The sequence below is a fragment of the Conger conger genome, chromosome 10, assembly GCF_963514075.1.
Source record: "Conger conger chromosome 10, fConCon1.1, whole genome shotgun sequence".
NCBI classification, from domain to species: Eukaryota; Metazoa; Chordata; class Actinopteri; order Anguilliformes; family Congridae; genus Conger; species Conger conger.
The window spans coordinates 20,262,921-20,335,009 of record NC_083769.1 but is presented as its reverse complement, the minus strand read 5'-3'; the positions used below and the strand labels follow the sequence as shown (position 1 = coordinate 20,335,009).

Sequence of the window (72,089 nt, the reverse complement as noted above, 5' to 3'; positions counted from 1 at the left end):
GCGAAACGATATGAATCCACGTACTGCAACAAAGGTCCCTTCGTCACGGAGAAAGATGCGCTTGTGTTCTGACGCGTTTTCAGCTGCTTTTAATGTGAAACAGCAGACAAGTCCAAAGGGTCAGAATGAGAGTGGCTCTCACGGGGAGGAAAACAGAGAAAACAGGGTTGAAGTATTCAGAGTGATTCTACAGGAGTTGTAATCAACTGGGCATACCCACACACACACACACACACACACACACACACAAGCACACACATACACAGTAAACATGCACACACATGCACCACAACCCACACAGCACACATACCACTTTGTTTTAGTTTTCTATCTTTGCCCTTTTTTGTGTTGTTGTTTCTCTGAGCCATTTTCATTTGTACAAATGTATTCAAAATCATTATCTTCTTGACCATGAGTGGCAGTGATATTATGTGACCATCAGTGATTTTTCCACAAATATTTGATCATTTTCTGTAGAAAAATACTGGACAAAGAAATTATAAAATGATTATAAAATTGCCGACAGTAAGAAAATTAGACTGCTCAATTATGTAGGCATGAACTGATACATATAGAAAGGTGTAATGGGTATTACTTGTTTAACACAAACGCTAATTATTTCTTCATTAGTTTTATGTTGATACTACATTTATTACATACTATGTACGATGCCACAAAGAGAAATTGTTGGAAAGGATTGGATTAATCGTCGAACCCACAGTGTTTCCATAATTTGTACCAGTACTATACACACACACACACAGTAGGAAAACCAAAAACCAAGCAATGATGTTAAAGTATACAATGATAACACCTCAGAACCTCTGGAGCCAGCAGAACACAGCAGACTGCAGGGATTATGAGAGGCTGAGAAACAAAGTGTCTGAATGCCTGCATTCAGAAAGGAGTGGAGAGGAGAGATGAGCAGGGGGAAGGAGAGAAAGGGAGAGAAAGGGAGAGATGAAAGGAGAGGCAGACAGATGCTGAGATGAAGCTCCACTGGCTACAGTGAGGCAGAAAGGAGCCCAGGGGGCCAAGTGGCCTGGATGAGGAACCTTTTATTGTCAGTGTCCTAAAATGGCATAACTCACACACATATATACACACACATACTCTCACACACACACACACACACACACACACACACACACACACACACACAAACACTCACACACTCTCACACACACTCTCACACTCACTCACTCACACACATACACAGACACTCACACACGCGCACACATACACACACGCACACACACACATGCGCACACACACACTCACACACACAAACACTCATACACACCCACACGCACACACACACATACACACTCACACACAGTCACACACACACATACACACACACACTCACATGCAGACTCACACACACTCATACACACGCACAGACACAGAAATACACACACACTCACATGCACGCAGAAGCACATGCACATACACTCATACGTGCACGCAGAAGCAGACATACACACACACACTCATATGTGCACGCACATGCACATACACGCACTGCAGGACAAGACAGAGAAAAAAGAGAGAGTAACAAATTGATTGAGAAAGACAGATTGACAGAGGGAGACTTGAGGAAGGTGAAACAACCGCAGGATGTGGACTATTACCCAGAAATACAGACCCCGCTACCTGTTATACATTTCACAACCCCCTGCATTAGATGGACAGCGCAGTGCTATGATGCGCATGTTGTTTGCCTTGCCAGCGCATGTAGCCTTCGCATCCACAGAAATGGACTGACAGAGCCATAAAAAAGGATGGGATCTGCGGCCTACATCAGAGGTGTCCATTACGAGCAGATGCTGCAGACTGATTGGGAGGCGGCTCCTGCTCCCTGTTGATAGGATGATGAAACTTGCCGGCGACCCCCCGTGCGCCGAGACCACTGGCTGAGTCCCAGAGGCACTTTTCTGCGCAGTGGGAAATGATATTGGAACATGACAGTTGAGAATATGCTCCTCTGTCGCACTACATAAAAATCATAGACTGCGACAACAAAACAGCGGGGTTACAGCTCGGTCAAAGTCTGAGTTTATATTTTCTGTTTTATTATTACTTCTCCTTTGTTCTATTTCTAAATTATGCCTAAATTATTTAAACATAGTACTTATACATTGACTACAAATCTACTGAAGTAATAAAAAGAGATTTAAACAGACTCCAGAAGTACGTGGAAAATGACATTTTAGCTGTCATTAAATGTTAATTTCTGGATGTAGGGAATAAAGATATGGCAGGACTACTTTATGAGAGGAAGAAAAAAAGGTTGTCATGGTTGATCCAAACCAATCACGGTGTAGGCATTGTGCTGAAGCAGTCAAAAGAAATGAACAGATTGCTGACATATAGAAAAAATACAGAGCACAATCCAAAGAAGTTATATTGATATCGTGTAATTTCATTGTCAGACCACACTTGGAGTACTATGAGCAGATCTGGGCACCACACTACAAAAAAAATATAGAATGGAAAAAAGTTAAAAGAAGAGCAACTAAATTTGTTCTTGGCATGCAATGTACACAAGTTTTAGGATTAAAATGCTTGATCTCTTCAAATGTAGTAAATAAGATTAAGTTTTTTAATTAAGTTTTTGCTAGTTTCCATTTATTCCCCTTCTACAGTTTTCAGGCATTTAAAGTTTCCAAATGGCATTTAAAGGACTGAGAGGATGAGGAAAAATAGAACTCTTTGGGCAGAGCACTGCTCATCACCTGGTGAATACCATCCCTACGGTGAAACATGGTGGTGGCAGCATCAAGCTATGGGGGTGCTTCTCAGCGGCAGGGACAGGGAGACTGGTCAGAATTGATGGAAGGATGAATGCAGCCAAATACAGAGAGGACCTTGAAGAAAACCTGCTCCAGAGTGCACGTGACCTCAGATTGGGCCAACGGTTCACCTTTCAGCACGACAGTGACCCAAAGCGTACAACTAAGACAACACTGGAGTGGCTTCAGGACAAGTCTCTTACTGTCCTTGAACCTTATGTTGTAATGATGCCAATATATTCCTTATATTTGGCAGAAAATCCCTATGGGAAAAATCATGGGAACCCATGGCTCAAAAATGCCAACTCTTCTGGGTTTTAGGACCACAAACTGTAGCACTCTATAACTGTAGTACTTATGTAATTAGGTTCAAATAAATACATTTACAACCTGCTGTCTGTTATTGAGGTCAGCCATGTAACATGGGAGTCATCGGCCATTTCAACAGAAAGCTCTCAGCACATTGGACTGGCAAATAGGCAATAGCTTCAATGTATATAAAAGTCATAGAGAATGAGATGCATTGCAGGAGAGGTTTTTGTGGCAGCCCTCTTACCGGGTCACATTCGAAAACACCGCTGGCACGTTTGGTGATGTATTCCGTAAATAATTTACAGCGCATGAAAAAGCTTGGAATGGAAGTTTATTGTCCACCGTGACTCAAGCTGTAACTGCAGACAATTAAACATTGAAGGGATTCTTTGTGGTTAAATTTAATTCTTTACAACGCTTTATAAATCCACGCGGCTTATGCAGGCAGTGGCGTCAGCGATTTGATCTGTGATTACAATTCACCTGCAGGCTCCTCAGAATGGATTCTCCTTCTCCACATGCAGCGAGTGGCTTAGCGCCAAAAAATACGGTTTGCTGCAGAAAGCTCAGGAAACGTAGCAGCAGAATGCTAACAGATAGCCTAGCATTTTCAGAAGGGAGGAAGAAGTTTTGTCTGATTGAGGAGGTGTTCTTTATGGCTTTATTCCTACCTACCTGTTACTAAGCAGTGGCATCTCCCTATTTTGTATTCTTCTCTGAGAAACAGTCACAGTTATTGTTGTAATATGAAGACCTAATAGCTGGTCAAAGAGAAGTTATTTAGCCAGTCAGCATGCAGGGTTTTGAAGCCATCAGTGTTTGGCTGTATGCTAGGGTTTCCGCTTTGTACATTATTGTGGACTACTGCATAAAGACTACTGCATAAAGCATTTGTAGTTATATACTGATTTGATTTTGCTCTGTGGACTCTAGTAGAACAAATGAATAGGGGGTGGGGGGTTAAGAACAGTTGACCTTTCATGTTGCCACTTCATGCTTGAAGGATTCTTTTAAAATGAATTTGTCTCCAGGCATTATACACATACTCACATACACGCACAGAGTGTGCATAAAGACAAGCACAGGAAAACACACTCTCATCCACTCATCACACATACACTCCAGCTTGTTAATGCATGCAATATTTAATCAGCGAATAATGTGGCAGCAACTAAATGCATAAAAGCATAGGGGCGACATGGCTCAGGCAGTAAGAGCAGTTGTCTGGCAGTCGGAGGGTTGCCGGTTCGATCCCCCGCCCGGGCTGTGTCAAAGTGTCCCTGAGCAAGACACCTAACCCCCAAATGCTCCTGACGAGCTGGTCGGTGCCTTGCATGGCAGCCAATTGCCGTTGGTGTGTGAGTGTGTGTATGAATGGGTGAATGAGAAGCATCAATTGTACAGCGCTTTGGATAAAGGCGCTATATAACCATTTACGATTTGGTCAAGAGGTTCAGCTGTTGTTCAGACCAAATGTCAGAATGGGGAAGAAAGTGATTTTGACCATGGAATAATTGTTGGTGCCAAACAGGGTGGTTTGAGTATCTCAGAAACTGCTGATCTCCTGTGATTTTCACACACAACAATCCCTAGAGTTCACAGAGAATGGTGTGAAAGACAAAAAACATCCAGTGAGCAGCAGTTCTGCAGGTAAAACACAATGTTAATGAGAGAGGTCAGAGGAGAGGGGCCAGACTGGTCAAGAAGGTGACAGTAACACAAATAACCACACAATACAACAGTGGTGTGCAGAAGAGCATCTCTGAACACACAATGTGTCAAACCCCTGGATGGCCTGCAGCAGCAGAAGACCAATAGGTGAAAAAAAGTCTAATAAATACCTAATAAAGTGCTCACTGAGTGTATATTCACATAAGCACATGAAATGATTGTGGGGGGAGATGTACAATAACAGGTACCATGGGGACAGGGGAGACTTCAGTGTCCATGGGCTGCCTACTGGTCTTTAAAACAATTTCATGTGCGAGGGTGAACGAGGGACAGGTGGTGAACAGGTTGAGCCTGGCTCTGTGTGGCAATCATTGGCAGGGAGACGGATAGAGAGAGAGAGAGAGAGAGAGAGAGAAAGAGGGAGGGAGGGAGAGAGAGCGATAAGGAAAGGCTGGTTTTGCAGGGTGGGGGGAGAAGGGAACAGTCACAGCTGCGCTTGTTCACATAGCAGCCTCCTCCCTCCTCATTAAGGCAATTTGGGTCAGCTCTCCGGAACACTTCCCTCTCTCTGGGGGCGGGGGCCGCCCCTCTCGTCAGGGACACCGTCACTCCGGACGACCGTCTGCTGGTCCAGACCGATTCAGGAAGCCCCCGCGAATGTCCAGCAGACCGTGATGAGAAGCGCACGCACACTCAAGACACGCTCTCACTCTGTCACTCTCTCTTACGAGCCTCTCCTTCTATCTGTCTGTCTCTTTTCTCTCTCTCACCCTCTCCCTCCATTTCTCAAACTCTCATTTGCAACAGAAGCGATCGCCTTGTTCAGGTGCACGAGTGCATGATTTCCGGGGAGGAGCGTGGCGTGAGAGTCACCGTTAATTGACCACATACAGCCCCCTCCCTCCCCCTGCTGTCCCACATTGCGGGGGCACGTTCAGTCAGGCCTGCCGACGAGGGAGGGCAGCGCTATCTGGGGGCTAGCGCCAAACCCGGGTCACCCCGAGCTGCTGTGAAGAGGTTGAATTATTCATATGGTAAAAAGCAGCAGCAGCGAGAGCTTCAGCCATTGTCTGCTGGGGCTTCTCTGCTCCTCCGGGCCTGTTTGACTCAACAGGCCTACAGCACCTCTCCACCGCAGACAAGTGGCAAACAGTCCCCTGTAACCGTCACACAGCCCACTTTAAAGTCACTCCAGTAGACCAAAGCACTCGCACACAGAGCCACATGTACTCGCAGCTATGGGTTTAAGTACATGTAGCCGTAAACAGACTACATGTACTTACACACACACAAAAACACAGCACACATAAACAAACACACACACCTCACTGTATGCATGCAATATACACACACGTCAGACATAAACACACACACACAGCTTACATATGTACACATACAGTGGGCTCCAGAATTATTGGCAGAATTATTGGCTTAATAAAAATGGAGAAAAAAGGCTGCATGTAATAAACAACATGGATAATAATCTATATTTTATGTTCAAACATACAGAAATACATACACGTTTCAATGTTTTTTATTTAGTAGTCTCATTTTCTCTGAAAACCACAGGTGCAAAAAGGCACCTCTCAGAAGTATTGTAAATAATAAGTGAAAATGGCAATACAATTTTACTTTAATTAGTGGTGACAAGCATGCAAAATCCTGTGAACTGATGAACAATTCAAAAGAAGATGGTTAAGGCAATTGACTATCACAAGTTGGGTAATGGGTACAAAAACATACATTAATGGTTAAACATAACACTTAGCACTGTAATGGCAATAATACAAAGGTGTAAAACATATGGAAACAGTTGCAAACTTGCCAGGTATAGGATGCAAGTCTATATTATCCCCACAGACAGTAAGGATCGCAGTATAAGAATTGCAGAAATTGGTTGTGTCTTGGGGTCAAGTAAAAAAAAACAAACATACAATGGCACCTCCAGACCAGCAAACTCTTTGGAAGGGTGGCACGAAGTCAGCCCTTCTTGAGCGCACTAAACTAAACCAAGCATCTTGAGTTTGCCAAACCTCATTGGAATTATGACTGGAAGCGAGTGCTATGGTCAGCTGAGACAAAAATGTAATGTTTTGGCCATACACACCATCGACATTGTTTGGCGGGAAAAAGCACTTCATAGTTACTGTCAAATATGGCGGTGGGTAATTGCTGTTTTGGGGATGTTTTGCTGGCAGTGGTCCAGGGGCACCATTTAAGATCAATGGCACAATGAATTCAATGAAGTAACAGGAAATCTTGGCAGAAAATCTGGATGTCTCTGCTAGGAAGCTGAGTCTTGTTCATAGGTAGATTTTTTCAGCAGGATAATGACTCCATCAAAATCCACACAGAAAGTAAAAAACAACAACTGTTCTGCAATGGCCATCTCAGTCTCCCAACGTATCTGGGGGGTATCAGTATGGAGAAATGGTAAAAAAAAAAAAATCCCTCCAAATGTGTTCTCTAATCTAATCACAAATTACAGAAAAATGTGTAATCTTTGGCTGTCATCTTTGCCAGGGGTGTTTTCACAAAGTATTAAACCATTTTTTTATTTGAAAAATGTAAGACTTTGGTTGATTTATCCGGGATGCCAATAATTCTGGAGCACACTGTTCATGCACAGATGACACACACATACACACTCGTCACATACAAACGTGCACACACACACACACACACAGATTCCACTCACTCCATGAGTGACTGCAGAAGGGCAGAGTTTGCCATGATGCATCCTCAGAGAGGCACGTGTGTAATGTGATTAGCTCTTCCCTGGGCAAGACCAGAGAGCCTTGCAGAGGTCAACTTAGCATATGACATTTTTGTCTGGCAATGTACACCAAAGGACCTTCCAGCAGAGTGTCCACTTGCTGAAGTCATTTAGTACAAAACGACAAGAAAAATGACAACAGGAAGACATCTTTTTGTTTGTTTTTAAGCTGCCTTATTTGCTATTTATTTTGAATAACCGTGGTGAAATTTAAGTAAAGTCATCTTTAAATAAAGGTCTTAGAATAAGCCCAGCTACCTTCAAAAATCAAATCTGAGCACGTCTACTGCTCAGAGAAAATTGATAATTTATGTGGTATGAATTTGTACAAGAAGATTTGCTCACATACATAGAAGTTCTTTTAAACATATTTACTTTTTACTAAGCATACTTCCCCAGAGAGCTAACAGAAAATAGTTTTGAATCCTCTACCTGATTCAATATTTATATAACAGGCTTAATTTAATATGTCTGTCACTCACCTCTTGCTAATGAAATATAAATGATTGAATTTGCCTCATGGCCAGCGTTTAGAAGTCATTCTGAATGTATGTCTTTCAGACGCAGCATCAGATGCAGCTGTGGCCGAGTTAAAAAATTCAGCTTCAATGCAAAATATTTTTTGCCAAGCACGCAGTTTACAAAAGCGACTCAAATAAACCCGGGGTTGTTAAAATTCAACTTTAGAAGTGACCAACTCATAGTTTAACAACCTGTAAAATATTTTTTTATGATGTTGAAAGGACTTCAATACCTCTGGACAGGTAAAGAAAGTTATCCATTTAATTTGACGGTCCATTCTGTTTAATGTTGCATCGCATCGTGTTTTACCACTGCAAGGTGGAGAAGCAACTGCAGGGAGCGTGACATTTGATTACATTTGCAAAATAGGTTCAACAACGAAAACTCCTGAGCTCAGGCCAACAGAAAATGTTCTGTTAAAATCAAAAGCATTAAACTGTGGCATTATAACTTTGAAAACAACGGGTGGTTCTCGCAAGGTCAGTAGTGTTGTTTTAAATGCAGCATTCTGCTGGCTCCTCTCCAAATGGACACTCTATTCATTGTAACGGCCATTAACGCACACAAACACAAAAACCCTTGTCCTTTGAAGATCGCTTGGCCTATAAATCATAACCCGAACGTGTCCGTGCTTTCTCACCCCCAGTTGGTCTGAGTGATTAGATTCTCGGTGGCACAGAGGAAGCCCTAGAGGTATCTTAAAATTAGAGAGCCCAAGGGTTCCATCGGGTTGCATACACTCTCAGTTATTGCCAAAGATCTTGCATGGTGCCAGGGCGTGTCTCGCGTCTGATCGTTATATATGGTCAGTCATTTAGGCTCGTGTCACGCTGCGTTATCATTGATATGCTCTTGATAAAAGCGCTGCCACAAGGACACTTTGGCCTTCAACACTCGCACGAACACTGGGGAATTCAGAGCTCTGCATGGCACACGCATATCACAAGAAAGAGCCACCGGTTGTAAATAATGTGTAAACTGGGAGCGGATTACATTTTATTCAACACAACCAGCGCGGGTAAATGTCTTATCTTATGTCTCCGGGGTCGCACGGGTGAGGTTAACAGCCGTCTCTCGTATCTCTAGCCTATGGACTCAGAAACCGCAGTTGCGGCGCTCTTGGGGGAAGAATGTGGAATTGACCGCCAGGGATCGTCAGTGGTTGCGAGGAATGACTTCAGAGATGTTTCACGATTCAGGACATGCACAAAAGAGGCAATGGCAATTCCGCTGGAGATAACACGGTCAGAGGTGCACAAATGGGGGAAAAACGTCTGTCAGCACCACCGCACATACCCGCTACAAGAGACGCGGGAGAGAGTTTTATTAAAAGGGTTTGTTTATAATATTCTATCTTCAAGGTTTTTCGTTAAAAGAAGAAAGTGGGAATAATGTTTTTGCTGATTTGGAACATAAATGAAATAATTATCTTGCGAGAAACTCTTGCGACATTGAAGTCTGTTTATACAACGTCAGATCTGGGCACATTTACAGAGTACCTTAATTACCTGCCAATTAAGACACCAGTTGTAAGAAAACTGAAAGAGGGAACATGGCCTAAGACATCCATGCATGGCTCATGCAAATGCATGGACAAGTGTGTGTGCACATATCCGAATCCGCACAAATGTGCTCACACATTGACATTGACACACTGACACTTGAATATTGCTCATGCAGACCTACGCGCGCACACACACACACACACACACACCTATACTTACACATGCATGCACATGCACTAGGGTATAGCAGTCCCTGTGGCACAATGAGACCATAAACAGGGGCCAGGGTTGGAGGGGCAGCCATATGAATGAACGCTGGGATCAGGTGTCCTGATGCACTCACAGCCCCAGGGTGTATAAGAGATTACTCATACTGACCCTTAGATAAGCTCTGCCTCTCTGTCTCTCTCTCTCATGTACACACACACACACTGTACTCTGCCACAGAAATCTCCACTGCACAATCACAGACACACACAAATAAACACACACACACACACACACACACACCAGAACAATGCCACAGGCTGACACACACACACCAGAGCACTGTGAGCAACACACACAGACCGATACACACACAAACAGATACATACACAGACAGAAACACACACAGACAGATACACACACACCCGGGCAATGCCATGGGCAGACACAAACTGCCATGGCAATCATCACTGCAATCACAGTACCTTCTCTGTAAAAATATTTAAATTTCTATGTCAAAAAGTCCCAAGGGATAAAATGTACCATTTCAGCATAAAATCAACTCTAAAAGTATTTACTACTATACATTTTACTGTGTTCCCAGCGTATAGTAGCAGCAGAGATCATGGACTCAGTCATAGTTCCCTTAGCTCACTTTTCAAGACTTAACCGATGTTTTCTAACCAGCCCTATAAGCTCAGTGAAGACAGGTCTAGCATGAAGGCAGCCATTCAAACATGAAGGACAAGACACAGCGAAGTGGCTGAAGAGCAAAAGGAGCTGTGCAAAATACATCACACTCGCGTAACCATCTACAGTGGTGTGAAAAAGTGTTTGCCCCCTTCCTGATTTCTTATTTTTTTTGCATGTTTGTCACACTTAAATGTTTCAGATCATCAAACAAATTTAAATATTAGTCAAAGACAACACAAGTAAACACAAAATGCAGTTTTTAAATGAAGGTTTTTATTATTAAGGGAGAAAAAAAAATCCAAACCTACATGGCCCTGTGTGAAAAAGTGATTGCCCCCCCTGTTAAAATATAACTTAACTGTGGTTTATCAAACCTGAGTTCAATTTCTCTAGCCACACCCAGGCCTGATTACTGCCATACCTGTTCTCAATCAAGAAATCACTTAAATAGGACCTGCCTGACAAAGTGAAGTAGACCAAATGATCCTCAAATGCTAGACATCATGCCGAGATCTAAAGAAATTCAGGAACAAATGAGAAATAAACTAATTGAGATCTATCAGTCTGGAAAAGGTTATAAAGCCATTTCTAAAGCTTTGGGACTCCAGCGAACCACAGTGAGAGCCATTATCCACAAATGGCGAAAACATGGAACAGTGGTGAACCTTCCCAGGAGTGGCCGGCCGACCAAAATTACCCCAAGAGCGCAGCGACGACTCATCCAAGAGGTCACAAAAGACCCCACAACAACATCCAAAGAACTGCAGGCCTCACTTGCCTCAGTTAAGGTCAGTGTTCATGACTCCACCATAAGAAAGAGACTGGGCAAAAATGTTCCAAGACGAAAACCACTGCTGAGCAAAAAGAACATTAAGGCTCGTCTCAATTTTGCCAGAAAACATCTTGATGATCCCCAAGACTTTTGGGAAAATACTCTGTGGTCTGACGAGACAAAAGTTGAACTTTTATCTGGCGTAAAAGGTCCACCTCTGAATGGCTGAAGAAAAACAAAATGAAGACTTTGGAGTGGCCTAGTCAAATTTCTGACCTGAATCCTATTGAGATGCTGTGGCATGACCTTAAAAAGGCGGTTCATGCTCGAAAACCCTCCAATGTGGCTGAATTACAACAATTCTGCAAAGATGAGTGGGCCAAAATTCCTCCACAGCGCTGTAAGAGACTCATTGCAAGTTATCGCAAATGCTTCATTGCAGTTGTTGCTGCTAAGGGTGGCCCAACCAGTTATTAGGTTTAGGGGGCAATCAATTTTTCACACAGGGCCATGTAGGTTTGGATTTTTTTTTCTCCCTTAATAATAAAAACCTTCATTTAAAAACTGCATTTTGTGTTTACTTGTGTTGTCTTTGACTAATATTTAAATTTGTTTGATCTGAAACATTTAAGTGTGACAAACATGCAAAAAAATAAGAAATCAGGAAGGGGGCAAACACTTTTTCACACCACTGTATATATCACCCTTCTGCAAACTGTCCCGTAAACATCACGATTCTGCAAACCATCCCCTATACATCACACTTCTGCAAATTATCCTCTGTACATCACACTTCCACAAACTATCATCTATACATCACACTTCCACAAACTACCCCCTATACATCACACTTCTACAAACTATCTCATATACATCACACTACCGCAAACCATCCCCTGAGAATATATTCTAATAGAATAGCTTCTGGACATTATACACACACACACACACACACACACACACACACACACACACACACACATACACATACACATACACATACACATACACATACACATACACACTCACCGAGCACTTTATTAGGAACATTTTTATTTTATGACACCTACTTATACATCCATCCATCCATCCATTATCTTAACCCGCTTATCCTGAACAGGGTTGCAGGGGGGCTGGAGCCTATCCCAGCATACATTGGGCGAAAGGCAGGAATACACCCTGGACAGGTCGCCAGTCCATCGCAGGGCACACACACCATTCACTCACACATTCATACCTACGGGCAATTTAGACTCTCCAATCAGCCTAACCTGCATGTCTTTGGACTGTGGGAGGAAACCGGAGTACCCGGAGGAAACCCACGCAGACACGGGGAGAACATGCAAACTCCGCACAGAGAGGCCCCGGCCGACGGGGATTCGAACCCAGGACCTCCTTGCTGTGAGGCAGCAGTGCTACCCACTGCACCATCCGTGCCGCCCCTACTTATACATGCGATTATCTAATCTGCCAATTGTGTGGGAGCAGTGCTATACATACAATCATGTAGATACAGGTCAGGAGCTTCAGTTAATGTTCACATCAACCATCAGAATGGGGGAAAAATGTGATCTAAGTGGCTTTGACCATGGAACGATTGTTGGTGGCAGACAGGGTGGTTTGAGTATCTCAGAAACTGCTGATCCCCTGGGATTTTGGCTAGTCTCTAGAGTTTGCAAAGAACAGAAACGCCTTGTTAATCAGAGACGTCAAATTTGCACAGCCAATACGATAAAAACGACTTGCTGACGTTACTTGCGTTAATCATATACAGAGTTCTATTCTAAATCATATTAGTTAACAGCACCTGGAGTTGGAGGGACACGCTGGGTAACTAATTAGTGAAGTAGTTTACTAACTCTAATTTTTTAAAACACTTGTTTGTTCACTTTGCAATGTGTTAAGGATGTTTCGGTGTTGATGATTATTTAAACTGCAACGTTGTATGTGAACCCTCGCATTGTTCGCCCCAACACCACGGTGCTGTATATACGGTAAAGTTGGCTTAATATTCGCCTTAATAATCGCCTACTAGCGAGTTTTAAAATGAACACGAATGAGAGCGCAGTGTGTGCATGCATGTCTGAGTAATACCTAAATTAACACGTAGTATTCTACTGCAAAATTTGAGTCTTCTTGAGGCATTTTACACTAAAATACAGCTCTGTTCGGCTACAAAACCCCCCCCAAAAAAAACGGCCTTAAACAGCGACATCAACCCTCTTGGATGGACTAACAATTCCCAGCAGCCCACACACCACGAACCACTCAGAAGACTCGAATGGAAACACCCATAAGACCCACTCTTAAGGCTGCATACCCCCATTAACCAACATAATGCACCCAATGAAAAATGGATAGTGCTTTCGGAAGAGTACTCAGCTCATTTCTAGTCACAAGCATGCAAAATCCCATCAGCTTGGGAAAAGCCAAAGAACTGTCAATTCCGAAGACACAGATGGTGATCGACCATCACAAGTCTGATAATGGGTACAAAAAAATACATAAACGGATAAACATATCACTTAGCAATGTAAGGTCAATAATACAAAGGCGTAAAACATATGGAATGGTTGCATGGTTGCAAAGTTGCCAGGAAGAGGACGCTAGTACATATTATCCCCATGGACGCTGAGGAAGATGGTGAGGGAGGCCATAAGTAACCCAAGACCACAGTTTAAGAGATACTGTGATTAAAAAAATAACCATAAAGTCTGAAAAATTATGATAAAATGTCACCTCCATACCGATTAACTCTTTGGAATGGAGTGACTCCAAACATACATCAAAATCCACACAATGATTTATTTAGTTAGAACATCAATGTTCTGCAATGGCCATCTCTGAAAAACGTATGTGCTGGCAATTTTAGTAATTAGATGACTAGGCTACTAATAGCTACATAGCATTACAGAAAGAGCATAAGTATATGAAAAGCACTTGACACAAAACATCAATTTAAGGTCTATCATTAGTACAGTATTAAAATACACAGTATAAGTATACCTTTACTGCATTTTAATGCAACTTTAGGGACGCAGGTGCAATGCTTTAAACGCATGACTCATGTGCACCAGTGTCGCCCTATTTGAAAAATAACCACCAGTATCTAATAAGCACCTGCGGTCGTTCAAGCAAATAATGACACCCCTGGCCACCCCCTATATCCACCCTGTCAACCAGCGTGTATATGCCTGCAGTGTAAGGCAGACGTTGCCTTACCATTTCAGTGCCGCATTTAAATAATAATAAAAAATAGAAAAAAGGTGCAATCGTCTGAAACCCAGAATGTGTTCATAAACGGTAGGGCAGGTTTTAAAACATTCCACTGAAGAATCTTAGAGGAATATGCTCCCTGATCATTACATCACCTTCATTTAGCAGATACTCTTATCACTTACAATGAAGGAGAACATGAAAGAATCATGATTCACCTGATTTATATGAACAGCCGTGACAGAGTGCCTATACAAAGTCACCAAAGTACTAGTATAAATTAACTGTCTCAGCCATCCAAAAAAAAACTATACACAAATCCTGAATGCATTCTGAAAAACTATAAAGCAATAGCATTGCCTGAATTTACACAAAAGAAAGGATTGCTAGGGGGTGTGGGTGAAATGGGATGGGATCCAGGTTGCTATTTGTGATGACTGTCGTCAAGAAATATGGGGATCGGAGTTCCTCTGGAGACTAAACTCTTGATAATTGAATGAAGTGAAATGTCTGGATGAATGTGCTCCTCTGGGCCAGGTCTACCCACTCCAATAAGAGTGCTTTGGCTGCCAGATGGCTGTCCGCAGCTGAGATTCTAGGGGTCATTCTGGAGATATGCTTCATTAATATTTAGGGTGGCGTCGACAGTACCCTTGGCTGTTTTTGCGGTCAAGCGGAAGCGGTAACCGTCTTGACTTTAGCCGGGCACAAGGCTTATCCATACCCTTATTATGGGGAGGGACCCAGAAAAGCCGTGTAGCATTCCACAGGCTTGTTACATTTCAGGCTTTATAACTGTGTGTGAACATCACAGTGACCTGGACACATGTTTACAACACCATTTACAACACCAAGTTAGTTTAGTTTATTTTAATAATTAGTGTGATTGCAAAGCAACACACTACTCTTATTTGAAATTCAAGTTTTTTGGGGGGGTTTTTTGACGGCCTACTCGTCCCACAGTTTCTGATATATTGACACCAAACCAACTGGGAAATGTCTGGTTTAGCCCAGAATGGTGTAGCATTTTCATATTCCCATTCATTTCTGAGATATTTAAAAAAGGTCCCATAGGAATGAATGGCGGAATGTTCAGTTTCTGGAGTGGCGACAGTTGGAATTAAAACATTTTGTCATGGTTTTTAAACCGCCATTATTCGCCAGTATTCAATTTTAAGACTACATATATATATTAAAAATGTTGGTGTTTCATACTGATTCTGACAATGTTAACAGCTTTTGGTAGCACTTGTACTTTTGAGCATTTGTTGGAGAATGGCTTTGTTCTCACTCTAGTCTCACTTTAATGGATATTCTGCTGTTCAGCCAATCCACACAATTTGTGCAAATTAGCGGTGTGCTCATGGAAGCCTGTGATGTCACAATATCCTCTGCCCTCAGCAGAGTTCAGTAGTAATATGTACATCTTTGCCATGTTCATATGTATTCATGCTTCCTCATCTTCTGCTGAGTCACCCCTCAAATCCATGTTAGCAATAGCAATACGATTGAGTCAGCAAAATTTGTAAGAGTTTACCAACCAGAGGAAAACAACTATTATTACTCAAGTATATTACTGTGTAACACAATTGATGACTGTGCAAAGCTGTGCCAAATAAGACAAAACATTTTTCATATATTCTAGCAGTTACGCAGCCCTTGGTATGCAGTTCTAATTTTACAGTGGCACATGGCACTGGCCAGATTATACTGTCCTCTACAAGGTAGACGAGTTCACAATCAAACTGAAGGTACTGAAAATTTTGGCATGGCATAAATAAGGGGTGCTATGGGTAGCTGATGAAATGGGAGCGAGACCAGAAGCATGACCTTCAGGGACGGGAGATGGACGCGTGTCGATGGGAAAACAAAATACAGGGAACGGCACGATGACCGCAGATCCCTCTGGAAACATTCTGCCTCTGACCTTTCTTTGACAAAGGGGCAATTTATCCATATTGCAGATGACAGGCTGTAATGCACATTTGGTCATAATAGATACATCACCCCTGCCCGTACCCCACCCACTTCCAGTCACCCTGGCTGGTCACGCGCCTTATCACGGGAGACCATCTCCTCAATCGTCTTTTCCCCACCCCTTCCCCTGTAAAGATGGTAATGGCTGTGTCCTATCTGGTCGTGCTTGGTGTTAACACCGCGGCTGTCGAAGGCTATCCAGCCTCTTGAAAAGATGATGGCTCTTTTTGAAGTGGCCTCTCCCAGGAGCTACCATTTTCCACTTGACTGGAGCTCAGCACAAAGGGGCCTGGGCAGCCAGCCCCCCGACCCCCCATCCTGCAGCTGCCAGCGAGCCGGCTGGGAGCGCAGGAAGCCAGCACGGCTGGGAGGGTGAGGAGAGAGGAGCAGGCCGCACCTTCGACCCTTCCCTCAAGGTTCCCCAAATTCTGCCATCTCGGGGAACACGCAGGCGCACTTAAAATGTTATCAATAATTAAGTGTTGGTACTGCGATCTGCAGAATGTACAGTGTCTTTAAACTAAGTGTCTAATGTGGTGCCCTGAAGGGCCGCTAACACCAGTGCTCAATACCTGCACTCAGATACATACAACAACAGCTGGAATTACCTCAAAGACAAAAAGGTAAGGCAAAAGGGAAGAGTAGGATGGCCAGTGTGGTGTGTAAGGACTGAGGTAGTATCATAACCGCACCCAAAAGGAAAGCACAAACTAACCTGGATCTGTCAGCCGTTTCACGCACTCAGTGCACCTACAACAAAATGAAGTGGATCAATTAAAATGGAAAAAGAAGGTAATGTCACCCTCAGAGATCCTCAGCCAATTAGAGAGCATGATTGGTTCCGCAGACTGGAGACCTTGGTCTTTACCTGGCCAAGCTAGGCATTATCTCTTGGGGTGATATGCGGCTGCTTGGGGCTGTAGCTTTAAACCTGCAGCAGAACGAACAGCTCACTACAAGGGTGCCGTAACTCGCACGGCAGAGCATCATTACAAATTCTGGCAGCATATCAGAACGTAAGCTTTTTCAGACCACAAGCAAGACATGGCAATTCAACTGGACAGGATCTAGAACTCAGTACTATGCAGGACTTTTATTACCACAGTAAATGTCCAATTGCTTAAATGGCTTGTGAAAGTCTGTGAGGTGTAACATTTGTCACTGCTGTTGTTTACCCTTGGTAATGGATTATGCTGAGCAATTGTATTTCTCTATTCTATCTTTACTTTTATTGTCTAAAGCTCTTCAACTGCTATTTAAGAAAATAACTTGGCATTATTATTATTATTATTATTATTATTATTATTATTATTATTATTATTATTATTAGGGGTCCAAAGCAGCGAAGCTGCTGAAACCATATTTCTTTTCTTTGGATCCATTTTTTCTCCCACTATAGTGCACCTGACAAAATTTGGACATTCACAAACCCAGCTCACCACAAATGACTGTTTCCTTGCAGAAATCTTGTTGCAATGACAAAAGGCTTCAGAAGGAGCACAGATAATGTATGTGCTTTATGGGTCAGCACCATTTTGAATTTGCCACTCATCTTTTTGTTTTTACTTCATAAGAAGTAAAAATAATTACACTCATTGTTTCAGCCAAGCCCCGCTTATACACAATTACCTTTGACTTTGAGCCATTAAAAGTAAACAAACTAATTTGTGGGCACAATTTCCAACTGGATATCTGATTGAGATCTATATGACGTAGAGGTGCCCTAAAAATGGTCTGATATCACAATTGGGGCAGGGCCAGAGAGTACTACAGAAACGTAGCATTTTTAAAACTTTATAGAGCAGCAGAAAATGCTTTTCTACAAGGTGTTATGCCAAAATGATATTAGTTCATAAATACTGTTGAAATAATGGCATGGATGAAAATGTTTCACTATAAAGTACGCATACAAACATGTTTACAGCAATGTGATCTAGAGTGCAATTACCTTTTAACTGCTTGACTGATTCTTATAAAACTTGGAGTTTTGCTAGAGGGTGGCACCCAACAATGCATTAACAAATTTGGTGCCAGTTGGCTGCTTGGGGGTGCCATTGTAGTCAGTTAAATTTGTAATTACTAAACAATTGTAAGTCCTGCACTGTTCAACCTAGAGACTTGAACAACAACAATGTCAGTAGGTGTTCCTTCTTAAAAAGGAACCAATTTGCCTTAAAGAACTATATGATATGATTTTCTGAAAACTTGCTACTCCTCCGACAAGAATTGAGCAACTTGCATGAAACCTGGTATTTTGCTCATCTCACATACAATACATTTATTTATACGGGTATTACTTTTTTTGTGGTTATGTAAAAATATAGCCAAATCATGATCCAGGGAAGTTGCAATGGGTGGGCTTATCTCAAAAATGTTAATAATCCCACAACTTTTTCACATAAAATTTGGAAACTGGGAATGGGCAGAGACAGTAGGATCAGGATCAGCCGAAAAAAGGCTTAGCCCAATCTAACCTCATGGTGAAGCTATAGATGAAATGAGAAGAAATATAAAACAAAAAACTCAGACAGATGCCCCAGTTGATGGCATGGTCCACAATCTCAGTTGGAACATATATATGTTAGGTTGGTGTCCACTGAGTCAGAGGGCTCTATTTTCTAGAATTATTGTTGCATGGCACACAGGTGTGGCTATTGAATGTTGGTATTTTCATGACCAGAGGCGAGAATTAGTAAACAGAATAAAGCATGCTGTTCATGTGGAAAATGGGCTGGATTATCTTGAATATTAGGGGTAAGCCAAGTACTCATCCAAAACATGCTGAATACATTGCACACAGTGAACAAACAAGTTGGTAAACTACTTCACTAATTAGTTACCCAGTGTGTCCCTCCAACTCCTTTGAGCACGCAAGGTGCTGTTGACTAATATGAGTTCTGATTTAGAATAGAACTCTGTCTATGATTTACGCAAGTGAGGTCAGCTATTTTATCATAGCGGCTGTGGCGCACAAACAACTTGTTCATTTATTGTGCTTTGGTAATAAGAAAAAACATTTCAGCTCCTTATCACTTTTATTATCCATTTAATTTGAACAATACAATATAGATTTAAAAAAAGTCTAATAAATAGCTAATAAAGTGCCCATATATATAATCAACTCTAGAATTATTGGCACTCTTAATAAACATGAAGGCAAAAGGCCGCCTATAATAAACACAGATATAATATAGATTAGTATAGATTATAATCTGTGTTTATGATATGCAGCCTTTTCCCTTCATGTTTATCAAGAGTGCCAATAATTCTAGAGTTGATTATACACTCACAGAACACTTTATTAGGAATGTTTATACTTTATTACACCTACTTATTCATGGGATTATGTAATCAGCCAATTGTGTGGCAGCAGGGTAATGCATACAATCATGTAGATATGGGTCAGGAGCTTCAGTTAATGTTTACATCGACCATCAGAACGTGGAAAAAATGTGATCTAAGTGACTTTGACCGTGGAATTATTGTTGGAGGCAGACAGAGTACATTGAGTATCTCTGAAACTCCTGGTAGTTTCACGCGCACTAGTCTCTGGAGTTTGCAAAGAATGGTGCAAAAAAACAAACAAACAAAAAAAATCAAGTGAGCAGCAATTCTGCAGACAGAGGTGATATGCAGAAGAGCATCTCTGAACACACAACACATCATAACTCTAAGTGGATAGGCTACAGCAGTACAAGTCTAAAAAATAAATCTAATAAATACCTAATAAAGTGCTCGGTGAGTGTATATATATGTATATATATTTGCGTTACCGTCACCTTCCTGTCAGCTTTGACCAGTCTGGCTCTTCTCTTCTGACTTCTCTCATTAACAATGCATTTTTGCTTGGAGAACTGCTGCTCGCTGGATGTTTTTTATTTTTAGCACCATTGTTTGCAAACTCTAAAGATTGTAGTGTAAATTCCCAGGAGATCAGCAGTTTCTGAAATACACCCTGTCTGGCACCAAAAATCATTCCGGTCAAAGTCACTTAGATCACATTTCTTCGCCATTCTGACATTTGGTCTGAACAACAGCTGAACCTCTTGATCATGTCTGCATGCTTTTATACATTTAATTGCTGCCACATGATTGGCTGATTAAATATTTGTATTATTATGTTCCTCGGCGGCACGGATGGTGCAGTGGGTAGCACTGCCGCCTCACAGCAAGGAGGTCCTGGGTTCGAATCCCCGTCGGCCGGGGCCTCTCTGTGCGGAGTTTGCATGTTCTCCCCGTGTCTGCGTGGGTTTCCTCCGGGTACTCCGGTTTCCTCCCACAGTCCAAAGACATGCAGGTTAGGCTGATTGGAGAGTCTAAATTGCCCATAGGTATGAGTGTGTGAGTGAATGGTGTGTGTGCCCTGTGATGGACTGGCGACCTGTCCAGGGTGTATTCCTGCCTTTCGCCCCAATGTATGCTGGGATAGGCTCCAGCCCCCCTGCGACCCTGTTCAGGATAAGCGGGTTCAGATAATGGATGGATGGATGGATGGATGGATTATGTTCCTCCCAAGATGTTCTTTTGCAGGAGATGCAGAGTTGGGTTTTAATGTTTTTTTGTTTTTTTGTTTGTTTGTTTGTTGAATACAAATGTTATAAATAAGATACATTTGTTCGAATTTGTTCACGTCTATCATAATTTCAATAAAAGATTGATGAAGAGCTATTGTATTACAAAGAAGTTTTCCCATGAAGCCTGAAGATGAATAGCTGAAAAGCAGTATGCTATAATGGTGAAATAATAACAACAATTTCTGAAAGTTTCATTAAACAAAATAAAAGTAGGGACGATCCTAACAATGTCAGTGATCGTATTCACAGGTATAAACTTTTTCTCAAACACAAATAGTTCATCATTCATTTCCAACAATGGTATGGCTTATTTTAACTAAAGTGAACTGACGGTTTTCTTTAGAGCGGAAGAAAGCCTTTGGGGATTGGAGGGCAGTTACTGCGTGCGTACATTGCAGGAGGCTAGTTTCTCCTTGGTCATTAATTTGTCTCCAATGGCATGGACATATAATATTTTCTAAATTGCACTGGCGTGGTGGTGGAGTTGCAGTGTTTGGTTCCGCCATTTTGAATGTATAACCTACATGCTACGTGGATAGCATGACCCACATATGAACTTCATTTTTAGGCTAATGGCATACCCTTCAGACAAAACAATAATATAGCTTGTTGTTCAGCAGTCTCTTTGATATTGAGCACATGATTTTAAATTAGCTTGGGAGGAGATAACTAATGCAGTTAATGTATTTAGCTTGTATACACAGTACTGGCACAGATTATGGAAGCACTGTGCTTAAAGAAGTTTACTTTTCTTGAAACCCTTATCTGTGCCCTTTCTTCTGTTGTTGTTTCTCTGAGCCATTTTCGTCTGTAATATATATTCGAAACAGTTATCTTCTTGAGTGATAATGATATTCTGTGACTGTCAGAAAGTTGAAATAAAGTATATAAGCCCAAAAAATTGTTTTCTTTCTTTACATAAATATTATAATTTCACGTAGAAAAATATTGGCCATGCTCAAGGCAATACAGTACCCCATAATTCAATATGAGAACAGCCAATAACAATTAAAAACAGAAATATAGGAATTACAATTATAAAAAAGAAAAGAGACAATTAAAAATAAATGCACATATGTATTTTTCCTGTTTGTGGTATTTATATCAAAGTCAAATTAGACAGTATAGGATCCATGAGAACCAGTGATTGGCTTTTAAATTGACTATGATCATGCGTGGGTTGCATGGGAAAACCCCAATATTAACAATTTGCTGTACACTGGGATGCGCCGTAGACCTGGACTGATCAGGCAGACCAGGGCGTGAATCGTAGACTAAGCAGACACCAAAATTGTAATGTGTTGCACCAAAAGTGCAGTGCACTGATCAATCTTGACTTATGCACCCCTAACAGAGACTCATTTCCTCCTCTAGTGTGTCACAAAATAACCAAATGGCTTTGGGTGAGTGCCAGCTGGTGTAGAGTATAAAACATACCGGGAGTATGTGTTATATTTCAGTGATTTCTGGGGACTTTCTTAGCCTTAATATTGCAGAGGAATTATTTTTTAACTGGGATGAATACTGTGGTGTCCTCCCAATACAACAGTTTTTGGAAGCTGTGGTAGTGTAATACCTTTCCTGAACACCACCCCATTAAAGTCTGCGGTGCTTTGGCAAGCCCTAAAGCCCTGTTTATTTATCATGGCCAGGACCTGCCTGCCTGGTACTAGTGGGACTAATTATTCTGGACTTTACGTGTGGTGAGACACAGCACTGGGGTTGTTTCACTGCATGTTTTATTTACGCTTATCAGATTGCTCAGGCTGTGGAAAAGGTGCCTGCACAGTAAAGTCCCCTCATGGTGTGGCCTCCATAGCTGGTCAGAGCCCTCCCCTATCGCCCATCCCCCTCCCCAGTACAGTAGAGACTGTCCCCATTGTATAATTGGACCGCCAAGGGCCCTGGTGGGAGTGGGTCTTTCATATGGAATCAGGCTGAAGTCTGCTCTCTGTATTCCTGCTTTGCGATCAGCCATTTCCCACACAGCCCTTTCGTTTCTGCTCACTCAAAGGAGAGGAAGAGAAGGAGGGAGAGACTGAAATGCATGAGAGACAGAAAGGAAAGAGAGAGAAGAAGAGGAAGGGAGAAAGAGCAAAGAGAGATGGCCCGGGAGTTGTGGCTTCCCATCTCTTCTTGACAACGCTCCAGTCTGGCGAGAGAGCGAGTCCCAGCTGAGCCATCAGCACTTTGATTGATTTAGTCATTTTCCATTCACTTCAAGGGTACAGAGCTCACAGTCAGTTACCGCTAAATCGCCCCACACTGACAGCATAATAAAAAGGGCTGCTCGTACTGCTGCCCATCAGGAGATCACCTCTCTCCACCACCACTAACTGTACCCGGACATGTTCGCTCCCAGTTGGGTCCGACATGTAAAAGCTCCCCTTTCCTAAACTCAAGCTGTTTCACCCTGCTGTGCATTTCACATTGTCTTGCGATAGCCCAAAGTGTAATAATTACCACAGTGTGAGAGAGTACCAAGTTTCCTTCCTGCTGTGCAGTTGTGTAATTGGTTAACCAATATGAGGTACCTTACTGTAGACCTTGGAAACAAAGTGTTCCCAGCACTACTGTAACCCTTGGATCTATGGCCATCAGGAAATTGCACAATTACACCGATCCCAGCACTCAAATTTCTGAATCGAAACTTCTGCACGAGGCTGTGCTTCATTACAGGCAAATCCCCATCAGCAGAGGAAGTCAGACAGAGATGCTGGAGCAGGTTCCTCTAAAATAACTTTCAGATTGAGCGAAAGTCTACCATTGGAAACGGCGAAGAGGCGTCCCATGCCAGAGACGCATGCAGTGAGGCAGGCGAATTGAAGGCTCGTTTAAAGATGGCTTCCTTGGCAAGTGTGCTTCAGCTGGACCAATTAGCACAGTGATGAGCTTGGGCTGAAGCTTGGTTTGCGTCGCCGAGCTGTCCTGGCAGCACGGCGATCTGTGGCCGCGCATGCTGCTCACCTGGCCGCTGTCAGCTGTCAGAGTGATTCTCTGCGTTTGTTCAGTCAGCTACTGCCAGGATCCCCAGGTGCACATTTTAGATATTTTGTCAGTGTTATGACAAAGATGTTAAGTAAATGTGTTCCCCTCTGTCGACTGGGCAGTGAGGTCACAATTTGTTTGGTGAAAAAGGTTTTACTTAGGTCTACTTCTGCATTTAAATCTGCCTGCACTGACCCCTGTGAATCCCCTCTGGAGGCTGTTTATTAACTGGAGTCTTCTTTCTATTATTCAAAGCTAAAATCAAAATAAAGAAGGCATATTGTGTAGTTATATTTATGAAATATAGCATATTAAATAAAGTCATGTTCCCATTTTCTCAAAATAACAATGGTTCTGAAGTTCATTTTGATTAATGCAAACAACGTTGCATACGCTGACGTAAATGACGTTTACCTAGAAAGCGTTTGGGAGGCAATTTTCTGCACATGACAAATCCCTCTGCTCCGCGACACAAAGCGTGTCTACAACAACTGTCCATTGTTCCAGAGTTCATTCCCTGTCACAGAAAGGCAGCTAAGGAGGGCTAATCTCATTTCAATTGACAATGGGAAAGCCAAACTGCTCATTTGGCAAATTGGCGCTGCAGTCGTAGCAGTGTCTTTCGGAGGTGACAGCCGCGAGCAGATGGGCTTCTCCGTGGTGCGGTAAGCAGGCTCTGCGCGGTAGCAGCGATGGCAGGGTTTGCGGGAGCAAAGCGGGCGAGGAGCAGGGGGTGGGGCTGTGAGGAGAGATTCCAGGTGGTAACAGCCCCTCCCGGCCAGCTGGAAGAGCAGCGGCCATCTGACACTTGGGAGAAGCACTTTCAACTAGTGCTTCGCATTTCAATGCGTTCCGATTGTAGAACGGGCTAATTAGGCTATAGCCTGATAGGACCTAGCGTTTTATTTGTTTTCAAGTAGGCCATGCTAATCGGTTTTTGTTGTTTCTTTCACTGGATACAGTGGGCTCCAGAATTATTGCCACTCTTGATAAATATGCACGACAAATTCTGTAAACTAAAAAAATTATAGTTACTGACAGCTTTATTTTCAAGCATGTTATCAGTGTGCTTTATTAATGAGTCAATGAAATCAACCAAATCTTGTATTTTTCAAATACAACAAAAATAATTCACAAAAAGATGACAGCCATCAGTCTTTTCATAGAGAATACATTTGGAGGGATTTTTGACCATTCCTCCATGCATAGGCTTTCCAAATCATCTATATCCTCTTTAGTTCAGACCACAGGTTTTTTTAACTGTGTTCTGAACTAATGGCCATCTTATGTCCCATATCCATTTTGTTTATTATATGCAGCCTTTTTCTCCATTTTTTTTATTAAGGGTGTCAATAATTCTGGAGCCCACTGTATAATATAGGTTAGGTTATATATTATGCAAACAGTAGGTCTAACTGCATGAGACTTACAGGGTGAACTAGAAAAGTGGAAAGGGAAGATATAAAGATTTGTTTTTACAATGTAGTTTTAGCTAAAAAGAATTGTCAATATATAACATGTATATGTGACTACAGCTAAATGCAGATAGGCCCATCAAATGGAGGGCATTAGCCTGTCTGTGTTCAGGCTTCTACCACACTATTCACTAGATTCACCTGAAGCTGAGATCCTGTGCTAGTGGTCGGAGGGGAGGTGGGGTTCGAGTAAATTCACCTTGAAACTGGGCACAGCTCCTTCCTCCTGTAGAGCTGGAGAGATGAACGCCTTTCTTCTGTCCACCCTGACACTCAGGCTGCAGTAGATATGTGACGGTTAACCACAGCCCAGAAGTTTGTTTCCCCCCTCCAGTAACCACTAAAAGAGGCCTGCATCTGTCCCCAGATCATCAGCTGACCTTTTGACCCCAAAAGCAGCATCAAGATAATTGAAGCCTGTCTCTCTTTCTCCTCTCCGTCAGTGGGGAGGCAATACTGGTTGCCCAATTGGCTGAGCCAGCAGCTGACTGAAATCTACCCTAATTGTGATTAATTAGCATTTCGTCCCATCTGACCAGAGGTCGTACCCCCGCTCCTAGCATCTCTGTCCGGTAGGAGGGCAAAGATGAGGAACAGCTGACACCTGGGGAATGACTCCCTCCCCCCCCCACCCCCCTTCCAAGGAACCCCCCAACTCTGCTCATCTCTTCTCCTGAGGGGCGTGGCCATATACACAGCAGCGTTGCCTCGGTGACCAGGATTGGATGCCAGCCAAAGGTGACTCACAAAACCAATCAGTGATTGAAGAACAGGAAATGTGTGGGTTGTGTCTACAACACAAGTTCATCACAATTGACTTGGTATTAATCCACACAGTGCAGAAATGGATTGTGGGAACTCATCAACTGTAGGATACATTGGCTGCTTAATTATCAAGGCACCGTATAACGGTGAACTTGACATTGGGAAGTGAATAGATTTTCTTTAATGCAACAAGTGCAACTCCACCGTGAGTGACCTCTAGCCTGAGAGAAATTCTACAGCAGTTAATTGCAAAGGGAGCAATATCTGAAAAATATGCTTTGATTTGATTAGAATAATAATCTCGGCCATTTCCAAGAAGCAATCTGTGCCTGCGGCTAAACTGTTTTATTAATAACAATAAAATGCAGTGCAATAAAATCCAGCCACAATGCAACTTTGATGCTGCACATTATCATGCAGTCCTCTGAGCATGAAAGCAGATCATTTTAACAAGCTAAAAGCATAAACAGCAGTAGGCTAAGCTCATTAACCTAGTGCCTGCACAGAAAATCAATCACAATGCATTTACAGTACACTTTACACAATCAGGTTTTGTCTGGGTGCATTGTCAGTGAGTTGTAGCAGCAGAGCTTGTTGTGTTATTCTTTAAGCACGAGTGAGGCAGGTGAATATTTTGAGATTTCTGAACTATAAACCCTTCAGTTGTCACATTGACAAGATCAAGGTGTAACCAAAATCAGATAAGCCATGATAGGCTGTGTTAACAGTTGGTTTCAAAACACACACACACACACACACACACACACACACACACACACACACACACACACACAGACTAATGCACAAACACATTGATTTACTGGTGTCAGTTAACTGGAGAGACTTCGAGTGCAGGAGGGGTCACTCTGATGTCCCTTGGAAGATGGTGCAAATTATTTTTGTCCATGGGTATTGTTCAACAATTGTCAATGGTGTAATGACGCCCCCTAGTGTTGACAAATGAGCAGTCACATCACTTTTTAGGATGATAGATTAAATTAAATCAGCTGGACAATATTTATTCCGATAAATACTATCAGACGCAAAAATAAAACCCTGCATTGGTACATGAACACAAACTAATCTCTTAATTTGATAAATTGTGCTGTAGACAAATGAATCAACTCTGTTTTTCATATACCTGCCACATCCAATATTTTTACTTTTCTTTTTTGTTTTTAGTACACAGATCTTCCATCATGATTCCATAACTGTTTAAGAAAAGACAAGTGCATAATTTATACATATAAAAATGTAAATACACTTTACAACATAGACAATAACATCACACAGCGAGCATAAAGTACATGACATTGTTTTTGGTGCTCACAATCTTTTTGATGGGAGCCTCAAATGTGAAGTGCCTTGTTTGAGGTTCAATGGATTGAAACCCATGACCACCACCACCCAGTCCAGCGTTCTGGCCGCACTCCCTGTATGCCAGCCCCTGGCATGTAAAGTCTGTGGAATGTACTGACCATCACAAAGGGCATTTGGTGTTGCAGACGTCCCCTGACTGGAACAGGTGATACACGTTGACCAGGGGGAACATGGTCAGGGCTCCGACCATCGACCCCACCTGGACCGCGGCACCGCACCAAACCAGTGCGCTGTGGCTCTGGTCCCGCAGAATCACCCCCACCATCACCTTCACGTAGGACAGCGCCCCGGTAAAGAAGACCCAGGACAGCACCTGCGGACCGAGAAAGAGCTCTCCACGTTAAGATGGCGAGATGTTTCCTTCATCACTGCCAAAGATGGCTTGGCTTATATGAATCATTGTTTTATTTTTATTTTAAAAAAGGACAATTGGTAAGATTTTAGTGTTAAAACATTGTTACAAGACCATTGTAAATCCCTTCCTATCATTGAAAAAGGCTCACTGACATGTTGACTCACCCTCTGCCTGTCTTAATTCGGGTTTCAAAATATACAGTTGATGGCTCGACACTCTGTACCAGAACATTGTATAACCAAGCTAATTGGTTGAAAATTGATTCTAATTGCCACAGCCAATAGCGTTTCAACGTCAACGCATTTACAGAGAAGGGGGAGGGATAAACAGTGTTGAGGTTTGAAGGCGTTTGTTGCTGCTATTCCTCTCTTGACTGTTAGAAGTCTGAAATTATATTGTATCTTTAAGATATGTACATTTGAGATTGCATCATAAAAGGTGGCATAAAGTCATATAACTGTGACATTATTATTACTCAATGCAGGGTGTGTTACACAAACTCTTCATTTTAAAGTACATTATCTTAGTCTTTGATTAAATGGGAAAAAATGAAGCATGCTACTGTACATCTTTAGCATTTCTATATCCTGAATTTAGAATAATAATAATAATAATAATAATAATAATAATTTGTTATTTAGCTGACACTTTTATCCACAGCAATTTACAGTTCATTAGACTAAGCAGGGGACAATCCTTCCCCCGGAGCAATGTGGGGTTAAGGGCCTTGCTGTGTGGATATTATCGTGGCTACACTTGATGACCTTCCAGGTCCCAGTCATGTACCTTTGGCACTAGGCTACGACTACACACCGTGTCTGAATAAGAATTTTCAGAGAAAACAGTCTTGTCAGTCTTTGCATAACCTAGATTACACGTAAGAATCATTAAGAGTGCAGAAATTTAGATGTGTAAAAAGGCCTACTTATTTTAGTACATGTTGTTAGAAAAGTCAGTTTACTCCAGTTCTGCCCTTGCCGAGTGACTCAACCCTTTTCTTAGAAAGTGACGCAACTGATAAGAGTGTTTTCTCTGAAAAGCCGGGGCTGCTTGCAATATCAGGTATGGTTCCGCTTCATGCGTGTGAGACAGCAGGCGATAGCTCCACCCATTCTGGCACAGAGACGTGAGAGTGGGCGGAGCAGTTAGGGGCTGTCAATCGTACCCACGAAAAGCATTTGAACCCAGTAGCAAAACGCTGTAGCACTGCGTTTGGTCTGAACTGGTCAGTCGTTGCTGGCTCTGCCCATTTGGGGGGGGGAGGGGGGGTACTCACAATGATGGCATTACCAGCAGCAGTGCCCTGGAGCACAGGGCAGGGGCTCAGCGCTGCCATGCCCATGTTATAGGCCCCAAAACCGGTCCCCACCAGTGAGAGCACGCCCAAGAACACCAAGGACCTGCAATACATAACAGGAACCGCTTGTGACACTTGTATCTGAGGTACGATATTCCAGAGCAGTAAAGATTGAGAGTGGACTGAGTGGCTCAGTCTGTAGAGTCTATCATGCGCGTTGCCAAAGTTTGCATTACCAGTAGCCTGATTGGGGGAAAAAAAACCCCAGATAACATCAAATTGCAGTCGTTAAAAATTAACCTGTTTTGATAGACAAAACTCAATCTGAAATTCGATTGTACTTCACTTTGATAATCCGATTTATGAATTAAAAAACCACAATTACAACAAAACCTTTTTTTTTGAAGAGATTATTTCAATTTCATGTCTCGATTCTTTATGGTTACATTGCATTCATGGAAACGGTTTAGTTTCCTGTTTTTGTAATTTCTCAGTCATTCTTACATTGCCGTGCCCAGAACTACAGTACTTTAAATATGATCTGACAATGGCACCAGTGTAACTTCCTGATTCATACTATATTATATTGCTATAAAATCCCAGAAGTGTTCTTTTGGCCTTTTGTACTGCTGGACCAGGCGTTGGCAAGCCTGGTCCTGGTGAGCAGCAGGGTGTGCGGCTTTTAGTTTTCACCTTAAAATCAGTAACCGATTCAGACCCAGAAACAAGGTGAGCTGAGCCAACTGCGGAATCAACTGCTTTCTTTGATCAATTAAATCCTGGGTAACAACGAAAGCCAGCACACCCTGCGGCTCTAAATAACTGAGTACGTCCAAGTCAGATTGAACACATCACAGGTGCCCTTTAAGAGATAAAAGCTCCATGATTGTGGTACCTTTTGGGAAGAAACATGGCGATGAGGCAGGCCATGGGGTTGGCCATGGAGGACAGGGCCGCAGAGAGGTGATACGCCACGGTCCCGTAAGACATGCAGGAGTACGTCTGCACTGACGGCAGCACCCCATTGGTCAGCCCGTTCACCCACACCACCAGCAAGTAGATGAAGGCCAGCTGGGAGACGGTGTAGCCCGGCTTGGACAACAGCGGCCTGGACTGGCCCGCCTCCTCACCCTTCCCCCCACCAGGGACACCCTCTGCTGCCGGGTTGTCCAGGCCGGAGGAGACGGACGCCACCGAGTCACCCACCAGATTTTCGGTGGACAGCTGGTACATTCGGGGTACCCGGTTGAGGAGGGCAAAAGCCACCAGGCTCATGGTCATCATGGCGGCCAGGAAAAAGAAGAAGACCTCTGTGGAGAAGTTTGCTGGGAGGTACTGGGTCTCTATGGCGTGGGGGCTCTGGAGGGTCTCCGTGCCGTTTTCGATGGACTGCGTGACATTGACGCACTTGGAGATGCCCACGCCCTGGCCGAGGGCCACCAGCCCGGGGATGAAGCCACTGAGCCCCTCCCCAATGAAGTAGGTGGTGATGTATTCAGGCGGCAGCTGCATCATGAAGGGCAGGAAGGTGACGGAGGAGGTGCAGTCCACCAGGGACAGGAAGAAGGTGATGACCAGGAAGGCTGTGCTGTGTGCCATGCCGGCCATGACCGTGGTCTCCCTCCAGAAGAAGGCCAGGAGGAAGCAGGCCAGGATGCCCACGCTCAGGATGGCGTAGATGACCGCCCGCTCGTTCAGCTGGCCCGGCCGTAGCTTGTGCATGAGGGTCACCAGCAGGGGGCCCAGGTTGGCCAGCTGGATGATAACAGTCAGGTAGGAGGGCAGCTCCCAGCCCTCCGGCAGCACGCTGACGATCAGGGGGAGCTCCACCCACAGGCCGTTAATGGCCACCCAGGAGCCCAGGCCAAAGGTGCAGGCCAGCAGGTGCACGAGCAGGGCCATGGGGCGTCCGTGAAGCAGCGGTCGGGGCCGAGCTGCAGGGCTGGGCTGCTTGAGAAGGCGGAGATTTCTGTCAAGGTTTCTGTGAAGGCCCAGCAGCTGTCAAGCCCTTCTCTGCTCTTACAGTTTCACCGAAAAGCCAGGTGCCATCAAGTCTAAAAGCATAAAAATACAGACATACCATTATACTACTGTAAAATTTGCAACACTTTGTACATTTATCTTACAAAATATTCGAATCAGAAAATGTCAGGAACTTCCGATAATGACTGCCATAAAGATGACCAAACCAACAGTAAAAGTGCTAAGAAGGATATTGCAAAAGACAGAAATTTTTTTAACACATGATAACAAAGAGGTTCAGAGATATTACAATATGTGCACATGCTTGAAAACATTTCCACTCACTCAATACATCTTTTGATCTCATTTGCCCCCATTCTACCTCATGTCACGGAGATCCTTAAACCCAATGTCAGGGTGTCTTGCTCTGACACAGTCAGAGGTGAGGGTGGCTTTGCTAAAGCTATGCCAAGGCTGAGGAAACAGTTCACCCCTTTGTAATAGGTCTGGCCTCACCATCACCACTTAAAACCCATATAAGGTCCTTTGCGGTTCCTTTGTGTATTCTATGAATTTGCGTTTTGTCCTTAGTACTGTGTTCTGTCCTTCATGTCATTTACTTATTAATATTTATATTCTTTAACACTTTAGTCAATGTCAGTTGTTTTTAAAGGTTCTCCATAAATAAAGTTCACTTGTGTTGTCTTGACAAAGTGGGACACCTTCAAAAAGTCAGATTAGGAAAGTAAGCCAGACAAGACATTGTGTTCAAGGCTTTATGGGCAGAAAACCTGGGCATTCACTTCAGTTACTCATTAGCAAGGCAGGGTGAACATTCCATCCACATTACTCAATCCATATTTAACAATTCATCTTTCAAAATCCGAATTCAGTGATGCAATTTATTTTAAAAACAGGACCATAAAGCTGTGTCCGCTGAAAGAGTTGTGACATAAGCATCAAGATGAATGCCGATCAAAGGATTTTGGTCAAGTTGGTTAAATGAGCCAGCGTGATTTCATAAGAAAAGTAGGTCAGTAGCAATCGTACTTTAGGCACTGTGTATAGTATTCACTGTGCTGCGAGATCAGGGCATGAGAGGTTAAGGAATGGGGCTTGTAAATACAACACTCCTGTGAAGTCTCCACATCATATGCAAGGCTAATTTAATCCAAAATGCCTTTATATATATATATATATATATATATATATATATATATATAAAGAAATAAATGTCCAGTGGTATTGATTGTGGACTGCCAGCCCTGGTCTGGGAAAACCACAGAGTTTGTTGGTTCTCATTGTTATTTCAGCACTTAAATGATTAACTATGGCAGCCGATTAGACTCACCTAATTTGGTTTCTCAGGCTAAACCGCCTGCAGGTTTCAAGGTAAAGAAATGAGCAGACCCTTACGGCTCTTCAGGACACTCCTACTACTGTAAAGTTAACCAGTAAGTGCCTCATGTATGCTTCATGCATGAGGGTAATCCAATCAATAAGCCTAAAATACTTTGTCTACAATTAAATTACAGTTCATATATTTATACATTTCCCTCTGCATATCCCACGAGAATGTGCAGAGCCTGTTACCCGTTTCTCAATAGCTACCACTGAAGAGAAGGAGATGACCTCAATTATGAAGAGGACGCTCTTCATCGCAATCATCTTATTTTTGATGAGTAGTAAACAAGGAAATGTCCTACTGCAAAACCAATTCACGATCCACCCAGAATGTTCTTCTCTTTTGTTGGACTATCAATAATGTCACCACAACTTGGCAGCAAGGCACTATCGCATGCAAATTGCTGGTACTATATTTCTTTATGGCTCTTAAACCTTTTATTGCTGTCTGACTTAGACTCCGTTATTGAAAGTTATTTATATTTTTTATGTAGTAAAAGTAACATGAAGGTCTGAGCAATTGTTTTGCTACTGCTGTGATTTAGTTTTTTTCCCACACTAAAAAGGTTGGTGTGGTCAATGTTTTGCAAATGCTTAACGTGACCTGGCCTACTTCGAGCAGTGGTTGAGTGTGTGACAAAAATATTAATTTTGCCGTCATTCCTCTCATGTACAAAATAAACGGATACCTAATACAACTGAGGAATCAGCAAGGTCATATAGAAAGAACAACAGCAGACAATTTGAACATATTTCAACTTATATTGGCTGTCCACTCAAAATGCCAAAAAGTCATGGTGTTTTGGCAACGGGTTAAGGCCTTTCCATGGACTACGAAAAACACTTTGAAAAGATGGTCTTTCCAACAGTAGGCTACTTGTATACTAAAATGACACGCAGCCATTGAACTGTATAATAACAACAGTTCAATGGTGTCCGCGCTGTAGTTACTCACTCATTATCCAGATCCTTACCGTGGACTTGCTTTTCGCTTCGCACATGCGACCCTGGGACTGAAAATCGGCTCTCCCTGTCCGTCCCACAAAACTCAGGCAAAGAGAGGACAGCTCCCCGCGTGTGCAGCTGTACGGTTCCGCCCAGCTATCGTAGTCTCTGCAGTGACTGACAACTGGACAGTAATAATCCCAAAGGGAATGACAAGGCAGCAATACTCCTGTCGGCGTTAAAAAAAGGGAAAGAAGAAAAAGAGGGCGGGTTCATCTCCTCCCTCTCCGTGAGTTATTCGGTTACCGAAGGTCACGTGTCTTATCGCGTTCTTCAATTATGAGTTAATAATGAAGGGTAGCCACGGGACCTCAGAATTATAGCAAGCGCCTATTTATACGCACGCGTGTGTGTAAATGTAAGAGGAGGGGGGGACTTAGTTAAAATGACAATATTCCAGGACATTCACATATACGATATTTAGTATTACATAATAACACATTGTGGAAAATTAAGCGCACAATCTCGTGCAGGCATCCATGACATGTACTGAACACTTTGACTTTAGCAACAGCAACAACAAGGGAATGCTTTCCAGGAAAAGTACGGGTTGTTCCTTAAATATTTAGTGCAATAGAAAAGGGGCACAACAGGAGCCCTGATATTAGCTTGTATGGCATTTCATTCAGAAAAACACACTGTTACCACTGTTTTTCTTTTGCTACCCCAGGTCGATTGGTGTAAAGAAAAGCAATAAAGCAGGCCAAAATGGGGTGAAAAAAATCAGAATAAATTGCATTTAGAAGCAAGCACACACTGGCGAGATCAGCATCAGTAAACAACTTGACTGACCAAGAAATACCACTGTAGTGAATGAACGAAGAACACTTTTCAAGTGTGAAGAAAACCCCCTTTTCAACTAAAACGGACCAAGAACATTCTCCTGGATGTAGATATGTCAAATACTAAAATGGAATAAAGCAGCATAAAATTTGATCATTGCATATGAATGTAAATACCCTGAAAGGTGACAGTCTGCACTGTAACCTTACAGTCATTGGTTCATTCAAAATCCAATGTGCTGGAGTAGAGCCAAAACAAAAATTTTTGTCCAAATACTTATGGACTGTCCAAATACTTATGGACTGCACTGTGTGTGTGCGTGTGTGCATATGTTTTCTTCCATCCATCCATTATCTGAACCCGCTTATCCTGAACAGGGTCACAGGGGGGCTGGAGCCTATCCCAGCATACATTGGGCGAAAGGCAGGAATACACCCTGGACAGGTCGCCAGTCCATCGCAGGGCACACACGCAGACACAGGGAGAACATGCAAACTCCGCACAGAGAGGCCCCGGCCGACGGGGATTTGAACCCAGGACCTCCTTGCTGTGAGGCGGCAGTGCTACCCACTGCACCATCCGTGCCGCCTCTGCATATGTTTTCTTCTCCAGATTAATTAAATGGCATTTCTGGGGGTGGAGGTTCGTGTATTCTTCATACAGGCAACTGTGAACCAACTTTTATTGGGAAAAACATGCAACATGTAACACAGTAGAACAAACCATGACACCAGTTTTATGTAATTCACAGCAATTTCCAGTTTCAGGCATGTTCCTAAGTGATGGTCAAAGTCACTTAGATCACATTTCTTCTCCATTCTGATGGTTGATATGAACATTAACTGAAGTTCCTGAACTGTATCTGCATGATTATATGCATTGCACTGCTGCCACACAATTGGCTGATTACATTATTACACCTACTTATTCATGTGATTAAGTAAAAATGTTCCTAATAAAGTGCTTGGTGAATGTGTATACTCATCGAGCACTTTATTAGGAACACCTGTACATCTACTTATTCATGAGATTATCAAATGATTTGTTATGGCTTCTTCCTTGCTGAGCAGCCTTTCAGGTTATGTATGATATAGGGCTCTGTTTACTGTGGATACAGATACTTTTTTTACCTGTAGCTTCCAGCATCTTCACAAGGTCCTTTGCTGTTGCTCTGGAATTGAAGCCAGACTTTTCACAAAAAAGCACGGTCATCTCTTGGAGACAGAACATGTCTTCTTCCTGAGCAGTATGACGTTTATACATTGTGTTTATACTTGCATGCTATTGTTTGCAATATGGTAGCTTCAGGCATTTTCTACCTTACCAACTACTTGGTTGAATATGCAACACTTTTTGGTCATTTTCTGGCTGGACCAAACTTTGGAATTGTATGTTTTGAATAAATTATCTATTTGGCTGTTCTTATCCAAGATATTGTCATGCACCAAGTGGTGCAGTTGTAGTAAGCAAACAAATGTAGAAAAAAATAGACAAGTGGCACAATTTAGCATTTATGAATGACAAAAACTTTCTTTCTAAGGAGTATTAGGAGTTCATAATTGGAAACTTGACAGAAAATTGCCTGACTTCATGCTTTCAACCCCCCACCCTTTTTCACAGAATGACCACTGTGCAACACATGATCCCCGGATACCAGAACCCCAGTCGGAAACACTGCTGCAGCAAATAGCACTCACCATAAAGACACGCCCCAGTGAAAGCTCAGCTGGTTTGTTCTACTTCCTCTTTCAAATGAGGAAATGGGTGATTTCATACATGTTTTCTATGTAAATATTATAGAAACATATCTATGTACAGGCATCACAAATAGCAGTAGAGAAGAGACAACCAACCCACGGGGGGCCATTACTTTGTATATAAATGTATATAAACTTGGTCCATTCGGCAAAAGGTAGATTGCCACCAAGCAGGGTACCATGATGTTGTGATTCCCCCCCAACTGCCAAAATGTCAATAGCTAAACCAAAATGAAAACATGTCCTTAAAAAGCTGACTCCAAGTGATTCATTTGTGCTTTGTGCCTTACCTGCAAACTATACATCCCGTTTCAGCCAAAAAGCATGGTGTTCACTGGAGTCGCTCTTTAACTTTCTGCCGTGTGGGAAGACACCCCCAACCCACCCCCTTTAACCAGGTAGATCAACTGAGAACTCAACTGTCATTTGCAGTGATGACCTACTGTATAGCATGGACCCAACTGGCCAACTGGTTCTTGGGCACAGTAGTACTGCTCAGTACCAAGTGAGTGTAATCTCTGACCTATCAGTGAAATTAGTGGACGATCAGGCAGAAAGGAAAAACCTGCTGTACTACTGACCTTGATGACCAGATTAGGGTATCCCTATCCTAAGGAATAAATGTTGGCAGAGAATGAGAGATTGTGTAACCAAACGGATGAAGACGGTTAGGCTTCCAGATGTACATCCTGTTTGTGTGAGAATAAACATTATATAAATGGGGTGATCACACAAGCACATTATTTAGTGACCCGGACAGAAGCAACTACTAACCTCATTATCTAGCTTGCTTATGTTAAGTTTTAACGTTATTGGCTACTAATTTCATGGCCTCATTTGTAGTAAGCTGTACTTAACTGGGGTCCAATGACCGGTCACAAACTGCATGATACTCTGTGTCTGCGCAGGTGATGCAAGACCAGTAGCTGCCATGTGACGCGACAGTGTAAATGGGTAGTGTGTTACTGTGTCGAAGATCACCATGTGACGTAGCCTACGGTACAAATAGCACAAACATGTTTTCAGGAATGGGATCCTGGTAACTGCATTCTGTTGTACAAATCTTTTTTTTTTTTTCCCCCGATTTAACTACTGAATGAAAAAACAACAAGTCTGCCGGAGCAAGATCTGGCCCCGAAGGTCTTTTGTACACAAGTATATCATAATTTAAGTGTTGAAGTATCTAGAAAAATATAAAGGCAACAATGATTAATGAAGCACCCCCACCCAGATTTTCAGAAATACACAGAAACCTATTTCTGTTGGAAAAGCGAAATGGGGGGAGCATTTTTATTTTAATTTTATTTTTACCCTCAGAACTTTAGTTACCCCCTGGATTCAGTCCAAATTGCTGTCATTTCAGGGCTTGCAAGCATTTGAAGGAAAAAAATAATAGGCCACTTAATAAGACCAACTTTCCCAAGCTCAATGAGGCACATTTCCCCACAGGCTTAGAGGCATTTGCCGAGGTACACTGAGGTGAGAGATTTACAGTTTGTCCCTAAAGTACAGAACCAGAGAATGGCCAAGTTATAGCAATATGCTGATCATTCTGGCAGCTTAAGTGGCCTCATGTTCCAGACATAAATTAAACTGTTAAACTGCTTTAGCTGAGATCAGACTATCTGAATGCTTATGCAGCACTTCAAACAGGGAGATTAAAAACCACAGTAAACTCACTCACTACGGTGGCTGTTATTCCAAAGTGGCATTTATTAATGTCCTAATATTGAAGACTGTATTTTCCCAATACAAGTTCATCAACAAAATTTTTAAAGAACTATTTACTGTCTCTACAAACAAACGCTCATTACACGTGATGACTTCACCACCCACTTTTAAGCTGACTGAAAGTTTTGGTGAGATAGGTAGGGGACAGTCGCTTCTTCCTGGAACATTCATCTGTCACCGTAACCATCACCAACTGTGGGCCGAGTGGGCTCCGGGCCAAACATCAAACGCTCTTCATGGTCGGCCGAAACCGGGAAATGAAAATTGAAATAAAACACAAAAATGTACTGGACGGAACAAGAAAAAAAAAAAAGAAAAGAAGAAAAACAACAAAACAAGCATTTCCCATTAGCTGTTTTCCATAATGAGCAGAAGGGCCTTATGGCACACAATTTCCAAAACAGATCTGATAAAAGGATGTAGCCTAACAACTGTGGAGCATGGAACCATGGGATAGCCCGATCAAATTTTGTCCGAAACTTTTTACGGAGCAACTAAGGAGTGTAACGCCACAGGCCCTCTGACCTGTCCTCATACATAACGGCTAATCCCCGAACCCTCCCCCCAAAAAAACAGAACATTTGGGGTGTCTGTCAGCACTCTAGCTCAGAGTTGTGATCTGTGACGCTGACTTAGAGGTGTTTGGCGTGAAGCGCAAATCCAGGATCCACGGGACAAAAGCTCAGGCTCTGAATTGTAGACCAGACAGCGATTAAAAAGGTAACTGACAACTCAACTGACATTCAATGCTGGACAAGATCAACATGTGTCACTATTTACTTCAGGAGCAGCCAGGAGTCCCTCCTCATTTCATCCTGTACAGCTACACAAATCTCCTCCCACTGAAGAACGCAACACAACCACTAATACACTCAGTAAGATTATTTATGTTATTGTACAATATGCATTTATAATAATAATCATAATAAGATGTACAGTATTTGAATGGTCTGGTTCGGCATGGTCTGCGCTGCGCACTCTTGTCGGCCATCTTTTCTGTCCAGCGAGAAATCCACAAATACAGAGGGCGGAGCCAAGAGGCTGAAGGCGGGGAGTAGAGAGGGTTGGGGGAGCGGTGGTTGAAGTGCAGGGGTATGGTTTTTCAGTCTTGCAGATAAGCACTTTCAGTCTACGTGTGTATGCGTGTATGTGTGTGTATATACCTGTGTATGTGTGTGTATGCATGTGTACACGTGCGTATGCTTGTGTGTGTGTGTGTATATGTGTGTGTGCGCGTGCTTGTTTGCAGTTGAGAGGTGGGAAGGAGGGAAAGGATGAAGGAAGGATGAACAAATTAAAGAAGGAGAAGAGGAAGAAGGAACAGGAGGAATAAGAGGAGGAGATCAGTTGCTGTAGATCTGTCCCTCTGGGGGCTGGGGTAGCTTCATGTTCTCCTTGCACATCATCAGCCGCCGGAGCTCCTGCAGGACCACGCGGATGCTGTATGAATTCTGCCACTTGCCCAGCGTAGAAACCACCCGTGTGTCCACCTGCGAGGAGCCAGAGCCGTTATCACACACACCACATTCCCACCATTTATACTAGTCCTATGAGGACCTAGTCACACACCATTTATACAGGCCCTATGAGCACCCAATCACACACCATTTATACAGGTCTTACGAGGACCCAATCACACACACCATTTATCCAGGTCTTACGAGGACCCAATCACACACACCATGTTAACAGCCCCTACGAGGTCCACTTTAACAACTTTATTGGGGGACCAAACCACACAATGTTTATAGGCTTTAAGAACACCTAATCACTCCACATTTGCAGGCTATATTCCCAAAATTCAACAACCCATTAAGCCTGCAAGCAAGATCACAATGGCTGAACTAGTAAAAGCAAAAGAAAAATAATAAAATGACCCAGAATAAAAATGCCATCCCAGGAGCAGTTCTTTCACACCCAATGGAAATCCCAACCATTTTGAGTAGCACGCAGATTCTGATCAATAATTTGTTGTCCAATCTAGATGGCCTAAAGCTGAACCTGCCTAAAACCAAATGCTTTTCATTCCCTCCATGTCCTCATCACTGCCTCTCCCTCGGTCCCCCAGCCTGTCCAGCTTAACAAATGCAGCACAGAATGCACTGAACTAGCCTTGGGGCGACATGGCTCAGGCAGTAAGAGCAGTCGTCTGGCAGTCGGAAGGTTGCCGGTTCGATCCCCCCGCCCGGGCTTTGTGCAAGACACCTAACCCCCAAATGCTCCTGACGAGCTGGTCGGCGCCTTCCATGGCAGCCAATGGCTGTCGGTGTGTGAGTGTATGTATGAATGGGTGAATGAGAAGCATCAATTGTACAGCACTTTGGATAAAGGCGCTATATAAACGCCAACCATTTAGCCTAGAATCTTCTCAACTGTGCTATGACATACACTCCTCCACATCTCATGTCACTGGCTGCCTGTTACTGCTCACATCAAGTTTAAAACCATGGCACTAGCCTACAGGGCAGTTAATAGAAAAGCTCCATTTAATCTTCAAACCCTACACCCCAGACAGAACTCTGTGACCTTGGGGCAAATGGCCTTCCCTTCCATACTTGCGCCTCCCAGTCACAATGCCTGTCTGGACCAGCCTCCCAATGGCGAAACAAACTTCCCATGGTGATCAGGCATGTGTGTCATGAACGGGATTTGCACTCACAAATCGGAATATCTTGTTGCACAGGAATGCATCGCTTGCGAATCACAAATAAAACTGCATTGAGAAACAACCACTTGCACAACCAATTTTTCCCTCGCAAATAGGCCATTTCCACAGGTTGTGCAGAACGGAGGCAGGAAGAATCTTATGTGGCCCTTTAGATAACTACAGAGATAATGAGTTGCTCGAGCGATAAAGATTACCATGGTATTACATATTACACTTACGTGACGTTCTTCAATAAGATTCTAGTCTGTCACTAACAGGTGCATGGCCCTACCAGAATCACTTCCTTTATAGGCTACTTAAAGGTCCCATATTGCACACATTTCCAGCGTCTTATTTTAGGTTCTGGAGGACGTTAGCGTGGTTTTAAGTGCTCAGTGCGTTTTTTGCCCTCAACAGCACCCTGAGGGCAGACGGCCGTGTTTTGCTTGATGATATCACTAAAGTGCTCCCATGGACCTATTTCAGTTAAAATTGCCTTTCCCCAAACCCCCTAGACTGAGACTTGAAAAATATTATTTAAAATATATAATTATATTTTAAAAGAGAGCGAAACATGAAGAATTGGAACAGGTGAGCCTTGAACCCTGGTCTCCTGCATGTGAGACAATCGCACTAACCACAACACTAAATCTACTGGGCGCAGAAATATCCTTTTCACTGTACAAGGCTGCTCTCTTTTCAAATATGTTTTTTTCCCACTGATTGATTAGCAAACATGCAGATGCAAGATTACAATGCGAGATTACCCTTTTAACATGACCGTCTCCCACACAGGGTGCTGTTGAGGGCAAGAAACTAGCTAACCGTACCAAACAAGCTAGTACCAAAAACTATCCAGTCTTACGTGACCATTCTCCAGTGCCCTGTGACCTTTACCAAGATCAGAATGTTATGCAGTGATATCACTGGCTGGCTAGATCCAAACAAACTGAATTCCGTCTGTGCCGAGCACTTGCTGAAGCAAAAGAGCACATCGTAGTAAAATCATAACTTCACGTCCAAACAGCTTCATCCACAATATGGAAAAGCACATCAAATTTATCTTTAAGGTTCGTTTTACGTATTTTATGAAATTAAATGGGCTCATTTTAAGTAAGCTATAGCCTACCTAAAGTATTTCCTGGAATATGTATACTATACGTATTCTTTAAGTTTTGAATTTATTGCGAAGAAGTTAAATACTTAAGTATTTAAGTATTTAAAAACTGTGGTGCAAGTTTACATCGAGAAAGTAAAGTGTAATTGCACTTTAAGTACATTACCTGGAATTTAGTTGGGGGAAAAGGGCACTGAAGACACTTTAAAAAACATATTTTTGTAAGGGTTTTTGGGATTTTTAACTGGCAGGAATGGGAGTCTCCTTGTGTCCTGTAACTGTTCAGCCTTTCTGTAATATTATTACAATTTACAGGCATATTAAAGGGCCTGGCATAAATAGTAGCCGGTAACCCTATTGCAACATGGCCATATTTGTGAACGTGGAATTTAAGACAGACCTTAGATTACTTGCCTGATCTAATATTTGTAGAGACAAAAAAACCTGTCTTAACCTAACCAAAAATGATTTGGTCTTATTTTGTGCAACAGATGTATGGATGACCTAATGACTGGCAGCCCACAGCGGCAACTCACCACGCCATTGGAGTTGTGCACACCATTCAAGTTGATCTTGGTCACAAATCGGACAAAGGGGGCTGTCTCTGGGTATCTGGGCCCACACTCCACCTTCAGGCTGTACATCCGGTTTTCATAGATTGTCTGCAAACAGAAAAAAAGGTGTTTAGACCTGGATGTCAAACTGGATTCTTGGGAGCAGCCGTGTTTGTTTGTCTTCCTTCCAGCTGAAGCCCCTGGATCTGACTGGTCCAATTGGACGCTTTTTCCTATGCATTCACAGCTGTGCATTCCACAAAACAGGCACAAAGAAAGGACTTCCTCGAACTATGCCAAAAATGCAATTGTTGGATCTGATGAGTCATTAACGGCAATGCTAGGAATGTCTAAATGGGTGAATGATTAAGCAAAGAAGGTAATGGAGCAAAATTCAGTTGACACACATGCCCTTCTAGGCATACGATCGAACAACCCAGATCAGCACAGTATTACTACTAACATATCTGTGAAACAGGCAAAGCCTGAGAGTAGATATTTCAGTATTCACAAGAATCCATATTCTGCACGTAAAATGCTCTGCACTTCACACTTCACTAATAATTGAGGGCCATTATTCAACAGTGGAATGGTACTTAGAAATGGACAACAAAATTAATATTAAATACTAGGGTCAAGAGTTTATGCAAGGACTTTTTGCTGGCAAATGAGACAAATTCCAGCCATATCAATGTATACCCACCAGGCAGGGGCACATGCAACAATATTATCCTGCATTTATGGACTTTAAAAACTATTTGAAAACAAAATGGATAGAAATGATGTGCACACATTGCACATCACAATGAAATGAATAGTGAGCACCATAATAAATTGGACAGTGACAAATGTATTGGTATTTTGGTTCTGCACTCCAGCACTTTGAGTTTGAAAGGATACAATGAGGTTGAGGTGCAGACTGTCAGCTTTAATTTGAGTGTATTAGATGAACCGTTTAGAAATGACAGCACCTTTTGCACATGAACACCCATTTTAAGGTACTACAAGTATTTGTTGAATTGTCTTCACAGATGCGTTTCATTGTCATTGTATCCTTTCAAACTCAAAGAGCTAGAGTACAGAACCATAATAACAAAAAAAGAATTATAGTGCAATAGAGCTCAATAACGTTTCAGACAGACATTGTTTGGCAGATTTTTCCTTCCTCTTAGTTTTTTAACCAATTACCTTAACCTTTACCATCAAGGGATGGCTCATTTTTTCTCCAGTCTCAGCTACATGAACAAACCATGAAACTCATTTCAATGTATTGAGTATGTGAACTACGAAGACATTCCCAAAAAAGAAACAAAACGTAGGTACATTTCTTGTACTTTATAACACATATAATGTGTTCCAAGGCTTTTTATTCATGCTTCGGTCACACCATGGTCCTCGCAGGAGAAACCAATAAAAACATCATACATCCCAGAAAACATAAAATATTTGTATAATTTTAGGCAGACACAAATTGGAAAACAAAACTGTGCCAAGCATGAAACTATTTATCTAAAACAAACTATATACAACAAGATTTACTATATGCAAATATACGCAATAGTATATATACGCAATATATATTCCAAAAACTTTCCTCTACCCCTCAAACTTCCTTCTCTACAGGGGAAAAATTACAGAATTCTTGTAGCTGGACAGGCCATATTCTCAATAGTATATCTCCAGCTCTGATTGCCTTATAACCGTGATAACTGTCGACATAAGCAATGAGGAACAGTTTTTCAACGGAAGCCTCTGACACGCAGCATTGTTATCCACCAGAGAAAGGAAGCAGAGCTTAGTGTTAGATTTATGGTAAATACCACCCCTCTTTAAATGCAGAAATCTCAGGCTTTTATTACTTGAAAGACTGTCGCTCTGCAAAAATCTTAGCTTTTAAACACATTGAAAATATATTTCAAAATGTTTTATTGACGTTTGATCAGGAGTACTTTATTTGCTGTCGCCAGCCTGGTTGGTCTCAGAGAGTTAAGAGTATTTTTAGACACTTGGGCTTCACCATGGAGAAAAAAAGAGCACTTTTCATACATAGCCCCAATTTCAGGGTACCATAACATTTGGGACGTATTACTGTTATGTAAATGAAAGCAGCCATGCTTAGTACTTTCACATATCTTTTGCATGCAATGACTGCTTGAAACCATTCATCCAGACAGCACCAGGTGTTGAGTATCTTCTCTGGCAATGCTCTGATAGGCCTGTATGGCAGCCATCTTCAGCTCCTGTTTGTTTCAGGAACCAGTTGCCTTAAGTTCATTCTCCAGCATATGAAATGCATGTTCAATTCAAATTAGATCAGGCGATTGGCTTGGCCAGTCAAGAATTTTCCAGTTCTTGGATTTCAAAAAGTATGTTTGGGATCATTCTCTTGCTGTAGGATGAAGTGCCATCCAATCACAAGACCTTTTTCCAGAACTCTGCAGGCTCTTCTAGGTACTTCTTAGAAAACAGCAAAGCTGTTTTTGCAGCTTACTAGTGGGCTTGCATCTTCCCACGTAGTCTCTATAGTTCTGTTTATGAAGTAATGACTGACACATGCACACACCTGCCTCCTGAAGAATGATGGACAGGTGTCTGCAGGGGCTACAACAGCTGTGTATAAGAACTAAGCCAAGTTGTCACGCATATTTTACTATAAGGTAGAATTGCTTGAAACCTCATCTTCGCCAATGTTATGAGTATAACTGGGTTGAAAATATAACACCTTAGTTTGGTTTTCATAGCCTATGGGGAAAATGAGATTTGAGGTGCACAGGATGAAACATTGCTTGCTGCAGTTCCGTACCACATCATGGCGTAAGTCAACATTGACAGAAGTTTGTGCAAGTGCACATCACTTGACGAAGAGCTGCCACCCTACTAAGTTGTGCGTTCAGGACACATGGTGCCACCAAGTTCAGTAACTGCCTAGTTGTAAACAAACTAGTAAGCAATGCGAGCCTTACGTTTCAACTTAAGAGGGAACTTACGAAAAGCTGGTTCAACCCTGCTCTTTACTCTTAATAATGTTGTCTTTGTTTTTTTCTTCAGCCTCTTAAAGGTTCTGTGACTTTTATTGGAAGAACTCTGATCCTTGAGTTGACAAACGCAAATAATTGACTCCAATGGCAATCAAAAGCCTAGAATCAAGACTAGACACTGAAAGCTCACTTATTCCTATATTAATGAAGCAACTGAATACATCTGACTAATCAGAAAAAAATGTGATGCCGTCCTGAAACTGGGATGGGGGGCTATGCGTAAAAAGTGAAGGGTACAGAACCGAATCAAGAAAAAACAAAAACGCTGTATATTTATATTTCTCTTTTGCGTCTGTACCATTTGATGTCTTTGGAAACATTTTCTCAACAAAAGCAGCTGTCAAAATCTTGCTGAATTTATTTACTGAAACACATTTTCTTCTAAGTCAAGAGGAATCATCTCATACTGAATAAAGATATTACAAAAGATTTGTCCTGATTTGGCCAGTTGATGGTGCATTCATTGGCTTTGTCTGCAGTGCAGAGCAAAGCCTAGAACAAGACAAATAATTCAGATGATATCAAGCTCATCTTTAGCCCCATTCAAGTTCAAGTTTTGACAAATGGTAAAATAATACTTGGGCTTTGATTGCAACAACAAACAAATTGGTTGTTGGCTATGTAATTTCACCATTTTGGAATTTCCACTTCAAAATGTCACTTCAATGGACATGCAAAATTATAAAAACGAATATTTTCATTGACCCATCTACTGTTCATTCAGTGATATGGGTTAAATATATACAGTGGGCTCAAGAATTATTGGCACCCTTATTATTATGCACAAAATAAAACAGTTAATGTCATAAGCTTTATTGAGTGTAAAGCAGTGTGCTTTATTAATGATTCGATGGAATCAACCAAAATCTTACATTTCTTAAATGAAAAATGTATTTCCGAAAAAATACGTTCCACAAATATTGGCACAATATGTGATAAGGTAAGAGAACGCATCTGCGATTTTTCACAATTCCTCCATCCAGAACATTCCAGAATCCTTGAGATTCCCTTTCAGTTCAGTTCAGGTTTTTCATAGGGTTTAAGTCTAGAGAATGAGATGGCCATTGCAGAACATGTTTATTGTTTTTACTTAAAATTCTGTGTGGATTTTGATGCTTAAGTCATTGTGCTTAGAGTCATTGTCCTGCTGAACAATCTACCTACAACCAATTCTCAGCTTCCGGGCAGAGGCAACCAGGTGTTCTGACAAGATTTCCTGGTACTTTGTAGAATTAATTGTGCTATTGATCTTAAATAGTGCCCCTGGGCCACTGGCAGTAAAACACCAGACATCAATGACCCACCTCCATGTTTGACTGTAGGCATGAGGTGCTTCCCGATGTATGCATTCTATTTTGCAGCCAAACTGGTCTATGGTGCGTATGGCCAAAACATTTGGCCTCATCTGACCATAGCACTCTTCCAGTCATAGTTGCAATGAGGTTTGGCAAACTCAAGATGCTTGGTTTTGTTTATTGTGCTCAGTAAGGGCTGTCTTCATGCCACCCTTTCCAAGGAGTTTGTTGGTATGGAGGTGCCATTTTCTGTTAGTTTTTTTGTTGTTGTTTTAGGTTGACTTGGCAACCCCAATACACAACCAATCTTATTCCCAAAACACAAACCAATTCTTAATCTGGGATCTTTGGGTTATTTATGACCTCCCTCACCATCTTCCTCACTGTCCATGGGGACAATATGAACTAGCATACTCTTCCTGGTACCCTTTAACCCAGGGCGGCCTGTAGCATAGTGGTTAAGGTACATGACTGGGGCACGCAAGGTCAGTGGTTCGATCCCCGGTGTAGCCAGAATAAGATCCGCACAGCCAAGGCCCTTGCATTGCTCCAGGGGAGGATTGTCTCCTGCTTAGTCTAATCAACTGTACGTAGCTCTGGATAAGAGCGTCTGCCAAATTCCATTAATGTAATGTGATGTTTTTTTTGTACCCATTACCCAACTTGTGATGGTCAATTACCATCTGTGTCGTCTAAATTGACAGTTCTTTTACTTTTGACTTGACCTTGCTGATGGTTGACAAAGGGACGCTTGTAACCTCATTTTTATACTCAACTGAAACAGGTGATGGAATGACACAATATAGTTCATTTAGGCTGAGATTAACTCAATGAAGTAGAACTGTATTGACAATTTCACATTGTTTGATTTTATTTACAGTAATTGTTTGGGGTGCCAATCATTTTGGCACCTGTGGTTTTCAGTAGAAGGTAAGATCACTATATAAAACACATGAGAGTAAATGTATTGCAATGAAAGTGATGCATAGCTTTGAGTAAGAAAGGGTTTTCTAAAACCTGCATTGCTGGGGTGGACCCATTGAATATTAGCAAAATATCAGCAGGGGAATGGGGTTATGGGCTCTGCGGTTGGAGGGCTCTGGTCCGCAGCACTCACCCTGGGGGGGCCAATGATCATTCCTCTCCAGCGTGTAAGGCTCATGTCCTCGTCATCCTCCAGTCCCCAGCTGACCGTTCCATCTCCCACTCCTTTCTGCCCTTCCTCCAGCTCGTCCAGCAGCCGGAAGTTACGAGGAACTGTCACGCCTGGGCAGGCGGGAGAGAGATGCACCAATCACAAACTTTCTTTACAAGCCAAATGTTTTCCTTCCCACCCGGCTGGGTTTTTATTGTTTTAAATCTTGCATGCTTTTTTGGGATTCAGGCCTGGTTTTTGCCCAATTTTCCTTCTGTTACTCTGTAAAGCATCTGTGACAGTTATCTGTAAAAAGCACTATACAAATAAATAAATAAATTTGATTTGATTTGATTCTTAGGCCAAGGTAGGTAGCGCATGTTTTGGCAGGATTGCCGTCCCTCACCGGTACAACCGCTCTCCAGCACTAAAGCCCCAACATCCCTGGCTATGACAACCAACCTTACTGATGCAACCAGTTTCTGCAGACTGACCACGCTCAACTTGTCTTGCTGCCCTGCCACTCTCCGAAATGGTCACTGGACTCCTGTGTAGACTAGCCACAGTGAATCCCATCCAATGCTTACGCACTGGCAGCGATTAGTTCTATCAAACTGTACTGCTGTGGCCTTCGAACAAATCTTTATTAATGAAATTTGTCACAGAAATGAGTAGTAAAAAAGGGTATAAAAACAAGTTGTATAGTACCTATATCGTGTCAGACAGAATCGGGGGGCAAGCTCTGTACAGGTGAAAAGGATGCAGCCATTTTCTGCCGCTATGCTGCTGGCATAAGCACTGGAGGCTCTTTTGTTGAAATGCAGATGAATTATTTTGCAAAATGCTATTAAGTTAAGCTTGGTGATCATTCAGCAGAAATGTTTTAGAGCATGACAAATAAATAATTGGATGAGCTGTTTCTTTGCTCTGCGCACTCGCCCCCATTTCTTTCCCCTTAAATTTACTGGGGATCCATGCTTGAAATCCTAAAAATGTGAAAAAAAAGGCTTTGAATCACTAAGGTATTTCAATGGGAATTTTGGTCCAATGAATGAATGAATTTCTTCAAGCGGAGAGCAAGCACCCAAAAATGAATTCATAAAAATCAGTAAATGGTTTGACGAAGAATACGACCCTCTGACTGCAAACACATCGACAGAACTCACCACATGGCCTGTTTGGTTTCGATTACAAAAAGTATATTTGTCGTTAACAAAATAAAACAGCAAAATGGTTGAGAGTTCATACTGAAAGTGATAACACAATATACTGTAGAAAAGCAACGTTTGTAAAATGGCTTGCATTGTTACACATCCGACGTTACAGAGTAAGCGCGTGCAAACACAAGTTTGGACCAAAATGTAAAATCGGCCGTGATAATATCTTAGGGCATCAGGTAGTTAGGGTCGTGTTTTAATTGGTTCTGATAACTGAAGCTAAATAATATTTCCAATAACATTTCAATGTGATCACAGATTGTGAATGATTCGATAAAAATGAGAAGCACACTATGGCTACACAAAGTCACTGGTGCAGGAAACGAGTCTGACAGAAACCACTTCCTATGCATGTACCGTTAGCAAACGAGAGCTACAGTGCCTGGTAGCTAGTTAGCCATATCCTACGTTTAATTAAAATCAAAATCTGATAGGAGTTAGCTAGCATGCAGACGCAATACAACAATATCACCAACGATACACCACATATGCAATTCAACAATTTACGAGCTAGCTAAATAATTAGCTAGATTCTTATTATAGCTAGACTACAACGTTGAGGAAGAGCTGGATATCACTTGGTTAACAGATGAAATAAGGTTCTCTGTGCATTAATAGCGTCACCCTCTAAGACCTTAATATTGTCGGAACATGGTTTTGCTAGGCCACGATGAGTGGCTAAAATCAGAGATGATCTGAAGATAACGGTAGCCATAGGCGGATTATTTACCATCATCTACCGTTAGCCTTTCGCAGATCTGCAGTTAGAGCTAGCTACCATTCGACTACGATAGATTAACTAGCCTAAAATTAACTGGCAAGTCAATTATCACTGACAAATAACCATAACCATATGGTCCCTTAATAACCATAGACAGTCACAAGTACCCACTCCAGGCAGAAGATGCATCTGCACGAATTACCGGAATGCAAACGATTTTAGCCAGACAAGAGCATAGCTAGCATGTTGGCTCGGTTTCGCTGGCTAACAATGCACCCGAATGACGCGGCACTTGAGAGTAAGCTAGCGACGTACAGTGGTAGCTAGGTAGCTATATAGCTAACTAATTAGCAACTATATTCTTCTGTAACTGTTTAATTGAAAAGGACAGTATTGATTTGTTTTGTCAGCTAATTTAATTTCGCAATAACCGGCGCTTTTGGTTGAATAGGTTTCTTTATACATAGCTACTCTAAGAGTGAACCTCGGTGAACAAAAGCCCACTTAGCCCTTGCCTTGCTAACAGGCTTGCTGATATTGTAAGGCTAAGCCAGCGCCGCAAAATAAAACAAATAGCTAGCTAGCTAGCTAGCTCCACACCCAGAATCTCCACGGCACGATTCAGACTACCTACAATATAAGTCAACAATCAGCGTTCTTTGTTAAAATACATTGCATTAGCAAATAGTACGAATTCAAATGGATTAATAATAAACCTAGCTATTTATCCGATTGTGAAATTCATTTACCTGATCCGGCGGCGACCGCCATCTTGTCGCTGTAAAGCGGGAACGCGCACGTTACCGTTCCCTGTTGCAGCCGTGCATGAGCTTAAGCGCAACAAGAAAGTAAAAGTTTAGAGAGAAACTTTAATGTAATGGCGCTGTTCATGTTACAGAATTACCATATTTATACGACGTGTGCTATTTGTTTACTGGTAAAGTACTCAGTCCATATGAAGAATGTCCCAGTCTAAGTGAAACCCATGTCACCCTATGTTATCATGAATTACCTCACACGTATATTTTCAACTCACTTTCTGCTTCTGCTTTCTTTATCGGTGATCGTTTTACTGTTCCTTGTTGTCAGCAGTTTTTTGTGTGTGTGCTGCTGTACATGTCCAATATGATATCGGTTTTGAAAAAGACCACGCATCTGCGTTTACTGGTGCAGAAAGCACGTCAGTATCACATCAATAGTTACGTCAGTACAAATAATAATGCAGTGATGTTTTTATGGTAGTCTGAAGTACATGGGAAAACAAGAAGCGGGAAAACAGTGTAAGGACACATGGCATGTTCCAATGCAAACCCTGTAGTAATGGAAAGTAGGTGTCAGATTGTCAGCCTCTGACTCTCTTTGGATAACACCTCTTACATGGTGTGCACGATGTTGAGTTTCAGCCTGGTACATATCAAGGCACCTCACAAGACATTGCTACAGTTTAATTGAACAAGCTCATTGAGCCTAGTGGTTTTTCGCACACAGACAGATGCACCAACAATCAGATGCGCAGAAAAGGAAAAGGATTAAATTCTTGGTATAGAAAATTCAAACAATGAAGTCATCTTATTCCATATTTGTTTATTTAGTTTCCTTATAAATATAATGTAATATGTATATACATTGTAACATTACAGTCTCCCCAAGAGAAGACAACAAAAAGGCATCAAGGCATTGTTTCTAATATTTACAAAAGTTAATCACACCAAAATTACTTCACCAACAGAACCACCAACTTACTTTAGATTAAATGAAAAGCTTCAAATCATGGATTTTAAATCTTAAAACATGTTGGGTTCAGTGCAAAAACTGAATTGAGCATAAAACAAATCAAACAAGCACATCCTATGAAATTTAAAATATAAATTTGTTCATTACATTTATAAATATGTTAAGGCCAATTTAATTATCAAATTATTTTTATTTTTGCTTTTGGATAAATGGCTGTGAAATGCCAGTTCCTATAATACATCTTAACCATTCTTAAGCAAACCCAAATGGACATATTCTCACACGAGAGACAGGCTATAATGAAAAGAATGACAATTTCCAAAACATGACTGTTTGCTTTGGTTTTGTGAAAAAAAAAAAAAAAAGATTCCACTCTCAGGGAACATTTACCTCTCAATTAATGGCTATCATTCCAAGCCACTTTGAACTTCCCAACAAACATGAGAAATATACTGTCTCCCAAAACAGTAGTGGATAGTGGATAGTCTTAAACCCCTGGTCTATTATTAACTACGTACATTTAGACAAATGCTATTATATACCTTCTGTGGTCCTTGACAACTGCATCATAGTAGTCAGAGCACAAGTTCCTCCCATAATAAAGTTGTCCCTGTTCAGTATTAAAAACAAAACTATTTGAAGCAGCTCTCACTGAAAAAGGACAATGTAGGCCTACAATATAGTACAAAACAAATCTATTGTTTACAATATATACCAATCAAGTGAATGAACAACATATGCTGATTATACTATCCAATTGGTTTCAAATGTGCACACTGCATTTCAAAAGGATGGAAGGATGTGACATCCTCATCACCTGGGCCCAGTATTTAAAAACTTTTTTGGATAGGATTTCAGTAATCGGATAGGATTAAAACTCAAAAATGGGCATTTCAAAATTACAAGCTGTGATCTTGATTCTAAAAATTGGGATAATGATTTTGAATCCTACCCAGAATCTAGATCAAATGCTTTTTTGGGGGGTATTTCAAAATTCCAAGGTGGAAATTAGGATAGTTTTGATAGTGAAAATCAGGATAATCTTTATCCCACTGAGAGGGTGGATTCAGGATGGATTCACGGTTGATATTGGGGCATGTGCGACACCTGGCACATCTTTAATAAATTGCTTTATCCAATTATTGCACATTATTGAACACAAACCCTTCCAAAACAATATCCATTCTAAATGGGGAATAATATATTAAAAAGAACAACCCCACAAAATTAAAACTGGTTCTAAAGAAAACTGTTAGCCTTAACATTTGTAAATGTTTTGGGAGGTTATATGAAAATATATTCTGTTTACCTATTCTGGAAGAATTGCCTATGGGTATCTGCTAAAACAAGAATTTAAATTCTTCCTCAGAAAATGGTAGAAAATCCAGATGGACCAGTTGTATGGTTACTGAGCTGTACTGTAGTGAACCTTTATCTTTACTAGGGTCTTTTAATCAGTACAAACATTATGCTCTCAAAACAGTTGTGTTTGGAAGTAATTTTTTAAGATAAAGTTGGAATTATTTTTATTATCCAGTGAGCCATTGCATTCTGAAATTAGGCCGACTGAATGTTTGCCTATGTATTTATGCACTAATGCAAATGAATAATACTAATATGCAAACTGAATCACAGGTTTTCCAACATGTTCACTCACGTATGTTTGTCATGAAATGTTGCTATCCCAGACAAAATTGTCCTTGTGGGGTTTTTTAAATGAGTTTTCAGATAGATTCTGATCCATATGTCACAAGGTCAGGATTAGATCATCTAGATTTGCAGTTTTTGCTGGACAAAATAATGCAACATTTAATGAAGACAAACAGACATGAGTAGACATGTTGGAAACCTGCAAAGCACTTTGCATATTAGTCCTTTTCATCTGAATTAGAACGCACGTTTCTGAATAAAGGAAACATTTGATCACAAAAATAAATAGCGCATTTTGGGATTTAATCCTATCCGATTACTGAAATCCTATCCAAAAACGTTTTGAAATACTGGGCCCTGACAATCAGAGGTCTTTCGTTTCTGATGTTAATTTCAGGAAATATCTGTTTTTGTTCAGTTTGAAGATATTTTTGTGCAACCAAATGCAACTAAAAACCTGCAAGCTCTCCCAACTCACAGTCTTGACAAAATGAAAATTGGTACAAAAGGAATATCAGCCTTTAGCATTCCCATAAGGAGGGCAATGCCACCAGCCTACATGCACTCAATACTTTGTGCTGCAGTATTCTTTAAAAAAAAAAAAACTGCATACAAACGCAACAACTTTGGAACAAGACTCCTTGGTGCACATGATTACAAAAAGCCATTTGCTGTCAACTGGAGTCATTTTCAATTACTATAGAAGCTCTAAAATGGTCTGCTGTTTACCTTACAATGTGCATTAAACATGGTAACTTCGATTTATGAAAGAAAGAAAAGGGTTATTATAACTGAACTATGCAAGTGTTCAGTTGAATGTTCAACTCATAAATTTAATTGCACTCAGAAGCCAAATTGATAATAACCATAGATACCCTTTTAAGCATTTGTTCCATTTGTCTAGTGAACAATGTTTACAATTTACTTGAAATACAATTGAATGAAAAACATATGAAAATCTTAGAGTTATGCTATATAAACATGTGTGCAGTGCATAGTTTCTCTTCTTGCAAAAAATAAATACTTCTTACAAGTCTGAAATCAGAAATAATTCGGAAAGTACGTGTGCTTGTGATCTCATTGCATCTTCATGCATGTGTGTTATGTCCAAAATAGCAAAGCTTGATTTCACAATTTGAGGTACTGCAGTTCTTAAAAATAGTGGATTCTTCAAATGGGCTCATTCCAAATAGCTTATTTTTCCCCACATTTTTCTTTTTCTTGCTCTTTATCTACCCATCCACCCATCATGGGAGAGGCAAAGAAAAGTGGCAAAAAAAATGAATGAAAACGGGGAAGTCAAGAAAACATGAATTAGGCGAATGATAAAGTCTTTGCTCCTTCAAACGTCAGTTGGAAGCCACATCAGTTACAGACATGGCAGATGGGGAGAGGTGCATCCACAGGTCGATCATTTATACATTTTGGGCTTTCCAAACAAATACTTCCGCAAACGATGCGCTGATGTTTTCTTGCTCAAAGGAAAGATTAGGAGTCCCTAACTTCTACTTCTAGCTCCTAGTAGGAATATTTAAGGGGTTGGAAGCAAGTCAGGAGCAAGAAAAATAAGCGATTGGAATGAGCCCAATGTCTTTTTATTGCCTAATTTCTGATGCCTTTCCAGTATAATCTGGTTACTCAATGTAGCGGTTACTAACAAAACTATACTTTACAAAAATGTAATCAAATAATATTTGATTGCATTTTTCAGCTTATTGTGGGAATGTGCTCTTTTGTATTATATGTTCTAATGGACTACATTTATGAACTGACACCTAATTATTTTAAACAGTGTGTCTAGTGTGGCATTATTTTGAAAGAACCTGCATCACATAAAAAGGACTTAAACACCAGAGAAAGCATCTCTTATCTGTAAAATTATCCAAGACTAGGTGGAAAAACTATATGCTAAAATGCTAAAAACAAAGCCATACTAATCCAAGGCAATCAAGGGAAGCTCATACAGTAGGTGGCCTTTAAAGCCATAGCTACCATGGCCCTATTATAAAATAAGCACAGAAGTGTATGCATTCACAAACAGCCAGTTCTTCATTCCCATGGGAACTTGCATAAACACTAATATCTTTTTCTATTCATCGTAGCTGGATAGACTTAGCAATTTCCTGGGGAAAACATGACATCTTTAGGAATGAAAGGCATCCCAAAATCTAGCCAGGAGATCTAGAAAACTAAAGATGCCCAATGTAACAAACCTCTAGCGAAACATCCTTCATATCAACCCCTTGAGAAAAAAATGATATATATAGATAAGAAATCAGCATGTGGACAACTGAGCAATTGGCCGGCAATTCTACAAATGCCACAATGCAGTGTGGCACCATCTAAGCCATACATCTTTTGATGGCAAAGCAATAATATACTTAAGATTATTTTATCAATGCTCTAGTGGGAATTTTTAATCTTGTGATAGCTGACCTGCAATTATATCAAAGTATCCTTATGCTTAAGTTAAAAGATGAGCATGCTTGATACATTCCTTTTCACCATAAATTATTTATTTATTTTCTGATCGGATTTTCTGTCTGTTTGTTGCCTTCAACAAACTGGTGTCTGGGGAAGAAAGAATCTAGGTTGTGAAATGCATTTTTAACAGACACGTTTCTAAAATGAAAAACAGGTTTTGAAATAAGTGATTGAAATAATACTACACTACTGCAGGCATTTTATATCATCAGCTTATTTAGTAAATATACATTCAGTGACCACTTTATTGGGTATTTACAGGTATTAGACTTATTTTTCAGACGTATTAGTGATATGTCTTCTGCTTTCTAAAATTTCCTTCGGGATGAATAAAGTATCTATCTATCTATCTGATGTAGCCCATGCACTTCAAGCTTCAACATGTTGCGTGCTTAGAGATTCTCTTCTGCATACCACTGTTGCAACACATGGTTATTTGTATTATTGTTACCTTCCTATCATTCTCCTCTGACCAGTCATTAACAAGGTGTTTTCACACACAGAACTGCCACTCCAATCTCTGTAAACTCTAGAGACTGTTGTGCGTGAAAATCCCAGGAGATCAGCAGTCTCTGAGGTACCCAAACCACCCCATCTGGCACCAACAATCATTCAATTTCTTCCCCATTCTGATGTTTTGTCAAAACAACAACTGAACCTCTTGTCTGTGTCTGCACACTTTTATGCATGGAGTTGCTGCCACATGATTGGCTGATTAGATATTTGTATTGATAAGCTGGTGTACAGGTCTGCCTCAGTAAGTGGTCACTGTTTGTACTGTAAATAGAGTTTTTGGCAGAAACGTGGTGCAAAAAGGCATTTTAGCTGTAGTCAAGAATTAATAGGCATGGCATCAGCAATGCCAGTCAATCAAGCTCTTTTTAGGTTTCAATTTTAAGACAATGTTCAAAGTTCTATAAAGTAAAATGCAGATTCTATTTAACATCCACAGATATTCAGTCACATGCCGTCTAATTTCTTTAAAGCTGACCTCATTCTGTAGACAAGCACTACTGGTCCTGGGCCTTGCCGTGCCCACCTACATTAGCAGGTGTGTGAATCGCTTGCACACTCATTCTTTGAACCAAAGCTTGACCCAGGCCTCACACGGCTGGTTTCAAGTGCAATGCATCTCTGGAAAGATATAGTGGAATCTGAGGAGGTGCAAAGCTTAAATGAACAACACTGCCTAAATATGCATGTTTAATTTGGAGGTGGGGTTTATAAATATAAGGCAATCCAGTTCCCCCAGATCATAGAGAACCAACAAAGAAAAGGCGCTCTGTAAAGTAAGGTGATTGACTGTCTACTGCATCTGATGTATATAAGGCTGCTTGCACAATGCTGTATAGCATGGGCCCCGCTAGTCCAGATAAGGGCATTGGATGAAGACAGAAGATCTGACCTCCGCTCGCCAAGGCCTCTGAGATAATGGCCCAGAAGATTCCACCAGGCTAGAGGCCCCATCTCGTAAGAGCACAGAGGACGAGGAGGAGACAAATGCAAGTAACAGGTTCCCAATGCTCCAGTCTCAGGGACACTAAATAGCTACGGGGACGCAAAACAAGATCTCTCATCTCGGTCACAGTTTTCTCATTTTCCTCATTTTTCCACAAAATGACACAAGGACTGGTTGGGAAGTCTTTTTGTTCTTCAAGTATTCATTTCAGAAGAACATCTGGCTTTCGTGGAACAGGGGTTCCACACCTGTGGTTGACGGCTTTCTGTTTGGCCACTTGACATCGGCTGAGGGGGTGGGTTGGATGAGTCGGGGCTTGGTGCTTTACAGGGGTTTGATTAAGCTTCTGTGTCATCCAAGCAAAGCACAGCCCTCACCTGCCCCTGTCCTGGGATTTTGAGAGTTTTGTAAACCCCCCCCCCCCGACAAAGGCTACAGTGAAAAGATCTGACTGAACAAACGAAAGATGCAAAACCTCCAACTTAAAGCTGTGCTGTTGCAGATGGGGGGGCTAAGTTAAATCTACGGTCTCTATTGTTAGGAGCTCAATTTATTTCAGGCAACTGGCCAAGAAGGGAACAGCAGAATCTTTTGAGGTGAGAAAGGGGTGTTGCCTTCAGAGGGCCCAGTTACTTCTTTTGGGTCCATTTCATGTCGTCGGACCTGGGCTTCTCCCCGGTCACGCTCTGGATGAGGTCTTCCAGGTAACGCCAGAAGCCAAGCTTCTCCATAGGGTAGTTCAGCCAGCCTGCAAAGGAGCATAGAAGCAGACAGGAGAGCTTGTGATTCGAACTGTGTAAAGGAACTATGAAAACACAATTCTAAATATATGACACCAGCAAGAGGCCTTTTGGCATGAAAAAACTTAAAATAATCAGGGTTCCTACAACGTGCTTAACACAAACATTTAAAGTACTTTTAAAGTACAATTTAAGCCTTCAATGACATCGCCTTCTTATTACTGATATTTTTAAAACTTGACGTATCAGATTTTGTAAACCTTCAGAAAAACAGAATCTACAGCTCTACTCAGTATTCAAGCCTTGAATTTTCTACAGCAAAATTCAAGCACATTTAGACCTTTCAAGGACCCATTTTTACTATTCATCAACTAATTATCATGTTAGATCTTTAAGTTAATCTTTAAGTGTGGACTAATGGGCAGTGCAGGGGGTTGCAGAAATTCCTATGCTTTGGGTTGAAGTGTAGCCAGACCACATGGCCAAGGCGGCTTAGGCTGCATGAGTCTGAACAAAAGCGGTCCTAGTCACATGGTCTACATTGCAAACCCAGGATGTTTAATTCACACTGGGGATATGAAACCCACTCCTGGGAGACCCCTGTGCATTCTGGGTTTCATTCATAGACTGAAGAAAAAAATATGGACAAAGTGACATCACCAATTGAGTTTCCATGGGCTTGTGAAAAGCATTTTTGAAAACATGGAAGTCCCACCAAATGGAGCTGGAGACTGCACACTACAGACAAGGGAGGCCCTTAGATGGTCAAGAAGACTGGGTCCATATTTTCCACTAAGTGCAAGTTACCGTGAAGCAAATGGTCTCCGATTGATCCAAACAATATTTAAATATTGACCAAATGACAAAATAACTTAATTTGGTACAAAAACACCTATTGGGACTACAAAAAATTATGTTCCTTGAGCGACGAATACATTTTACAATAGATTGCACGGCAGTAGATGTAAACGCCTGGTCACGGCCGCCTCCAAACTCCGAAATGTGAGGGGAACTGGCTAAATATCCGATGCCCCTGGTGCAGTAACCCAGACCTGTGGTGATGCAGAAGTAGGTCTCGTGGGGCGACACGTGGTGCACCCGGTGGTGTTTGCGGGGCAGAATGATGTGGTAGTCCTGCAGGAAGGTGACCCAGCGCGGCAGCCCAAAGTAAGTGTGCGACCACTTGTGGATCTGGTTAGTGAGGGTGACGAAGATAGCCAGGGCGAGCACATAGCAGTCCCATGGGTACTTGGAATACAGCTCCGCTGCAGGGAAACAAATGAAATAATGGATGTGTTCAACCTCTAACTATCTGCAATGTGCTAGGTGTTACATTTAGTAAAAGTGGGCAACGTGGCAGAAAATTCATGTCAATGTGACAATGATTTGAGATCAAAAGTTTTTTTTTTTAAATTTAATTCAGAATCGTACCTTGGATTATATAAAACCAGAAAGGTTAACACATCGGAATTCACAATTTTTCTATCGGCTGATGTTTTAACTCCTGAACCAAAGCTAATTTGGTATATATATATATATATGGTATATATATTACCGTATATATTTTTTTTTCATTTTTGTTTATGTTATTGAGAGCAAAAAACAAGTCTTGTTTTTTGCTCTCAATAACATAAACAAAAATGAAAAAAAATATATACGGTATATATTAGTATGAAATATATTTTCTCACACTGTCAAAGTTAGCAAGTGTCAAGTATTTGTTTTTTTATTTAGGGGAAATCTAGTGGTTAACAGGGTGGTGGGAGGAGCCCCCAAATGGAGGATCCTTACCAGGGGACAGGGTGAGGAAGCTGAAGGCCATGTTCGCCAGAGGCACCAGGGTCAGCATGCAGTTGTCCCCATTGGTCTCAATGAAGTCATGCCGGGTGATGGCAGTGGGGTCGATGTGGTGCTCCCGGAAGGGTCGGATGAAGGCCTGGGATGGAGGGGTGGGGGTGAGACACCGGAGGAAGGGTGAGTTCCAGAAGGTACCAGAAAAGGACAGATTAGAAACCAATGGGGTGTTGGGAAAAGAAGACCTCAGGGGGCACAACCATTCCTCCAAAGCAGAGAGGTAGGGCCAAAGGCAAAATTACAGAAAGTCTGAAATGTTCACCCCCCTAGGCTTCCCAAGAATTATTCACAAGTGCTTCACAAGTGAAACCATGTCTGCAATGATTCAGTATAATACTTATTACCATTTTAAGGAAGCAAGGGGTAGTAAAATCTTATGTACCAAAATTGCTGTTTGCAGATTTGGCAACTCGTATTAGCTAAAATCAAAAATGACAAAAAAGGAATACTTGTCTCTGGGTGTCTCTTACACTGATCATAAACAGTTGGTATAAATGTGTCTATGACAACCCACACGTTCTCTTATGACCACAATGAGCTGTAAAACTTTCTGCTAGGATAGATGGCCTACTGACCAAGGGGACCCACCAGGAGCAGAAACATTTCACTTTGAAGTGTGTGGTTTGGAGGCTAAAGAGGCCTTTGCAGTAAACAGGAAAAGACTGTCTATGACAGCACCCACCTTTCCAACAATGGGCAGGTCCACCGACCCCCAGGAGTCGGCCCCCCAATGGACTAACCCAGAGGCGAAATCCGCCGTCAGGATTCCTGTAACTGAGATGGACAAAGACAGACAGTCAGACGGACAGTCATCCAGATAGTCAGTCAGACTGTAAGATTTTGTGGGTTGGGTTTTCATAGTATGTGGGTGTGAGCAGGATGAAGTCATCCAGAAATGTGAAAAGACTTCCGCAAAAACATACATGGTTGTACACATTTTGTTGGGGGAGTGGAGGAGGGCAGTTTGGTTGGTATACTTGGGACAATGGGGAGAGTCCACAAACAATGGTTTCCAGGGCATGAAGTGACAGTTAAGTTAACAGTTACTATGGCTATTAGGACACACCCCCCTTGCTCCGCATACTTCCGCTAGAGTGGAGAAGTGGTAGTGGGGGAGTAGAGTGAAGGAGGGTGGAGTGAAAAGGGATATAAAGGGGGTGTGTCTGCATGCTTACCTACGGCAATCAGAATGTACCACAGGTGACTCAGATGGAAGTTGGCAAGGAGGTGGAAGAAGTTGAAGGCCATGAGAGAGAAGCAGAGGACAACGCTGACCCATTCCTGGAACCTTTTCCCTAGAGGGAGATAATTACTTCAGTTCCATTATTATATAAGCCAGGGATACTCAAATCAGGCCCTGAAGATCATTAGTACTGCTGGTTTTCTCCTGAAAACCCATAATACAATAATGTCACTTTTACTCCCCAGATTACTCTCACCTGGTTAATTAGGTATAAATCGGTCCCTGAGGGGCAGAATGAAAACCAGCAGGACTACGAGGGTCACATTTGAGTATTCCTGATAAGAACGTTTATACACAACAAGTCCCTACAACTCAGGCCTGGAGTACCTCTGTGTATGCTGGGTTTTGTTCCAACCACAACTGCAATCCAGGAATCTTTTGTTAATTTGGTGCTTTTCATGTTTAGAGCAATTCACTACCCGCTTAAAGCACATTTTAGCACATTTTATAAGCTATGCATACCATAAAGAATAAAATCCCACATTTATATTGTGCATATTGTCCTAGATTGCAAACGGTGCATACATTTGGCTGAAAAATGTAATACATGGTAAATGATTTGACTGATAAAATTAAAGACTAAGGTGAATCACTAAGCTCCTAATTGGTGAAAGTGTGGACACCTGGCCACCAAAACTAACCATTTGGAAGATAACGAAAAACTCAAAGGCAAAGCAAATAAGGCAAACCTGCATTGTGTTGATACAATTAAATGACATGGTAATGTTATTCTTCATGCCATTGCAAAGCTATTTCTGTCATAATGTGGTTTAAGGTAAACAATCTCTCTAAAAATGAAAAGGACCTAATGAAGAAAGATTAACAGCTTGTCAAAACAAAAACCAGCATAACCAGGGGTAGTCCAGGACCGAGTTTGGAAAGCACTGTCCTACAGGGACTCTCTCTCTCTCTCTCTCTCTCTCTCTCTCTCACACACACACACACACACACACACAAGCATATTGCAGATCATCTGATCAAATGTAAGCCTGAGAACATGATGATGTTACTTAAGGAGCCGCGTTTGCGGAGGGCTTGACTGAAATCTATTCTGTTTTTATAATCTGCCATTCAAAACAAAGCCTAATCACTTAATGTTCCGATGGGCTCTCCAGTGACTCATGCAGCCAGAGAGAAAACCAAGTGCCTCTCCTTCTGTCAGTATAACATTCCTACAAAAAAAAAACCAGGTCAAAAATCCCACCGTGAGACAAAGCAAAGGATGGCCAGTGTGAGGAAGTATGATATTTTTATAATGCGCCAATCATGTTGAAATGTTAGAAAAAGTATCCTCTTGTGTGAGTTTCACAGATACCCTCTTGTGCCAATTGCTCACAGTTCCATCCAAGCATGTATCACAGGGGTTTACAACTATAGCCCTTGCAGTTGCTACACTAGAAAATGGCTACGATTAAGCTGGATGTACACTCAGTGATCACTTTATTAGGTAGACCTGTACACCAGCTTGTAAAGGCAAATATTTAATCAGCCAATCAGGTGGCAGCAACTGAATCATCTTTGACTGTGGAATGATTGTTTGTGCCAGACAGGGTGGTTTGAGTATCTTATCTTCCTGACCAGTCTGGCCCTTCTCCTCTGACCTCTCTCATTAACAATGCATTTCTGCCCACAGAACTGCTGCTCACTGGATGTTTTTGGCTTTTTGCACCATTCTCTGCAAACTCTAGAGACTCTAGAGACTGGAAATCTCATGAGATCAGCAGTTACAGAAATGTGCAAACCAGCTCGTCTGGCACCAAAAATCATGCATAAATCACTGAGATCACATGTTTTCCCCATTCTGATGGTTTATGTGAACATTAACTAAAGCTCCTGACTCATATCTGCATGATTATATACATTGCACTGCTGCCACACGATTGGCTGAATAAGTAGCTGTACAGTTGTTCCTAATAAAAGTGCAGAATGAGTAGTGATATGGTGAGAAAAATAAATAATAAAATTGTGGGGGAAACATCACTTCTGTGTTTCCTGTGGTTACAAAAACTGCAGAATAATCTTCAACCATTGGTGTATCATTAGAAATGCTTAAAGTAGGTCATCACATGCATGAGAAAAATACATCTGTACATTTAAACACACTTTCCATAACCCAGTTAAGCAGAGACCTAGATACATGCACAGTGCTAATTATGGAGTCCATTGCATAACTTTTTTTTTTAATTCCATATTTGGGAACATATGAGGTTTTTAAGAAGCTGTGTCTAACAAAACATTAAATGATTTGTGGTTTTGGAAATTAGGGGAACCATCAGGTGTTGTGTACATTGGCTTTGACAGATAATTTATTTATTATGGAATTCTGGAATAAATGTCTACAAAACCATTTTCCAAAGTACTATATGTGGATATACTGTGTCTGTGACAAAGCCAGCACAGATAGCTTGGCTTGTTATGATTTCCTATCTCATATATCATAATGGCCAATATTTTAGCAAAACATGAAAATAAGCCAATATTCCTTGTAGAGACAATATAATAAGTAATAAAAAACTGTTATGGACATCTGCCATTCTTCTACCTTCATACCAATCCCCTACACAACTATGAATTAGTTAACTATGCACAGTTCTGTCTAGTTATGCAAGTAGAAACATTTACTTGCATTTAAACACTTACATCCTTCAAGACTAGAAAGAAGGGAGCAATGTTTCAGCAAGCAAAAAGATTTATTACGTCGCATGAAGATTAGTAAAAGTATATACCAATGTGGTCACTTGTAATAAACACAACTGTAACGCTACTTTGCTAGCATAACAACTTACCTAGCTAGCAAGACGCTCTCTTTTAGGTTAGCCAAAAAGCTAGTGCCACAACTTAGCGAGCCTGCTATCATCGGAATTTGGCTAACTAGTGTCAGATTGGAAGTACAGAGTCACAATGATCTAGCTAGCTAGTTGATGGCAGTAATTATGTCAAAGGCAAGACACCAATACACGGAAACAAGGTTAATAACGTAATTTGCTTGATAACAAACCGCAGGGTCTACATTACCGAACACATGTAGCCTACTTATATCATGGTACCACGTATAGTAAGCCAGGACTTGCATGGATCAATGATAAAGCTGTCAAATAATGGGCAAGCACTCATAAACCAGTTAGTGCAAATCCAGGTTAGCCTGTATCTTACTGGTGACGTCCGCAAAATTCCAATAATGAGTTTGACAGCAAACGTTTGCTTTCTATCTCACCTGGTGAATATAAATTGGCAAGTTCCCGAGCACCTGCGTGTTGGGGCCCCCCCCGAAGCGCCCCGATACCTGGCACCGGTGGTTCAGGGTCTTTCTTAATGCCATGCCAACCCCGGACATCGTTCTCCACTACCGCCATGTTCTGGTACAGATCCATCCCCCGCCCGTCCAGGGATCCAACAGGAGCGTCAAACTCTCAACCAAATAACCACGCCTTCGTTCGTCCATCCACTCATCTTTACTCTATCGCCCTCGCAGCAAGCTCGCTACTGAATTCGGCCAATGAGTGATGCGCGGGGCGTGCTTTGCACAACAGCGCAACCATTCTGGTAGCGACGAGAAAGTGCACATTTCCTGACCCCACCCTTTACTGTCCAATCAGAGGTGAAAAATGCAGAACGCTCGTGAACATACGCAACAAATCTCGTAACAATCCGGACAATCGGGAACAGAACCCGGCAGTTTTAAAGAGAATGCTAAATGTTACATTCGTGATTTTTTTTTGTAGTTTTACCTAACACACCACGTCGCAGTTTTATCGACGTTTATGAGGCAGACTCTTTTAACCCCCTCGATTTAGCTGAATATAATAAATACTGCCTACGGAAATGTGTACATGTAGGAGAAAAAAAACGTATAAGTAACGACCTAACTTGAAATTAGATTTAAATAGCTACTAAGCTAAACAGTTTGTTTTAAAGGAGTAAAGGAGTTGAATGTGACACTTGTCAGTTATCTTTTGGCAACAACAAAACTAATTTTATTTATTTATTATGCAGTCATTTAAATGTATTTTAAAACTATTTTTTCAAAATTTGGCACCCAAACTGTCTGGGCATAGCAATGAGAACTGTCGGTTAGCTATGATTGACAGACCGTGCTCCCACTCGCCACACGTTGTGTTACCATAGCTACCTCCATGATACGCGCTCATCTTAGGAGACTTTTCACAAGCTAACGTTAACTTAGGATATCAACTATCGATAGCTAAGGTAAGGACGCTGACTTAACTAATTCTGAGTAAGTCCAGAATTATTGGATAGCACAACAATCTGACTGACAGAATTCCCTCAAATTTGCGAACACGCCATTGTTTTCATAACAGGATCTTCAACATGTAAATACAAAAGAAACTCCATTAGATTAGTGTTGTTACTATTAAGCAATCGGGAATGAAAGAATTACCACTTGCTACTTTGAATGACACACTGTATATGCTCACACAAGATAAACGAACACAAAGGAGTTGCATCAACTCCGGAGGTAGCTGCAAATCGCTGGTTGTTTTAAAAAGTTAATTAGATTGAATGTAACATATAGAGCAGAACCTGGAGGGTAACATACCTGCTTCAACTAAGCAAGAGATAGCTGAATGGTGTAACGTTAGTCATTGAATCAAGTGTTCTGGATTGGAACAGAAACATTGTTTTAGGGGGTATACTAGCAATGGAGCTGAATACCACACCAGTCAGTTAATTGATTTAAATATTTTATTACATAATAGTAAATTGACGTTCCCGTGTCCGAATATTTTGCAGAACTTGTCATTAATTGGTGTTAGAAAAAACCACAATAAAATGTTACAAAAGACCCTGGTTTGTTTCATAACATTAATAAATAACATTCTTTATTTCAAGTAAGTTCACATTTAAATTCACATTACATGGCAAGTCAAAGCACAGTAGTGAGAAAATAGCCCTTAGCGTGATTTAGCAGACACTTTTAAAAGCGACTTCCAAGTAGGTGCATCAAAACAAGCCAAGTGATATGAACTCTAGTCAATCTTAGACATTATTTACATATGTGCTACAGTCAAGTGGGTGCCTTGACAGCATAGATAAGTGAGAAACCTGTTGGGAGAAAGTATTTTATTTTTCATAAATTTATAGAAGATGCTGTTTGAATAGGTGAGTGGGTGGTATCAGCAGTCCTGACAGCGGCGGGAATTTCGTTCCACCACCATGGGGTCAGTACAGAGAATAGCCTGCAGAGGGTGAGCTTCCCCCAGGTGCCCCAAGGAGGCAGAGCGTGAAGGGGTACAGTTGGACACCATAATCTGGAGGTAGGATGGCGCCGTTCCCCTTGCAGCATGGAACGCCAAGTCTAGTGGCTTAAAGCGGATCCAAGCAGCAAAGGGGAGCCAGTGCAGCCCAACAAGCAGTGGGGTCACGTGGGCTGACTTAGGTTGGTTAGAGACAGGACAGTGCTACAATACAAAGTGTTACAGTAACAAGGTGCTACTAATAGTTCCTCCCTGTGAACAGTCAATCAGGAACAGTGTAGTTAAAAATAAAAAACGAGCAACACGGTTTGGCACAGTTTTGTTGCTTCAGTTTACAACTCTTGCTGTATCACATTGAGGCTGTACTGCACAGTGAGCCAAGCACTGGCAGACAACTGTAGCTGTGTCACAATGAAATTGTACTGCCGTAAAGTTAAAAAAAAATAACACAAGAGGGTACAACAACTACTGTCTAACATGGATTGGCTGGAAGAGAAAAAAAAAAAAAAAAGGCAACTGATTTTCTATGCATTAGATTTTTCTCCAACCACTGTTACAGTATAGCTATAGAGTCAGCCTTAACTGGTCTTTCATACTGTGCATTCAGGTTCTCTGGAACTGGCATCTGGTTCATCCTGGCTGTGTAGGGCCCAGGATTTTGGAATACCTCAATGAATAGAAGCGTCATCAGTGCGTCCCAATAGTCTAAAAGGCACAATAACATGAGGAAAAACAAAAAGGTTTGTTGGTTTAATGGTTTGTTAACTATTGCTACAGACATGCTCAGCTGCAATGCGTTTAATGTCGGCAATACATGCAGTTGAATGAAAATGTATTACTCACTGCATGTTGGCCTGGTTCTGAGGACTTGAATGAAGCATTGTCCCTTGACTTTGGGTACTTTATCATGTAGGCCAGTTGTCCTGTGGAGCTTATCGTCTGGCTCTGGTCGACGTTCTCATTGAAATGCATCCCGGCCAAGTAATGCCTGAAACCATAATGATATAAAGGTCTCAAAATAATAAGAAAAACATCTTTTAAGTTGGCTTCAAAAAGTAAAAATTAATTAATCAGTTGAGCATCATCTTAAACATCCACAAAAATAAATAAATAGCTATTACGAAATACCCTACCACCTAGTTACCTTTGTTGCTATCTTTTAATGCGTTTCATACAGACAGTTGCATTCCCATTGAAAACAAATGGCCTGCAGGACTGCTAAACAGTTTCAGTGTGTAGGGGAGAGCGGGAAACAAACTAAATGTTTCACCACCAAAGAAGTGGGCCAAGCACCAAGTACTAAGACATATAAATGTGCTATTAAAATGTCAAAGGAATCCGTGAAGAAATGCGACTAGTAGTGTTCACAAGCAAGTGTCCATAATATCCACCACTTAAATTGAACATATATTGTAAGAGCAATATCAGGGAATATTACTGAATTTAATATCATCTTCATTCTAATGTGTTCGGATCTCTGAGGTTCTACGGCATAATTTTTACAACTGATATTAAACATACTCTGTGGGTTATTAGATTACCTTCTTTGTTTGAATGAAAGATGATCCTGAGAAGAAGATGGCTGCAGACAGCTTTAGATTGCAGGGGTGCTTCCAGGAAGCGGCTGGCTCATCCACTTTCTATTGTTGAGGCAGTGTAGGCAACTCTGGTCAATAGACAAGAAGGTCCCCCGCACAATCTTCTGGACCTGGCACCTCATGCGGAATATCAGGCACATCTCAAATAATGTCACGAGACAGTCCTCAAAGACTATACATTTGGGTGTCACATGAACTGATGCTTGAGTTTGACTGAGGAAAATGACCCCTAAGCACGTGTTGATGAAGACGTTAATCCATCCACTCCAGTTATTAGGCAAGGTAAAATGGTAAAAAAACAAAAGCTTTCTCTGAACTAAGACTAAGTGCGAATATGTCACAACCCAATGTCAAGTAGTCCCATCTTGCATTTAAAGGATTGTAGGCATAGTCGCCATCTTCCGAGTCATCAACGGGCCCGTTTTGAGGGAGAACAGTCTGCTGTGTCATGTTCTTCTGGTGTTGAGGTCAGGATGGGTAGGACCAGGGGAGAAATCGCATCGCTCCCAACACCAATGCTTGTGGTGGCAACACTGACCTGTGTAGCTGTAAACCAAACTGTTAATTTAGTACGTAGACATGCTAGTACATTTAAAAAGACAACTAGCCAAATGTAGTTGTGTTATGCAGAAAATGAAATGTCTGCACCAAAAACCAAAATTCATCTTCAAATGTTGTTTTAAAAAATTAACATACAGTACATTCAGTCCGAGAAATCTAGCTTACAATAGTGATAATCACACACCTCGACTTTTGACATGCTTGTGCAGCAGAGTGTATGTTCCAAGCTGTGTGCAAACCGTTCTCTTTTCATTTTTCGGGGGATCAGTCTGGCAACCCACCTCACGAGTGAACGTGGGCAGCTTCTGGGAGACCAAACAAAAAGCTAAGGTTACTACATGTAATAATGGATTAACTAGCTAGCTTCATCCACCTGTCTGCTGTGCATGTTTGAGGCTAGTCCTATCCTAAGTGGACCTCTGTACATACTTATGACCACAGAGCAATTATTTTGATCATTGCTTTACAGTACAAAACAAATAAAATACTATTGGTGAGAAAGCGGCATTAGAACGTGTGTATTTACACACAGCAAGAACAATTGTGAACACACCACATGCATCCACACAAACACACGCAGTGCACGCATTGCATGCCTAACTAACCATCTTTGTTGGTCTGTCTCCAAGTCACTTTTTGAAATACTAATTTAAATGATGCACTCTAATGATTTATGTGCTTGTTTCCTTATATCTATACATTATGCATTCTTGTTTACAATGATTTATTTCATGATTATTTGTGTACACTATTGGTTTCTATTTGTTTCTGGACCACATGGCAATACAATACATTAGGAATAACTTTATCTAACCATGACTTGTGCTATTGATCGTGGACTTTCATTACCAGGAGGCCCTCCCTCCCTAACAGCATTTGTAACGTGATCTGCTTACCGGTTTAACATCTGAATCTGGGTTCAACACGGTAGGAACAGCTCCTGGTCTCAGGACCAACTTTGAAGCAAATCCAGCGTTGTACCTGGCTTGATTCTCGATGCAGTACGGCGAGAAATGGGCAGTGCAGAGACGCAGGTGTTGGCTGACATATTCTGGTACTTTATTGGAAAAAATAAAGTTGACCCACTCCTGGCGCAAAGCTGTGTCCCGTGGAAGGGTGTGCATGGACACATGAGCCGCAGTGCAGCCAGCCACCGCACAGGTCATATGTGCTTTGCTCATTATGTGAGGGAGACAGAAAGAGCAAGAGGCTAAAGGTGAGTGAGCGAAAGAGAAAGACAGAGAGAGAATGGCCCTTAAAAGTGCCTTTGAGTTTTGAATGTGTGAATGAGCAGGTGAGTGTGTGTGTGTGTGTGTGTGTGTGTGTGTATGTATGTGCGAATGAGTGATTGATAAAGTGTGACTATGAGTGTTGGACATGTGTATTGAACTGCAAAAAGAAGATATAAATATATTAGTAAAAGCATAGGTTTTTTTTTACATTACCAACACATAAATGACATAACACTACCGGTAAGGTTATCCATCGAATACTAACCTAGCTAACGTTAACGCACAGGTCAAAATGGGATTTGAACGGGAGAGAAGGCGGGAGAACAGGACACTGACTTCTGTCAAACTAGTCTAGCTTGCTGGATAAAGTTAATTATCCAAACAGCAAATGTTAGCTTCCTCAAATTGTTGGTCATTTTAGCTAGCTAGCTAATTAATGTTAGTGCTATATAAACTAAAAATAAATCCGGTAATGTTAGGTTAACATTAAAGTGAGCTATTGAGAGATAGCAAGTTAACCTAACTCTACATATATATCCAGCTAGCTACACAGCTAATTCAGCTAGCTAATGCGCGGGATAAAGACAAAGTTAGCTACCGTTATCCAAACAGCCAGCTTTTAAAAAATCGTGGTAATTTGAGCTATTTATTGTTAGTTTATCTAGATAGCTAGCATTTCATAAACGAACAATAAATCCGGTAACGTCAGCTGTGGCAGTAAGTTAGTTTGCTTGCTAGCTAAGGTTAGCTAACTTATCAGGCATGGAGATCATGATTAAAAACCTTCCAACTTGTATGACAACTACAAATATACTTAGAATAACTATGTAACCATATAATACAATGAGAATATGAATTGATTGTTACACATCAATCATGCTCCACGTTATAAAAGTTGTGGGGACGCTTACCGTGCTCGATAGATGGTGGAATGGGAGTACGGCACAAAAAAAGCAGGTGTGTTTTTCAGCAAAGCAGTCAGATTTCTTTTGGGGGCGTGGTCATCCTCGTGTGACGTACCACGACGAGAACATTCTCAACCGGTTGAAAATACGACGAAAAAATTAACACGCCAATTTCTCCAAAGAACTGACATATTTTATACTTTTATCGTGTTTATTCAATGCACCACCTCACGAGGTGACGAACCACCATGTTAATCCAAATTAAAATGTGTTCCTTGCAAAAGAGCATTGTAAGTATTTTTTTTTAAGAATGCATGTATCGTTCATTCATTCATTAATTCATTATCCTAACCCGCTTATCCTGAACAGGGTCGCAGGGGGGCTGGCGCCTATCCCAGCATACATCGGGCGAAAGGCAGGAATACACCCTGGACAGGTCACCAGTCCATCGCAGGGCACACACACCATTCACTCACACACTCATACCTATGGGCAATTTAGACTCTCCAATCAGTCTAACCTGCATGACTTTGGACTGTGGGAGGAAACCGGAGTACCTGGAGGAAACCCACGCAAACACGGGGAGAACATGCAAACTCTGCACAGAGAGGCCCCGGCCGACCGGGATTCACCGCCTAGCTGTGAGGCAGCAGTGCTACCCACTGCACCATCTGTGTCGCCCATGCATGTATCGGCAGTGTTTTATTTATTTTTATTTTTCCTTTTCTTGGAACAGCAAGTCATTTTGGGCATTCAAATTTGTTGAATCTACCCATGCTCCAAAAGATAATGTGAAAGCACACACCTATACGGCAGAATACTTAAAGTAATGATGAATGCTGCGTTTACCTCTCTGTCCCCAACTGCAGCTACATCTAAACAATCGGAGCTTTAATAAGAATTTAAGTTGAATTCTGTGACTATTTTGTCCCCAGAAAATGAAATAATTTTAAAAGTAAATGCACCTGAAGACACCCAAGGAAATGGGTCAGGTCAGTTTGGTGTCATGCTTTATGACTCCCCTTTGTTTATGAGAGCTAAACCTGCAGCACTAAAGCTACAACTAAGATGTTGCAAAGTGAGCATGGCCTGGTTGACACACAGAGTTTGCATAGCCTAGATCTCAGAACAGCCTTGACCTACAAAAATACAAGTCATTGCATCATATATCACTATCGCCAAGCTGATGACAACATCTCACAACTCATAGACCACAGTGTCACAAAGAGGCAACAGAAACCTACACAATCAATCAGAGGGTCCCCATTTAACACATTTTTAGGGATGAACAGGGCAAAGAGACAGATAAATTAAACTAAAGCCATTCATTTTTTCTTTCAATAGCCTGTCTTTCCAATCATCTTGCTGGATTATCAACAATTTTGAACACTTTCAGTTTTCCTGGATCAACCCATAAGCCCATTTAGGCCAAATAAAATCTTGTTAGCCTGAAAATGCTTTCATATTTTTCAAGAGAGCTAAAGACAACAGAATTATCATTGACAAACTATTCCAGCTGTACTTGCAGCTGCTGCACCTTTCAGTTGGAACTTCTTATATTTATATCTTGATAGGCCTGATTGCAGCTGGCCTACAGAAGCAGGGATGTTAATCAGATATGCCACTCTGACAAACCCATCTGTGCAGTCTCATTAATTTCCCTGTGCTGCACTGGAAATCATGATTCTCACAGCATGATACACCATGTGTCCATCAACTGACCGACTGGCACGGAGTCAAGAACTTCTAGTATGAACTGGTCTCATG

General features: G+C 41.6%; 2 protein-coding genes and 1 long non-coding RNA gene across 5 annotated transcripts; all 3 read right to left on the bottom strand.

Annotated features, from left to right (window-relative positions):
* Positions 1-27,225: 27,225 nt before the first annotated feature.
* Positions 27,226-33,855, bottom strand: slc52a3 (solute carrier family 52 member 3). 2 transcript variants are annotated; one of them, XM_061256539.1, is made up of 4 exons: positions 33,602-33,855; positions 30,176-31,334; positions 29,260-29,383; positions 27,226-27,941 (listed from the first exon to the last, which is right to left on the bottom strand). In XM_061256539.1, the coding sequence occupies exons 2-4, from the start codon at positions 31,180-31,182 to the stop codon at positions 27,729-27,731; spliced, it is 1,344 nt and encodes a 447-aa protein (XP_061112523.1). In that variant the 5' UTR covers positions 31,183-31,334; positions 33,602-33,855; the 3' UTR covers positions 27,226-27,728. The 2 variants fall into 2 exon arrangements, with proteins under 2 accessions (XP_061112523.1, XP_061112522.1); XM_061256538.1 differs by having other exon boundaries at positions 33,621-33,855.
* Positions 33,856-37,884: 4,029 nt separating this feature from the next.
* Positions 37,885-64,188, bottom strand: peds1 (plasmanylethanolamine desaturase 1). 2 transcript variants are annotated; one of them, XM_061256730.1, is made up of 8 exons: positions 64,025-64,188; positions 60,743-60,862; positions 60,250-60,341; positions 59,505-59,649; positions 58,766-58,978; positions 47,691-47,839; positions 42,223-42,348; positions 37,885-39,412 (listed from the first exon to the last, which is right to left on the bottom strand). In XM_061256730.1, the coding sequence occupies exons 1-8, from the start codon at positions 64,179-64,181 to the stop codon at positions 39,266-39,268; spliced, it is 1,149 nt and encodes a 382-aa protein (XP_061112714.1). In that variant the 5' UTR covers positions 64,182-64,188; the 3' UTR covers positions 37,885-39,265. The 2 variants fall into 2 exon arrangements, with proteins under 2 accessions (XP_061112714.1, XP_061112713.1); XM_061256729.1 differs by lacking the exons at positions 58,766-58,978; positions 59,505-59,649; positions 60,250-60,341; positions 60,743-60,862; positions 64,025-64,188 and adding an exon at positions 50,396-50,547.
* A 1,446-nt stretch (positions 64,189-65,634) lies between these two features.
* On the bottom strand, positions 65,635-70,405 carry LOC133139099 (uncharacterized). Its single transcript, XR_009709784.1, has 6 exons — positions 70,329-70,405; positions 69,082-69,574; positions 68,370-68,490; positions 67,568-68,170; positions 66,870-67,014; positions 65,635-66,731 (listed from the first exon to the last, which is right to left on the bottom strand). It is a non-coding gene; the product is annotated as an uncharacterized LOC133139099 (long non-coding RNA).
* Positions 70,406-72,089: the final 1,684 nt, after the last annotated feature.

What these genes read in the sequence shown, in the direction of transcription:
- slc52a3 (XM_061256539.1), bottom strand. Translation starts at nt 31,182, where the DNA reads ATGGCCCTGCTCGTGCACCTGCTGGCCTGCACCTTTGGCCTGGGCTCC. An exon ending in GCCATGTTTCTTCCCAAAAG is followed by an intron (nt 29,384 to 30,175) that starts GTACCACAATCA and finishes TATGTATTGCAG; the next exon opens with GTCCTTGGTGTTCTTGGGCG. An exon ending in CTGCTGGTAATGCCATCATT is followed by an intron (nt 27,942 to 29,259) that starts GTGAGTACCCCC and finishes CTCGGTCCGCAG; the next exon opens with GTGCTGTCCTGGGTCTTCTT.
- peds1 (XM_061256730.1), bottom strand. Translation starts at nt 64,181, where the DNA reads ATGGATCTGTACCAGAACATGGCGGTAGTGGAGAACGATGTCCGGGGT. An exon ending in TGCCAATTTATATTCACCAG is followed by an intron (nt 60,863 to 64,024) that starts GTGAGATAGAAA and finishes ATCTCCCTCTAG; the next exon opens with GGAAAAGGTTCCAGGAATGG. An exon ending in CTTCCTCACCCTGTCCCCTG is followed by an intron (nt 58,979 to 59,504) that starts GTAAGGATCCTC and finishes GTTTCCCTGCAG; the next exon opens with CGGAGCTGTATTCCAAGTAC.